A 60,337-nucleotide genomic window follows, 5' to 3' on the forward strand; every position below is an offset into this window, starting at 1 on the left:
GCGACTGTTGCTGCTAGTTCTACCTCGGCTGCTACCGCTACCTTGAGCCGTGAAATTTCTTATTTGCAGTTGCGTGTGGCGGCATTGCATTTCCTTCCGTTTCCGTCTCCATTGAAGCTGTCGATGCTGTTTGCCGCAGCGGTTTGTGGTGGCATTTCAATTTCAATTTGCTGACGGAAACGTGAAACGTTGCCCGGGACAACGCACAGAAGTTTGACGCAAGCTAACCCGATGCGTATTCCCTTTGGCCGCGTTGCCACCAATTAGTGTTGTTTGGAATGCCACAGCGAGCGGCAAGGAGCAAGCAGCAAGTCGAGACCTTCGGCAAGAGTGAAACAAAATCGTATGAAATGACAAATAAAACGAAAATGAAACAAAAGGCGAACGGATTTAATTAAAATGTTTTACACGTGCGTAAATCCGCACTAATTGTTTTCACTTGACTGTTGCTGATGACTCCGATTTTATTGTTGCTGCTGCCTCCTACTGCTTCTGCTGATGTTTCTGCTGTTGCTGCTGTTGATGCTTTTGTCAGTTCGACAACAATAAACTTTAATTATGTCGCAGCGTCATAAATGACAGCCATGCGAATGCTCTGGTCAAATTCCGGAAACTTAACAAATTAAATTTACAGACGTTTGTTTAATGCATTCGCACCTAAAAGTAGGCAACAGAAAAGAACTTGCACACTGGCAGCATCATAAACATTTTTGGACTCAAGCTCTTGCCTTGGCCTACTCACAAACTCTGGGGAAAAAACCCGGAAAAAAGAGAAACATGAAATGGCCAAAGGGAAGACAGAAGAGGAGCTTAGAGGAGGCTAAGGATGATTGCAGCAAATTGCCGACGCAGTTGTTGATTTTTGTCCATGACTATGTGCGTGTATGTGTGCATGTGTGTGTCTATGTCTATGCCGTATGCCACTTATCGCTGGCATTCAAATTTTGCTAGTGCATCTGGTAGTTATTTTGTTGTTCCTTTGTCGTGGATTGATAGCCACAGTAACTTTGATTTATTGCCAACCGGTTGCCTGGACACGTGAGTGTAGACTCAAAGTCCGAGTACGAGTCCGAGTTTGAGTGGTTGCAGTCCCCGTGGTGCTGACGATATGGCATCGGCATTGCCAAACTATCGCTTCTTCCACTGGACATTGGCAAATGATGGCAACAACGTTAGTTGTCTCTGGGCCAACAAAACAGGTTGGCATTGGCCAGCTAAAACTCATCGAGTTGTTGCCATTGCCATTGCTCCTGCCTCATGTCTTGGGTTGCAATTTACGAGCTGCACTTGACACTGAATGCTTTACAGCATGAAACCGAGCTGTGGCATTTATATGCTTCCACTTGGTTTGACCAAAACCCATAACACAACCCAAAAAAGCCCACACACAAAAGCCCTAAGCCAACAGACGTTTATTAGCTTTGTGTCTGTTTAGCCAAACTGAAGCACTTGAGCTCTTGTACTTTTTTTGGGCTTTGTTTGTGCCACAATGCACTTAAGTAACTGCAAATTAAATTGCCAAACAACTTTGTGCGTTGAGTTTTATGCAAACTGCAAGAATCAATTAAATCATATTCAACGTTCCGCTTAGTCAAGTCGAACTGTAGAGCACATCAACACTTTTCGAGCATAGCACTCAGAAGTTGCTTGTTGCAGTTCGAGCTCACGGCTATTTCTGGCTTTTATGGTATCCTTTCTCGGTGGTCAGAAGCAAGGGCTAATAAAGCGGGGCCAAGTCGTATTAGCCAGCGTCCATAAATGCGCTTGGCGTTTTTCAATTTCGACTACGACCCAAATCCAATCGGCTTTTGACAGCAGCTGTGCGAACTGTGTCAAACTCTCTCTCTCTCTCTCTCTCTCTCTCTCTCACACTCTCACTCTGGCCAACCATTGCTGTTGTCGTTGTCGTTGCCCGCGGCCAGGCTCACAGTTTTGCATTGGAGCTTGAGGCATACGTAAGCCGTTGAAGGCCTTAATGGAAGCCTGCCAAAATGATGATGGGATTGTCACCCTCCAAGTCCGCTTGACCCCACGCCAAAGCTTTGACGCCAACTTTGTATTGCCAGCGGTGGCATATAGAGTTGTATAGTAGTAGCATACATCAGAAGGTCAGCTTTAATTTATTTCTTAGTTTGTGTAATAAAACACTCTGAGCTGACGTCAACATTTGTTACAGAAACCAAAACAAAAGAGTATTCAATCAGCCACCTCTTTTACTCGCGCTCCAACGCACTCTTTATAATTTATTCTCTTCTCGTTGTCAGTTTATTTTTCTCTCTCCCTTGGCTTTCTCTCAGCACTGTAAACTATATAGACGATTTTGATGATGTCATTTCTCGAGACATATTTACAAATATTTAAAAACCAAAAAGCCATCGTGAACGTATTTTGGATGCATAAAAAAACTCATTTACAAAATGAATATGAATGCATTTAAAATCAGACTTATAAATAGATAAGGGCCGGCATTGCGTATACTCAACGTAGCGCCAGCTGCTTTCACATTTTTGAATGACTTGGGAATAGACTTCATCCCATCGAAATGGAAAATTTCAAAACAGCATAGAGTCAGTTCAATAATGGAACACATAATTCAAGTTGTTTCTTTGATATGCATATTGCCAAATTCTTATTTTTAAAACCTCAAAAAGAACAGAAAGAACATTCTTAAGTTTCCGGTACAACCCACGTTGGTCAAATGCTTATGGAAAATTATATGAATAGGAGTGCCGATTAGATTAAATAATGCTTTATCGAAAAACCATTAAATGAATATTATCTTTACAACGAAAAAAAAACCCTTCCAAAATGACCAAAAGTAGTAAACTGTATATAATCATAATTACAAACCAAAAGCTACAATCAGATTAGAATTGAATTCAGCAGCTAAAGATTTATTCAGTCAAAATTTCTTTACAAAAGATTATAGTGGAATATATAAGAAGTGATTCGAGTTACACTTGACTCTAATCATAAAAAAAAAAAACAAAGAAATTGATATTGAAATCATAAAGATTTGTAATCTTTGATGTAGATATCAGGGCAACGCCCCCAAGATATGTTATTTAATGATCCAACATTAATGACAAATGTTATAATTATTATTATATTATTATAATATAATATATGAATATTAATCTAGTTTATGATGAGTTTCGAGGAGAATTAAGACTTGTTTCTGGTATCATAGAATCAGTAAGAGATCGCTTTTGTGCGTATTCAATTGGATTCGTTTTTCTTCGAGGCTCCATAAAGCGACCGGCAAAAAAAGACGACATTGGAGTTGCGAATAAAGAAAAGGAAGGGATGATCGACCTTGAAGGTTTTCTTCTGCATATTCAACATCATGGGTACAATTTTCATATCTGATAAAATAGTAAGTTACTGTTGGAAATGGTCTGTCTTCATTTAGGATTATATATATTTACATGTTGCTGCGGCAGCCTCAGAACCCGCCTCGTTGACAGAAATGTAGCCACGATGCTTGGCAGCTGAAATCTTCTGTCCGCTTGACGTTGTGAAAAGGCGGCTCAGATCAGCTGAATCTTCAAAGAGACTCGAGATGCCAAGCTGAGTAATAAATTAGAATATTATAAATGTGTCGACTTCCAAAATGCAGGTGATTCAAATAACGTTTACCTCATTTAGAGTTTCCTTGAGTTCCAAGTCAAACTCTAGACTAAACTTGGGCATGGCAATCTCCACATCTTCTATCACCATTCGACGTTCAATATCAGACAAATTGATGCTCTTCAATTTATGTTGCAAATCGAGTAGACCAGTTGTGCGTTTGGGCAATAGGATCAGCAAAGATATGTTAGAGCCCTCGTAGGGCAGTTGACAAGCTCTGGCATCCAGATCAGGCAAATCCGCATATTTGAATTTATCCTCTTGATACATCATGTCCACCTCAATTCGATTGTCCTTGTCCACATAGAAGTCATCGCTCATTGTTGATTCCGGAGTAAATGGCTTCTCGAATTTACCCTTAAAGTATAGAGCATTCACTAACACAGCACTTGTGTCGCCATTCACACATTCTGGAGACAGAAGATGGTTAATCTTGTTCTCAGTGTCGGTCATGACCAAGTCGTTAATTCTCTTCGTGGCTTGCACTGCATCGGCAAACTTCAGTGTTTCAGGCTCTGATAAAAAATAATCCTCAGCGAGTTTTTTGAAGTCAGTCTTCAATGTTTGCGTTTGATTTACAAAAAGACGATTCACAGATCGCAACGTCAATTTGTCACCATAGATACAATTCTTCTTCCAAAACTCTTGAAATTCCTTGGCGATTTGCTGTCGATCGTCAGATTCTAGCTTTAGTCCATTACGCAATTCAGCGGCTGTCTCTCCATCAGCGCCCATTAACGCATAAAGCAGGGATGATTGTATCGAAAGGGGTGAGATTATAACATTCGAGGAAGAGTCTAGATTCCCGCTAGCATTTTTGCCAGCTACCAATGCGTCGAACACATCATTTGCAAATTCATTAAAGCTTTCCTTCATCTCGATTATGTTTCAGCACAGCACTAGAACTGTCGAAAATGAAGTATTTATTTCATATCCGTAACCGAACTGCTTTGTTTATATTTAATTTAAGTTCCCTTCATAGAATTTTTCACTTTGTTGATTACCTTAAGTTATCATACGTTCGACCCACTTACGATAAGAAACATATCTATACCAAAGGTGTATCATATCTATTATTATTATTATTTTTTTTGAAAATAAAATGTTGTCTTAATTAGTCTATATTTGGAACATGTTTGGAACAGATTTAACATCTCTGCACTATTTTTGTTACGAATTCCAAATAAAATACTTATTTGAAATTCATTATATATATTATTTATATTTAATCAATTTGGGTATTCACAACACTTGAAATTCCAACTGATAAGATACTCAATTCATATTGCTAGCTCTGTCAATATTCAATTAAAACTGAAATATATATTTACACAGCACATATCTGAGCAGGAAGTAATGGGGAAGTACATTTCAAAAATTTGTTTTGAATAACACAAGAGAATTAAGCAACTTAATTGGCAGCAGTGGACAAAAGCTATAACAGAACTAACCGTTTAAAGTGAATATATAGAACTGACTAAGTACGCGGTGAATCAGCCTAGAAGCATTGTCAGAAATATTTCGCAAGATAAGATAATAAACAAAAAGATTGTAAAGAGCAGACCGCCTGGCTGAAATTTTATGTTGTACTGTATACTCTATGCTCATTGAATAATGTCAAAAAAAAAAGAGTAATATCAATTTTTTTGCAAATGCATCATTGCTATTGAAACTCTAATCTAAGTTCGATTAAGTGCAAATCGAATGTAGGCCATCAATATTATATATTAGTTAGTTTAACTCAACAATTAATTGATTCAGTTCTTTTCGATACTCAACATAAAATAAGATGTGTTACAATATTAATACATTATCAAAAATTTGGGAACTACACCAAAATGAAATCGAGTTTGTTTTCGAATGTCTATAAAAATTATCAGCTCAGTTTGTCTTATATATTTACTTATTTACGTATATACAATTCACAAAACAACAATATTCATTGAAATTCATAGATAAGACCAACGACATCGACATATGAGGATTATTCATTTGTTTTCAGACAGTCTGATTCGTGCTGCTGTTTAAACCACTCGTATATTTGTCTAAGCGGAGGATTGAGTTAAATAAGTTATTGCTTCTTTCTGATAAAAAAAGGCAAATTGTTTCGTAAAATGCAGCGACTTTTGCAAATTGGTGGTAAGCAATTTAACAACAACTGATAAGAACTCAGCAAGTGAGAGTGCAAACGAATTCAACCAAAAGAGCGAACGAAACAAAAGAGAATTTGTGCTTTTAAGAGAAGTGAAATTAATTAAGAGATCAAAGTTATTGTTATGTGGATGTACACAAATATATTCGCTCTTCTATTGAAGTATGTGGGTTTGCGTGTGAGTGAGCAAGTAAAAAGCGACTGTGAAAAGACCGCAAGCATTCAGTCATCAACTCGACGCCAAGACAAACAGATATCAGAAACCAAATATAAATAAAAATAAAAATAAAAACATAAAAAGCAATAGAGCGACCAAAGCACCGATTGTAAATCTACTTCAAACGAAATCAGTATTAATTCGTGAGTAAAAAAAAACAGAAACTATATAGATGATGACTCAGCCTATGGGAATTACAATAATTAATTAAATCGTACACTCATTCATTACGCCCCGCATAGTTTACTCAAAGGTTTATTTTTCTTCTTCACAGTTTGTGTGACACACTCGCTACTGCTGTTGCTGATTTTACAGCCACCTCTGAACTACGCCCAAATCCACGTCCATCACCAATCCAGAAACAGTATGGCTAGCCCCGATAGCAACAATGTGGCCGAATTCTCGCGCCGCTTGGCCACATTCTCGATCAATGTGTACAACAAACTGATCACGCAGAAACCCAATCAGAACATCATCTTCTCACCCTTCTCAATTCAAACCTGTGCAGCCATGGCCCGCCTAGGAGCCGTAGGCGAAACAGCTGCCCAATTGGATCGCGGCCTTGGACTGATTTCGAATAATGAAGCACAGATTGCAGAGAGTTTCCACCGTGTGCTCACAGCTTACGAGAACAGTAGCATTCTGCATATTGCCAACAAGATATATATCATGACTGGTTTCCAACTCAAAGATGACTTCAGTTCACTGATCTCCAAACAGTTTCTATCTGCTGTCGAAACCGTAGATTTCTCCAAAAATGTTGAGGCTGCAGGTAAAATTAACACCTGGGTGGAGCAGCGCACCAATAATCTCATAAAAAATCTGGTATCACCAAGTGCATTGGGTCAAGACTCGCGCTTGGTGCTGATCAATGCGATACACTTCAAGGGAAATTGGGTACATCAATTCCCAGAACATATGACCCACAATGAACCTTTCCATTTGAACGACGCTGATAGCATTGAAGTTCCCATGATGAACTTGAAGAAACGTTTCCGGTATGCGAACCTAGGTGATCTGGATGCCACAGCACTGGAATTGCCCTACAAAGACTCGGACTTGTCCATGCTGATCGTGTTGCCGAATAGCAAAACTGGTCTATCACAACTGGAGGAGAAACTTCGCAGCACTCCGCTCTCCCAGATTACTGGAGCACTCTACTCGACCGATGTGATTGTCAAACTGCCGAAGTTCAAGTCTGAGTTCGAGGTAGAGTTGACAGAGACCTTCAAGCAGGTAAGCTGACTATTAACTCAAATAATGAACTCAACTAATCAATCCTTGGAATTATCAATAGTTGGGCATGACGCATTTGTTCTCGAATGATGCGGACTTCAGCAAAATGCTCCAGAGTCCTGAGGCGTTGAAGGTATCGAAAATCATTCACAAGGCCTTTATCGATGTGAATGAGAAGGGCACTGAGGCAGCTGCAGCCACCGGTAAGTTTAAAGATTTTGTTTCTATATTGGATTCCATATCTGTGATGTATGTTGAGGTGTTGAGCATGTCTTTTTTTCTGTGTTCACTATGTTCTTCATATCTGTTCTCATTTGGTAGACATAGAAGTATGCGTCAAATCGTGCATCATCTCTCTCGTGGAACCCATCGAATTTAATGTAGATCATCCATTCATCTATATGTTGGTGCATCAGCAAAGTCTGCCCTTGTTCTTGGGCACAGTTGTGGCAACTTGAGTCATCGCCTAGAAAATAAAAATTATTATTTATTACACCCACTTTAATTTGCGAGTTCTTATGTAGATCAATAAATTGAACTTACAAATTGCATTAAATATCTGAGAACTTATTTCATCGTGGTAGTTTTGATTGTTATTTCATATTGTTCAATAAATCATTTCCTGTTTAACTTCCACCTAGATTCAGGTATTTATTAATTAAGAATTTCCATTTGTACAGCCATGATCATGAATCGTGCAAGATCTCTTCAACACGAGGCAAAGCCCAAGTTGTTCTATGCAAACCAACCATTTATTTATTATATTGTCAATAAGCAGGCACTAAATGTTTTTGCTGGCAAAATAGAACAATTCTAAAATGCTTATTATTTACCATTTATCCTATTAACGAGGCTGTAATTAGTTTGTTCAACATATCATCATTCCACTAAATAAAAAAAGCCTTCAATTATAAAGCTATCGTTTTATTCCAAATTTACCACAAAATGTAGACTTACCTCGTAAACTTAAATATATTAAGTGCCCTTTCTGATCTATTAATTCTACTGGGTCAAACACTTAATTTCGAGTTCTTGCTTACTAACTATTGACCATCATATTTTTAATTGAATTTAATTGTAAATATTTTATTTTATTATCTTACATTTTCGTCAACCCAATTGGCCACATTTTCTAATCATATGTGCATGTCTTGTGTCTATTTTTGTCTCTCATTTTCACAGCAATGGTTGTATCTTGTGAAATGATGATCATCTCATTTGAACCGGAGCCCATCGAGTTTTTCGTTGAACATCCATTCTCTTATTACATTATCAATGAGAATAATGCGGTGCTGTTTGCTGGCAAGCAATGTGGAAAATTTTAAATTTAAAGAAAACAAAATTTTGTCTACAATTAAAGTCAACGCTTTAAGTTTTATTAAAGAAAAGTTATTTATTGGCAGCTTCTAAATTAAAATAAAATTTTTAATTAATTGAATTTACATTAAGACGAATAAGTTATATATCAAAGAATCCACAACATATTTCGGTACAAAACATATTTATCTGCTTTCCTTGATGGGGTAATCATAAAAAATATATACAACATATATCATTTGATATGCTTTAGTATTTTAGTATCTCTCATTCTCAGTTGCTGTTCGTCCAGTTCGTCACACATTATTTTCATTATTTGTAAATAATTGTCCTTGCTCGATTAGGAGTCCAATCATTACCAGCAGAGCAAATATTTAAATATTTTGTCATTAATAAAAATCTACTAAAAACCATATTTTAAGTATGTGGAAGATTATAATATTAAATAAACATTTTCCAAGATTCTGATTGTTTTTTATATCTTTGTCTGTCGTTCCTTTGACATTTTATACACTTGCAATCACAGATTACCTCACTCATATTCAAAGGGTATAATCTAACAATGTTTGTTTCGTTTCTGTCTCTCATTTTAACAGCAATGGTCATGGTAATGTGCAGCATGCCCATGTTCCCACAGGAGCCCAATCGATTCTACGCAGACCATCCATTTAACTACTACATCATCAATAAGCAGAGCTCTGTACTCTTTGCTGGGAAGTTAAATAAACCTTAAATTTAAAGGGAATCTTTTTCATAAATTTAAACAAGCATGTATTAATCTTTTAATAAAAGCAATCTTAGAACCATAAATTCGTAATATTTGACTCATTATATTGACTTATTCACAGTTTTTCGCATAATGCCAGTAATGGGACTCCGTCGCAAACATTTTTATGCTAGGCATCCGTTTGCCTTTTTTTATAAAGTCCCACAATAATGTCCTGCTTTTTCAAGGCAAACATGTGGGTTAATTTGAAAAGAAAATAAATATCTTAAGTGAAATATAATAATGTAATAAAAGAAATACATTTCTTGTTAAATGAGTTTTTCATTTATGCTATATATTATATAATTGGAAGAGAGCTCGAAATAATTTGTTGGCAACATCCTTTCAAAAATAGTGCCAGAAGAAAATAGTTATCGCAAATAACAACGGCCTGACTTAAGAACATATTCGGATACAAATATGAATTGAGATTGGTAACAAAGCTATTTAAAAACAATAGCTCTTAAAACTTTAAATCAAGGTAACTTACTTAATCTACATACTGTATTATTCATGTAAGAAAGCTACAGTCATGGGTAATAAGTAATAAGAGCAAAACAGTGCGACAACATTCTTAAAATATATAAAAAAATACTAAAGCTTTCCGATGGGTACTACATACATTCAAAATTTACCATACAATTCAAAATATAGCAGATTGTCAGCCAAACGAACGAAGCCCCATTATTGACATATAATATTATTTTTTTGGACAACTTATTCTTTTATCTGACAACTAAGTCATAAATACTTGCAGTATTTACTATATGTTCCAAAAGTCACAATTATAGCCTCTGGAGCGGAAAGGGGCGTGGCAAAAATCGAAAGACTTTACGTGCCAAAATAACAATTGCTGACGAAATACAAATTTAAGTTCAATCTCTTATATACTCTGAAAACTAGAATTCCAAACTGAAAGTCAGACGAACAGACAGACAGACGGATATATACTTTATGGGGTTGAAGATGCCCCCTTCTGCCTGTCACATACAATTCCTGTAGGCACAAAGTTATAATACACTAGTACGCTATGGATAGCAGGTATAATAATATTAAGTATGCTTGATTACAATGAAAAGTGAAATCACAACTGGTCTTAAATCCAAGTAGTAACGGCACTTTGAATTTACAATACCTTCTTATGAAAATTTTTCCGTAAATTCGAAATGAACGTGTCCAATTCCCATTAAATTTCAGTCGTAAGCAGAAAATCATAAACTAGTATGGAATTTTCAGTTTTCATAGTCTGACTAGTGACAACTTGTGTATTTAACTGAACGGTTCATTCCGTTTGATATAAACGAAATTTATTTAGTGAAATGAATCGACTATCGCACAACGGTGGTAAGCATACGATATGCAAATAAAAAGAGAGTATTAATTTGTGAAATTTAAAGTATCTCCGATAAATTACCTAAATGATACACATATTTACCTTGTGGTCCAAAGTTGAACATAGCCTTAATCTCTATTAAGACTATCAAGAACTAGATCAGTAGATCACAGCAGACTGACGGATATAGTGTCAACTATATATTAACTATCATTATAAAGTCGTACATTTTTGGTAATGGCGATTTTTTGAATTTTGGCCCATGGGCGCAACCACTGTGCATTGTCAAGTCGAATATTTCTTTTCCCCCTTCACAGTGAGTGTGACATACTCGATCCTGCTGCTGCTGCTGCTGCTTACAGACATTCCTCTCCATACTGCCCAGGTCCAAGATAACTCCTCTAGATTCTCGCACCGATTGGCAATATTCTCCACCAATGTGTACACCAAACTAGTAACGCAGAACCCCAATCAGAACATCATCTTCTCTCCCCTCTCTATCCAAAGCTGTGCAGCTATGACCAGGATGGGGGCCAGAGGCGAAACAGCTGCCCAATTGGATCGCGGTCTTGCACTGATTTCTAACAATGAAGCACAAATTGCCGACAGTTTCCACAAAGTACTTGCTGCATACGACAAAAGTAGTTATATTCATATTGCCAGCAAGATCTACATTAAAGATGGCTATCATCTGAGGGATGAGTTCACTTCAATAATCTCCAAACAGTTTCTATCCGCTACCGAGCCCATAGACTTTACCAAAAATATAAGGGCTGCTGGCAAAATTAATTCCTGGGTGGAACAACGAACCAACAACCTCATAAGAGATCTAGTTCCACCGAGTGAATTAGATAATAATACGCATATGGTGTTAATCAATGCGGTACACTTTAAGGGAATCTGGGTGCATCAATTCACAAAGAAGACCAAAAAAGAACCTTTCTATTTGAATAATGCCAAAAGCATTAAAGTACCCATGATGAATTTGAGGGAGCGTTTGAGATATGCAGAACTACGTGATCTTGATGCCACTGCATTGGAATTGCCCTACAACAACTCGGACTTGTCCATGCTGATCGTGTTGCCTAATAGCAATAATGGCTTGCCACAACTGGAGAGGAAGCTTCGCAGCACTCCGCTTTCCCAGATCACGAGAGCACTCAACTCTGAAGAAGTGATTGTCAAACTGCCGAAGTTCAAGTCCGAATTCAAGGTGGAGTTGACAGAATCATTCAAGCAGGTATATTAATTATTAGCAGTTCTACTAACAATGAGATTAACTGATCCGTATGTGAAATAGCTGGGAATGACAAACATGTTTTCGAATAATGCTGACTTTAGCAGAATGATCAAAAGTCAATATGGCTTAAAAGTCTCGAAATTCATTCACAGGGCTTTTATAGACGTGAATGAGAGGGGTGCCCAAGCCACTGGATCCAACGGTAAGTCCAAAGGTTTTGCTTCCTTATTTTTAATTGCACTCTTTTCCCAGCACTCTTTAAATATACATTGTATACTTATATAACCATTTGTTTTTTGTTTCTGTCTTTTATTTTAACAGCAATTAAAATCGATTTCAGAGCTTTCATACCGATGATCTTACGTGCCGCTCAGCAGATACAATTCTATGCAAACCACCCATTTAACTACTATATCATCAATAATCAGGGTATTGTGCTCTTTGCTGGGAAGCTACTTAAACCTTAAATTGAAATGGAATTTATTATTCTTAGCCCAAGTAATCTCAACAAACAAATCTCAAAGCCTTCAATTCAATTTCAGGCATTTAAACATTAACAATAAATTAAAAAGTACAAAATAAAAGAACCACAAATAAATATAAAAATAAAAAAAAAAATATTTCGATTTACACCATTTTTCTTACACAATCCAGTACCAAATAAATTTAATTTTACTCGCTCTAAATGTATTGTGAAATTAAAATTATATATGTGTGATAAAAATGAAAATGAAATCACAACAGTTTTTTTTTTATCAAATTTGTTCCCGTCCTTTAAATGTACTAACTTATACAAAAAACATGTGTAAGTACAAATGTTTCTAATTCCTATTCAAATTTAATGGTGACTAGAACAGCATTGACTAATAAAAAAATTCTCACATTTATATAATAATATATATGAATTTACGCTACCCATAAGGTATAATTATATAACTTTGTGGCTGTTACATACAATCAGAAATCAGTTTCGACACCATTCTTGAACAGCATCAACAGCCGAGTCGATATAGCCATGTCCGTCAGACAGTTTGTCCGCCCGTTCAAATGAAACACTGAATCTCAAAAACTATAAAAGATCAGAAAAGAATTTTCTAAAGTAATAATAACTACAGTTGCGAACAGATACAAATTTTTAAAGTTATTTAAGAACTACTTTTGTATGCCAAAACGTTCCTAGTAGCTTTGGCTAACCATCTGGAATATTTTGCGTATCTGCGTCTCTTCATCTGATCGAACACCTAGAGCTCAGAGACTATAAGAGAAAGAGACTGCGCTCTAAAATATTTTACACACACTTGTGAAGTTCATAACTTAATATTTTATAATGCTACAAAATTTACAATTATCACATTTTATTTAATTGTCCACACTTCAATTATATAACATATCAGCTTATAAAGCTGATCAAGAAAATTTATATGTATACCTATTTCCTTTATAAATGTACTTTCACACAAATGTATTAGTAATATAGCGAGAATAATCCTTCGATCGAAAATAGCGAGTCTAATTCCGTTAAAAAATCACTAATTGCTAAAACAACATTGACAATTACTATAAATACTCGTATTATTCACTTTCTACGCAAAGTTAATTTTGCACTTGCAACTTGATTGTTTGAAGTTAGGCGTGATGGCGTTGGTAAAAAAGAAACTTCAGTTTTCTCCACAAACTTCCGCAAATCGGTGGTAAGTACTATAAATCAGAAAAAGCGAATTACAAAATTGCAAATTACTATAATAAAAGTGAGAATCGAACAGAATAACGCATATCATTATATATTAGGAGCCAAAATGTTTAATAAGTTGAAGCTTGTGGAAAGTTTATATAAATAATCGGTCTTTATTTCCTCTAAACTTAACACCAAAAATAATTTGAAAAAAGAAAATGTAGCTTTAAGTCGCCATTGAGATTTAGGTAAATTCACACACTCATTTGTACATATGATTCTCTCTTGCACAGCCCGTATGACAAGCATGCTGCTCCTGATGCTGGTCCTATTTCAGGCGCCTCTGTATTTCGCCATAACAAGCCCAGATTGGAGTGGTATACCCGAATTCTCGCGTCGTTTGGCCATATTCTCTACCAACGTGTACACCACGCTGGTCGCGAATAATGCCAATCAGAATATCATCTTCTCACCTTTCTCAATCCAAACCTGTGCAGCCATGGCCAGGATGGGGGCTAAAGGTAACACAGCTGCTCAATTGGATCGCGGTCTGAAACTAATTTCCAATAATAACGCGATGATTGCCGATAGTTTCCACAAAGTGCTTGCTACATACGAAAAAAGTAGCATTCTTCACATTGCCAACAAGATCTACATCAAGACTGGGTATCAGCTGAGGGATGAGTTCAGTTCACTAGTCTCCAAAAAGTTTCTATCTGCTGTCGAGCCTATAAACTTTGAAAACCAAAAATTGGCTGCAGACCAAATCAATTCCTGGGTCGCATTGCGAACTAACAACCTCATAAAAGATATAGTTTCACCCAGTATATTAAGTTCGGATACGCGATTGTTGTTGATCAATGCAATACACTTCAAAGGAAACTGGGTGCATCAATTTCCAGAGATTAACACCAGGAATCAACCTTTCTATTTGAACGATGCAAAAAGCATCAGGGTACCAATTATGACGATGACAAACCGTTTGAAATATGCAAACCTCCGTGCTCTTGATGCCGCTGCATTGGAATTGCCCTATAAAGACTCTGATTTGTCTCTTCTGATCGTGTTGCCTAATAGCAATACTGGTTTGCCACAGCTGGAGAGGAAACTTCTCCGCTTTCCGATTTCGCGAATCACGAAGGCTCTCCACTTTGGAGAATTGACTGTCCATCTGCCCAAGTTCAAAACCGAGTTCGATTTGGAGTTGACAGATACCTTCAAGAAGGTATCTATAGTTTTAACACTACTATTGACACTGACTTTAACTAATCTTTATGTGAAATAGTTGGGAATGGAAGATATATTTTCGAATAGGGCTGACTTTAGTAGAATGCTCAAAAGCCCAGAGCGACTGCATGTGTCGAATATCATTCACAAGGCTTTTATCGAAGTGAATGAGATAGGCACTGAGGCAGCTGCAGTCACTGGTAAGTGTATCTTTGTTTCCCATTCAAGATCTAAGGAACGATTTTAAATTTATATATTTTTTCTCTCTCTCTCACTCTCTCTCTCTCTCTCTCTCTCTTTAATAGCTTTAGGCCTAGAGGACAGAATGATGAAGCCTACATTTAATGCCAACCATCCATTTAATTATTACATTGTCAAGGATCACAATATGGTGATATTTGCTGGAAGGCTAGTAAACCCAACAAAATAAAATGGTATATATGTACTTCAGAACTTTACTGTTGCGACTGTTAACAAGATCATCTAATATAACATTTAAACGAATTTGAAATTTAAATATATTGAACATATTTTAGTAAAATGAATTTAATCAAAATTATAATTGAAAACAAAAACAATCTGCGAAAAACCGCGGCTTTAAAGACAGCCGAAGAGAGAAGACTAGAAGTAGCACAAAATTTGGTGATATTGAGTGGCCATTGATAAATAGATAAATTCATGCATTCACACATTCATTTATTTGATTCTCACTTGCACAGCCCGTATGGCAAACATGCTGCTCCTGATGCTGCTCCTATTACAGGCACCTCTACCCTTCGCCCAAGACCAGTCCAGTATATTCTCACACCGCTGGGCCAAATTCTCCATCAATGTGTACACCAAACTAGTCGCGCAAAACTCCAATCAAAACATCATCTTCTCACCCTTCTCAATCCAAACCTGTGCGCTATGGCGCGCATGGGTGCCAAAGGTAAAACAGCTGCTCAATTGGATCGCGATCTTAAGCTGATTTCCAATAATGAAGCACAGATTGCCAAGAGTTTCCACAAAGTGCTCGCTGCATACGAAACAAGTAAGAAAGCTACAGTCGAGTGTGCCCTGACTGTGAGATACCCGCTACCCATTTTGAATAAAAGCAAAATATTGCGGTAATAACCTCAAAATATTAAAAAGAAATATGCATGTATGTTATTCTCGATCTTGATTTGAACTCGAGTTAAAAAAAAAAATGTACTACAGTGCCTCTATACATACAGATACAAATATAGAGGCGAGCATGTATATACGTATACGCATACATACAATACATACATAGAAGGCGTTTTCGCCCATACAAAACTATTTCCTTAATAAATTAAATAATTTTTATCTCATCGCAACCAAATTTTCAGGAATCACAAATAGCATTGTTATTATTGTATATACCAAAATTTGCAACTCTAGCTTTAATATTACTCTTGTTATTATTGATTTACGGGAGCGGAAGTGGGCGTGGCAAAATTTTGAAACAAAATTGATCTGCGTGCGTCTCTGAGATCTAGGTATTCATACGGACTGACGTACATGGCTATATAGTCTCGGTTGTTGACGCTAATCAAGAATATATAATATAATATATACTTTATAGGGTCGGAGATGCCTCCTTCTACCTGTTACATACATTTCCTGCCGGCACAAAGTTATAATACCCTTCTAAAAGTAGCATTCTTCACATTGCCAACAAAATTTACATAAAAGCTGGCTATCAGCTGAGGGATAAGTTCAGTTCAATAATTTTCAAAAAGTTTATATCTGCTGTCGAGCCCATAGACTTTAATATCGACCAACAACCTCATAAAAGATATAGTTCCATCAAATACATTGAATGGAGATACGAAATTGGTTTTGATCAATGCAATACACTTCAAAGGAAACTGGGTGCATCAATTCTCAGAAAAAGACACCAGAAATGAACCTTTCTATTTGAACACTGTCAAAAGCATCGATGTACCCATGATGAACTTGGTAAAGCGTTTGAGATATGCAACACTCTATAATCTTGATGCCACTGCACTGGAATTGCCCTACAAAGACTCGGACTGGTTCCTGCTGATCGTGTTGCCTAGGCAGACAGGTTTGCCATATCTTGAGAGGAAGCTTCGCATTACTCCGCTTAACCAGAATACGGAAAACTTTACTCGACTGACGTAATTATCAAACTTTTAAAGTTCAAGTCCGAATATGAGGTGGAGTTAAAAAATACTTTTGAGCAGGTATATTTAATTAAAAGACTTCTACTAACAATGAATATAACTAATCTTTATGTGAAACTATCAATAGCTGGGAATGTCCGAAATGTTCTCGGATAAGGCTGATTTTAGTAGAATGATCACAAGTCCGGAGCAGTTAAAAGTGTCGAAAATCATTCACAAGGCTGTTATCGACGTGAATGAAAGGGGCACTGAGGCAGCTGCAGCCACATGTAAGTTTAAATATTTTCCCAGTTCCCCAGCAAATTAAATATATTTTCCAAAGTACATTAAAATTACTATATAAAATAAATGGTGAATAGAACAAAATTGACTAATAAAAAATTCTCACATTTATATATATATGAATATACGCTACCCATAGGGTGGAATTATATAACTGTGTGCCGACAGAAAATGTATGTAACAGCCAGAAGAAAACAGCTCTCACACCATAAAGTTTATACATTCTTGATCAGCCTCAACAGCCGAGTCGATATAGCCGTGTGCGACAGACAGTGTGTCCGCCCGTTGATATGAAACACTGAATCTCAGAAACTATAAAGGTAAGAAATGAATTTTCTAAAGTATAATAACTACAGTTACGATCAGATATAAATTTTTTAAATTATATAAGAACTAAGTTTGTATGCCAAAAAGGTCTTTTGCAAAACGTTCCTAGTTGCTTTGGCTGACCATCTGGAATATTTTGTACTCTATGGTACATTTTAAATGTGGTATTATCTCTATATACGCAAATCGCAATTTATATATACTTTAGTACTTTTTTCTGTATATTAATAGTTAGCGGGAATACTTAATTGTAGCTTTCTTACTTGTTTTGATCTGAGTCTATTCATCTGACTGAACACCTAGAGCTCAGAGACTATATGAGAAAGAGACTGCGCTCTAAAATATTTACTTTTTAAACACACTTGTGAAGTTCAAAAATAAATATTTTATAATGCTACAAAATTTACAATTATCACATTTTATTTAAAGCTTATAAAACTGATCAAGAAAATTTATATGTATACCTATTTCCTTTATAAATGTACTTTCACACAAATGTATTAGTAATATAGCGAGAATAATCCTAAGATCGAAAATAGCGAGTCTAATTCCGTTAAAAATCATTAATTACCAAAACAACATTCACAATTACTATAAATACTCGTATTTATACTTTGAACAGAGAGTTAATTTTGCACTTGCAACTTGATTGTTTGAAGTTAGGCGTGATGGCGTTGTTAAAAAGAAAGTTCAGTTTTCTCCACAAACTTCCGCAAATCGGTGGTAAGCGAGATTCGAACACAGTAACGCATAAAATGATATATTAGGAGCCAAAATGTTGAATAAGTTGAAACTTATGGAAAGTTTTTATAAATAATCGGTCTTTATTACCTTTAAACATTAACACCAAAAATAATTTGAAAATTGAATCATTTATGTGAATCATTTATGAGATTCTCTCTTACACAGCCCGTATGACAAGCATGCTGCTCCTGATGCTGGTCCTATTTCAGGCGCCTCTGTACTTCGCCCAAACAAGCTCAGATAGGAGTAGTATGACCGAATTCTCGCGTCGTTTGGCCATATTCTCTACCAACGTGTACACCACGCTGGTCGCGAAGAATGCCAATCAGAATATCATCTTCTCACCCTTCTCAATCCAAACCTGTGCAGCCATGGCCAGGATGGGGGCTAAAGGTAACACAGCTGCGCAATTGGATCGCGGTCTGAAACTGATTTCCAATAATAACGCGAAGATTGCCGATAGTTTTCACAAAGTGCTTGCTACATACGAAAAAAGTAGCATTCTTCACATTGCCAACAAGATCTACATCAAGACTGGGTATCAGCTGAGGGATGAGTTCAGTTCACTAGTCTCCAAAAAGTTTCTATCTGCTGTCGAGCCTATAAACTTTGAAAACCAAAAATTGGCTGCAGACCAAATCAATTCCTGGGTCGCATTGCGAACTAACAACCTCATAAAAGATATAGTTTCACCCAGTATATTAAGTTCGGATACGCGATTGTTGTTGATCAATGCAATACACTTCAAAGGAAACTGGGTGCATCAATTCTCAGAAAAATCCACCAGGAGTCTACCTTTCTATTTGAACGATGCAAAAAGCATCAGGGTACCAATTATGACGATGACAAACCGTTTGAAATATGCAAAACTACCTGCTCTTGATGCTGCTGCATTGGAATTGCCCTATAAAGACTCTGATTTGTCTCTTCTGATCGTGTTGCCTAATAACCATACTGGTTTGCCACAGCTGGAGAGGAAACTTCTCCGCTTTCCGATTTCGCGAATCACGAAGGCCCTCCACTATAAAGAAGTGATTATCCGTCTGCCCAAGTTCAAAACCGAGTTCGATTTGGAGTTGACAGATACCTTCAAGAAGGTATCTATAGTTTTAACACTTCTATGGACACTGACTTTAACTAATCTTTATGTGAAATAGTTGGGAATGGAAGATATATTTTCGAATAGGGCTGACTTTAGTAGAATGCTCAAAAGCCCAGAGCGACTGCATGTGTCGAATATCATTCACAAGGCTTTTATCGAAGTGAATGAGATAGGCACTGAGGCAGCTGCAGTCACTGGTAAGTGTATCTTTGTTTCCCATTTAGGTTTTAAGGAACGATTTTAAATTTATATATTTTTTCTCTCTCTCTCTCTCTCTCTCTCTCATTTTAATAGCTATGCGCGTGGGCACCAAAAGTGTAAAGCCTGGATTTATTGCCAACCATCCATTTACTTATTACATTGTCAAGGATCACAATATGGTGATATTTGCTGGAAGGCTAATAAACCCAACAAAATAAAATGTAAAATATATATGAGAACTTTACTGTTGCGACTGTTAACAAGCTCATCTAATATAACATTTAAAAGAATTTGAAAATTAAACGTATTGAACATATTTTGGTAAAATTTATTTAATTTTGTACCTAAGCCATGATCTTAGGTTCACAGCTTAAAGGAACGAATATTACTGCTAGATAACATCAAGAACGCTTTAGTCGAAAATGTTTTTCAACAATGTGTCGTTGTCAATAGGCATTTTCAGAGAAAGGTTCAGCCAAAACATTTATTAAATTAAATTCAAATATGTTTGTATATATTTAGCGTAATGCTGATAATGTTATATTTTTTTTGTGGATATACATATATTCCAAATATAATCTTATGAAATAGACAAACGTATATATAATATATTATATATTTATATATTTATATATTTATATATATTATATTTCATTTAATGAAGCAGGTAGTTTTGATTTTAGTTTAATCACTACTTTTCACTCGGAACTTGTGTAAGGTACCGTCTCTAAATGTCGCTAACCATTTTCAATAAAAGTAAAGCATTGCGATATTATTTCTCAAATACAATACCCCCAAAAAAATTACTAAAAAATACTGATGACTTAATTTAAAATATACCATAAACTACAAAATATACCAGATTGTTAAACAAAACAATAAAGACCCGAGTGCAGCAGCGGATTTTTGCATTATACAATTATTATTTATTGTTATTATTAAATAGTTCACAAGTTTGTCGATATTATTGTATTCACCGTCTCTAGTTTTAAAACTGAGCTCGATCTTCAATATTTCTCGATTTGTGTGTTGAGAAGGGAACATAACAAAAATCAAGTGCTATCGAAGTGTTCATTCTATCTCTTTTAGTCTCTGAGATCCAGTGTTTCATACGGACAGACGCATAAACTAAGGTAACGAGTATAATCATAGAAGATGTTCACGACACAATTTTATATGGTATAAAACGATTGATGTATTCGGATTTTAATTGCATAGGTATATTTTGTTATATGATATTTTGAATCTAAACAGTAAATCGATCTACGAAATATGGATATACTCAGCTGTAGATTTGTTTCTTGTGGAAGGCAGAATAGATTAGTATTAACGTATTACAGAATGCGGAGAAATTACGGATGTCAAAAATTATTCACAATAGTGTTATTGATGTCAATTTTGATGGCGCAAAAGCATCTGCAGCCCACGATAATTTCGAAATGAATCCAAATAAAATAAAATGTTTTATATCTCAAGCCTACGCTATTCAATATTTATTTTGAAAAAATATATCTCGGGTCAGCTTATAAAGCTGACCAAGAATTTCTAAATGTTTGCCTGTTTATTTTATAAATTAATGTAACGTAGTGAGTATAATCCGGAATTCGGAATAATTCCGTGTATAATTCTGTTACATTTCGCTTGATTAGCAGAACAGCATTGACGATTAATATAAGTACTCAAATTATTCACATTTTCTCCAAAGTTATTCTTTCACTTGTTGAAGCAACTTGAGTATTTCAAGTACATAAGATTTGATAAAAACTAAATTATTTAGTTAGTAAATCACAAATATTCAAATAGAACACAATTACAATTATTAAGATTTAATGATAATATTAAATTACATAAATGAGAAATTAATATCTCTAGTAAACGGAGTATTGCATAAACCCTACTTATAATAATAGAAGTGTGTCGACAATTTATATAAATTTTTTGAATTTATTAAAAAGATATTAAAAACAAAAACATTTTACGAAAAACCACGGCTTTAAAGACAGCCAAAGAGAGAAGACTAGAAGTAGCACAAAATAGGGTCATATTGAGTGGCCATTGATAAATAGATAAAGTCATGCATTCACACATTCATTTATTTGATTCTCACTTGCACAGCCCTTATGGCAAACATGCTGCTCCTATTACAGGCACCTCTACCCTTCGCCCAAGACCAGTCCAGTATATTCTCGCGCCGCTTGGCCAAATTGTGTGTATACCAAACTAGTCGCGCAGAACTCCAATCAAAACATCATCTTCTCACCCTTCTTAATCCAAACCTGTGCAGCTATGGCGCGAATGGGTGTCAAAGGTAAAACAGCTGCTCAATTGGATCGCGGTCTTAAGCTGATTTCCAATAATGTAGCACAGATTGCCGAAAGTTTCCACAAAGTACTCGCTGCATACGAAAAAAGTAGCATTCTTCACATTGCCAACAAGATCTACATAAAAGCTGCCTATCAGCTGAGGAATAAGTTCAGTTCAATAATTTTCAAAAAGTTTTTATCTACTGTCGAGCCCATAGACTTTACTCAAAATGTAAGGGCTGCAAACCAAATTAATTCCTGGGTCGCACTGCGAACCAACAACCTCATAAAAGATATAGATCCACCCAGTATATTGGGTGCGGATACGTGACTGTTGTTGATCAATGCGATACACTTTAAAGGAAACTGGGTGCATCAATTCCCAGAGATTGACACAAGAAATGAACCTTTCTATTTAAACACTGTCAAAAGCATCGATGTAACCATGATGAACTTGGTAAAGCGTTTGAGATATGCAACACTCTATAATCTTGATGCCACTGCACTGGAATTGCCCTACAAAGACTCGGACTGGTTCCTGCTGATCGTGTTGCCTAGGCAGACAGGTTTGCCATATCTTCAGAGGAAGCTTCGCATTACTCCGCTTAACCAGATTACGGAAAACTTTACTCGACTGACGTAATTATCAAACTTCCAAAGTTCAAGTCCGAGTACGAGGTGGAGTTGAAAAACACTTTTGACACACTACTAACAATGAATACAACTAATCTTTATGTGAAACTACAATAGCTGGGAATGTGCGAAATGTTCTCAAATAATGCTGATTTTAGCAGAATGATCACAAGTCCGGAGCAATTAAAAGTGTCGAAAATCATTCACAAGGCTATTATCGACGCAGCTGCAGCCACAGGTAAGCTTAAAGGCTTTGTTTCTATATATGTAATTGCACCACATCCTCGTGTTACATGCAGAAGTTGCATATTGTTTTCTGTTTTTACTTTGTTCTCAATTCTCAGTCTGCTAAGCAATATTTAAGTTCCCCAGCATATTTAATATATTAACCAAAGTACATCAAAATTACTATATTAAATAAACATTTTTCATGTTTCAAACTCGTTTCAAAACACCTGATCAAAAGGTATAATCTAACCATTTTGTTTCGTTTCTATCTCTTATTATAACAGTAACAAACATTTATAGCAGAGCTGCCAAGCACCCACAGGAGCACAAGAGATTCTACGCAGATCATCCATTTAACTACTATATCATCAATAAGTAGACCATTGTGCTCTTTGCTGGGAAGTTAATAAATCCTTAAAATAAGAGAGAGTCTATTTCATAATGTATTTGTCTATTAGTTAAAACAATTTAGAAACCTTTAATTTATAATATTTTACTTATGACGTATATAAACATCTAATTTAGTGCCAAATCAATTTAATTTTACTCGCTCTAATTGTAGTGTGTAATTAAAATTATGTATGAAAATGAAATACAATGGTTTCTATTTCAGAGTTTCTATGAGCCTTTAAATGTATTATACATGCATGCTTAAAGCAAACCGTAAACTCTAAATAAACGTGTCTAATCGCTAAAGGTCAAAGGTGATCAGAACAACATAATACAAAATTTCCACTTTTTTATATACGCTACCCATAACATAGAATTGTATAATAACTTTGTGCCAACGGGAAATGTATGTAACAACCAGAAGGTGGCACCTTCGTCCACATAAAAATTATATATATTTTTGATCAGCGTCTGTCTGTCTGACACTAAATGGCTGTAATTTTTCGACATCATCGGTTGTTAATCGACAAAAAAAAATCGAATTTTTTTGAATCTACTTAAAACTACTAGCTTGATTTCTGAAAATTGCTTGCGATCAGATAAAAATTAATTTCTATTATATTTGCTTAGTATTTTTAATGTCTTAACATCAATAACACATTGTTTTGTTTGTTGTAATCGCAATAGTGCATTATTGCATGAAGAATAAACTTAACTTATGTCAATGAGAATGAAGCAGCTTCAGCTGCAGCCTCTCAAAAGGAATGAATGGAATGAATTCAATAAATTATATGATTTATATATCAAATATTTATTTTAAGAAACATGCTTGCGAATTTTTCAATGAAATATTTATTAAAATGCTGAAAATGTAACATTAGCACATAATATCTATGTATTTATCCTCACTTAAAATATATATAGTCTCAGCTGATGATGCTGAGCAAGAATTTAAATATGTATGCCGGTTTGTTTGTTTAAATGTACTCAAGCACAATTGTGTAGTGCATTAGTGTATCATGAATAATTCTCAGTTCGAAAATGGCGAGTCTAATTCCGTTGAAAATCACCAATTATGAGAACAACATTGACGAGCACTATAAATACTCGTAGTATTTACCTTCTACGGAAAGTTAATTTGGTACTTCTTGAATCAACTGAAGTATTTGGTGTTAGAGGTGATGGCGTTGATAAAAAAAGGGTTATTCAGTTATATTTGTAAATTTCCGCAAATCGGTGGTAAGTAACTCACAAATACATGAGACACAAAAAGCGAGAGAAATTAAAATTTATTCAATTAAAAGCGAGAATCGAACAGAATCACACATCATAATATCAAATGAAATTTTAACATTAAATTAAATAGGTGTTATCGTACTATTTTCTTCCTGCTGTACTGATTCGATACTTAATAAAGAAGCTAATTATTAAAAACAAAAATTAAATAGGCAAAGCAGATAGATTATTAAATACAATACGTAACTTAGAACCGTGTGTAAAATTTATATAATGAATAATAATTTCCCATACTTCAATTAATGCATCACACATTCATTTACTTGATTCTCCCTTGCACAGCCCGTGTGACAAACATGCTGCTCCTGATCCTGTTCCTATTACAGGCACCTCTGCACTTCGCCCAAGACACGTCTAGTCCAGACAGCACAAAAACCATAAATATGGTTGATTTCTCGCGCGGCTTGGCCAAATTCTCCTTCCGAGTGTACAACCAACTGATCAAGCAGAAACCCAATCAGAACATCATTTTCTCGCCCTTGTCAATTCGAACAGGCGGAGCCATGATCCGGATGGGAGCCAAAGGAATTACAAGAGGTAATTTAGATAACGGCCTTGTACTGGTTTACAAGAAAGAAGCAGAGATTCCCGAGAGTTTTCACAATGTGCTCGAAGCTTACAAGACCAGTAGCATTCTGCGTATTGCCAACAGGATCTATATCAAGGCTGGCTATGAGCTGAAGGATGAGTTCAGTTCAATAATGTCCAAACAGTTTCTATCCGATGTCAAGTCCATAGACTTTGACAAGAATGTCGAGGCTGCAAAACAAATTAATTACTGGGTCTCACTGCGAACCAACAACCAGATAAAAGATATAGTTCCACCAAGTACATTGAATGGGGATACGCAATTGGTGTTGATCAATGCGATGTCCTTCAAAGGAAACTGGGTGCATCAATTCTCAGAAAAACACACCAGAAATGAAGCTTTCTATTTGAGCGATTCCAGCGGCATCAGGGTACCTACGATGAACATGCTAAAGCGTTTGAAATATGCAGAACTATCTGCACTTGATGCCACTGCACTGGAATTGCCCTACAAAGACTCGGACTTGTCCCTGCTGATTTTGTTGCCTAATAGCAATACCGGTTTACCACAGCTGGAGAAGAAACTTTCCAATATACCGTTTTCTCAAATTACGGAAGCGCTCTACTCGACCGATGTAATTGTCAAACTGCCGAAGTTTAAGGCCGAATTCGATATAGAGTTGACAGAAACCTTCAAAAAGGTATGTATATTTTTTATTAACACTTCTACTAACAATGATCTTAACTAATCCTTATATAAAATAGCTATATATGAACGAAATATTTTCGGATAAGGCTGACTTAAGCAGAATAATCAAAGGCTCGGACAAACTAAAAGTGTCGAAAATCATTCACAAGGCTGTTATCGAAGTGAATGAGAGGGGCACTGAGGCAGCTGAAGCCTCCGGTAAGTGTGAAGAATTAACATTCACTTGGTTTCTCTCTTCTCACTTGGTTGTTTATCTCTATAATTTTAATAGGAATAGAAAAAGTGACCCATAAAACGACACGTATATTTAATGCCGACCATCCATTTAATTATTACATTGTCAAGGATCATAATTTGATAATATTTGCTGGAAAGCTTGTAAACCCTACAAAATAAAATGGTATACTTAAGAAGACTTCACTGTCAACAACAAGCTCTTGTAATATCTTTTAACATATAATTTTAAAGAATTTTAAAATTAAATATATTGAACACATTTTCAAATGGCACTGAATAAACAAAGGCAATGGGTTAGCTTATGATTATTAGTTGAGAGCAACTAATATGCGGTTCAAAAACAGAACGCTTTATTTGAGAATGCTTTGCAAAAGATGTCGTGGTCAATCTGCAATGGAAATTTCCAAGAAAATGTTCAGCGAATCGATATTATTTTTATTATATAATATTTTCTTACGATCGGAAAGAAAAGCCAGTTTGCTAATGCTTAAATACAATCTGAATATAACATATTTGATTATTTTAATTAAATTTAAATTGACTTTGTTACTGTAAATATTTCACAATCATATACAAACATATCTGTAAATGTTATTTATAAATTTAAAAAAAAACTTATGTTTTTAGACTGTTTCGTTTCGTTGCTAGGATAGCTCGTATTTTTTTAGACCCGTAAAATATTTATATTCTTATTAACGTCAACCCCCGAGACGATATAGCATGTCCATTTATCCATCCAGTCAAAAAAGGCTGCAAGATACCCGGTTTTAATAAATCTTAATGCTACAATAACTAGAGCTATCGAAGAGCTCTATCTCATATCTATCCCTGAGATCCAGTTTTTCATACTGACAGACGCACAGACAAAAAGACAGACTGACATACGGATATGCCTATAAGCCAGTAGAACAATAGAAGTAGTTCAAGAAATAATTGTAAATGGTAAAATACCGCTGCTGTAGTCTGGTCCTAATTGCTCAAGTATATTTATTACATCATGTTTCATGTGCGAAATAGAGCATTCGGTATACTTATGTAGTATTTCTTAGTATACTTAAACGATACACCACACTCTTTTGCTTTTATTGAAAATCAATAGGTTGTCGCATAGTCGAGCATATACAAAGAACATTATCTTTCATTAAACTATCCTAGCTAATGTGTTAAACAATGCGGAGGCTTTTTTTAAAAACACGCTTCTGATGTTTTTAAAAAAACATTTTTGAAAATACTAAAAGTTTATTATTTATCACAATTTACCTAATTGTCCACACTTCAATTAAGTATATAACGTATCAGCTGATAAAGCTGATTAGAAATTTATAAATGATTGCCCATTTGTTTTATTAATGGACCTAAACATAAATGTATTAGTATTGTAGCGAGAATAATCATTCGTTCGAAAATAGCGAGTCTAATTCCGTTAAAAATCACTAATTACCAGAACAACATTGATGAATACTATAAATACTCGTATTATTCACTTTCTAAGCAAAGTTAATTTTGTACTTGTGGAATCAACTTGAGTATTTGATGTTAGAGGTGATGGCGTTGATTTATAAACTTCCACAAATCAGTGGTAAGTAAAGAAATTTAAATTTATACAAATAAAAGCGAGATTCGGACAGAATCACAATCACAGTGATATGAAAGTATATTATCACAATTTAATGTGAAACAACAAACAACACACACAAGACACAAAATTCTTTAGATAAACGATAATTATATACTACAAGTAGAACTGAGTGGACAATTTACATAAAGAATAATTATTTCCAATAACGCACAGAATTTGGTCCTATTTATTTAAGACATAGATAAATTAATGCATTCTCAGACTCATTTATTTTATTATCCCTGGCACAGCCCTTATGGCAAAAATGCTGCTCCTCATCGTGGTCCTATTACAGGCTCCACTGCCTTTCGCCCAAGACCAGTCCAGTATATTCTCGCGTGGCTTGGCTAAATTCTCCATCAACGTGTACACCAAGCTTGTAGCAAACAACCCCAATGACAACATCATTTTCTCGCCCTTCTCAATCCAAACCTGTGCAGCCATGGCGCGCTTGGGAGCCAGCGGCAGAACAGCAGCCCAATTGGATCGCGGTCTAAATCTGATTTCCAATAATGCGATAGAGATTGCCGAGAGTTTCCACAATGTACTAGCAGCATTCGAAAAAAGTAGCGTTCTTCGCATTGCCAACAAAATCTACATCAAGAGTGGCTATCAGCTGAGGGATGAGTTTAGTTCACTAATCTTTAAAAAGTTTCTATCCGGTGTCGAGCCTATAGACTTTACCCAAAATGAAAAGGCTGCACGTGCCATTAATTCCTGGGTGGAACAACGAACCGAAAACCTTATAAAAGAACTGATTTCACCAAGTGCATTGCATCAAGATACGCAATTGGTGTTGATCAATGCAGTACACTTTAAGGGAACCTGGGCCCACCAATTCCCAAAGATTGACACCAGAAATGAAAAGTTTTATTTGAACAATGACAATAGCATCAAAGTACCCATGATGAAATTGACGAAGAGATTCAGATATGCGGAACTAGATTTTCTTGATGCCACTGCACTGGAATTACCCTACAAAGACTCAGACTGGTCCCTGCTAATTTTGTTGCCTAATAGGAAGAGTGGTTTGCCACATCTGGAGAGGAAACTTGGCGGAACTCAGCTTTCCCAAATTAGGAAAAAACTCTACTTGACCGACGTAATTGTGAAACTGCCAAAGTTCAAATCAGAATTCAAGGTGGAGTTGAAAAACACTTTTAAGCAGGTATATTTAATTTAAAGACTTCTACTAACAATGAATATAACTAATCTTTATGTGAAACTACAATAGTTGGGAATGTCCGAAATGTTCTCGGATAAGGCTGATTTTAGTAGAATGATCACAAGTCCGGAGCAGTTAAAAGTGTCGAAAATCTTTCACAAGGCTGTTATCGACGTCAACGAAAGGGGCACTGAGGCAGCTGCAGCCACAGGTAAGTTTAAAGGTTTTGTGTTTCAAGTGGCATGTTCTTTTGGATTTCACTTTTTTCCATTTCTATATGTTATTTAATCTTTTTAAGTTAATCCTTTCCCAGTACCTTTTACATATATACCCAGTCCTTTTTTTACGCGATCTTTTTTTACGCGATTTCACTTTAACGCGCTTATTTTTGCAGCGCAAATTTCTTTTTTTACGCGGATTTTTCACTTTAACGCGATTTAGAACGCACCGCGGGTGGAGAAATTCTTGCAGATATGAAGATTCTTCTAGACCGAGAGCTCGATGATGACGATTTGTTTGAAATAGCTAGTGGCAGAACCAACAATCGCGTAAAAAAAGGACTGGGTGTATATAACTTTGCAATTTGTCTAACCATTTTTGTTTTGTTTCTGTCTTTCATTTCAACAGCAATTGTATTTCTTCCTAAAATGGGTCACATAAAACCACTGAAGCCAAAAAAATTCAATGCAGATCATCCATTTAACTATTATATCATCAATAATCAAAGTACTGTGCTCTTTGCTGGAAAGCTACTTAATCCTTAAGGAAAAGGGAATTTATAATATTTAGTCTGATTAATAAAAATAAATGCAATCTAAAAGCCTTCAATTTCTAATATTTGATTTATTATGTTGACAGTATGTTGATAGTAATGGGACTTCGTCGCAAACATTTTAAAGAATTCAAAAACAACAATAACCGTAAACATCATTAAAAGCAAAGGCATTAGCTAAACGTTACATATGGAAAGAAATTGTGCCCTTTACATAATTCAGTACCAAATCAATTTAATTTTATACACCCTTAATGATTTTTATCAAAGTTGTTACATACCTTTACTTACACTTTTTCATATAGGTTCAAAATGAATCGTAAATTTGAGTTAATTGTTTCTAATTTCCATTCAGAAAAAAAATTAGCTCGGATGAAATGAATATGAAATTTTCCATTTTGTAAACGCTACCCATAGTGTAGAATTGTATTATCACTTTGGGCCAAGAGGAAATGTGACTAAAAGACAAACGGAGGCATCTCCGACTTCACAAAGTTAATTTTATTTTAGAACGGCAAGCGTAGTATTAAAAGTATTAAAGTATTAAGTAAGAAAGCTACAGTCGAGTATGCTCGAGCATAAAAGCATTATATTTTGTTGTATTATTCTCAAAATATACCAAAAATAAAAGAAATATGTCAAATGGTATATTTGGTATATCGATATATACGATAGACGGCACAATATACCAGATTGTCAGCCAAAGCAACTAAGACCCCAAGTAAGTAGGCGTTTTTGCCCATACAAAAGTATTTATTTAATACCTTCCACAATTTTTATCTGATCCCAATCGAACTTTCAGGACTCATAAATACTATAGTTATTATTGTATACGCCAAAACTCGCAGCTCTAGCTTTAAATTACGCTAGTTATTCGATTCTTTTGATTTGCGGGGGCGGACGGGGGCGTGGCAAAAATTTTAAACAAACTTGATCTGCGTGCAAACATAACAAATGCTGTCGAATTATAGCTCTATCTCGTATAGTCTCTGAAATCTAGGTGTTCATACGGACAGACGGATAGACAGACAGATAGAAAGGGTGAAGAAAGCCACCGGAGCCTTGTACATGGCGAAAAAGATGCTTAGTTGCACTTGGGGCCTATCTTCTAATCTAGTGCGGTGGATATACATCTCAGTTGTTCGCCCTATCCTCACCTATGGTGTTATAGTGTGGTGGCAGGCCACGGAAAAAAGGACGTTCCTATCCACCATGGAAAGGACACAGCGTCAAGCGCTACTGTGTATCACAGGCGCTATCAGGTCGACGCCAACTAAAGCCCTCGAGGTAATAGCTGGCGTCGAACCGTTGAACCTATACGCGCAATCCATAGCCGCAAAATCGTCCCTAAGGATTGCCGCAACAGGCAATCTGGGTCTGTTAGGCTATGGTCACAGCGCCATTGGTAGGGAGACTAGTAGAGACTTGGACTATACTATCCCCCTTACCAGTACCGACCATATTAAAACAATATTCTTGGAACCGGACTGCTGGCGGGAAGGGTTATGCATTCCCGAAGCCCTAAACCTCTTCACCGACGGGTCGAAGATGGATGATGGTGTCGGAGCGGCCGTATACTGTCCAGACCCGGTCTCCAAACATTCCTATAAACTCCCAGACCACTGCAGCATCTTCCAGGCGGAAGTTTTTGCCATTGGCAAGGCTGCCGAATTGGCTCGGGGTTTACAGCGTAATCATAACTCAATTAACATCTTTGTTGACAGCCAGGCTGCAATAAGATCAATATACTCTGATGTGGTCAAGTCCAGAGTTGTCCTGGACAGCAGAAGAGCAATAGAGTCGCTGAACGCATCTGCGGTCGTGCGTATCTATTGGATCCCAAGCCACCTCCTAGGATGCTGCTGGCTTTTGCCAAAATGCATCCATACTGCGCGATTTCTGAGACGTAGATAAGCTACCGGTACAGCTACGGATCTCCACTGGTCTATGCTTTGCCCCGTACAGGGGCAGCCGGTCCTACCTAAAACCTAAATACCATTCTACCGTATGGGTAGCGGGTACGAGTATAAAAACTATTATAACATCAGTCATTATGATAAGATGCTCAAGAAATAATTTGTATGTTCAAAAACGTCAATCTGGTTTATTTTGTTTAATGTAACTTTGTGACGAGCTTAACCAATGAATTAAATAGTGCGGAGCTGTTGCGGGTGTTAAAAATGATTCACAAAAGTGTTAGTCGTGTCACTGAAAACCAAACTTTCTTGCTTTTATTGAAAATCAGAATCGGTTTTATAGTTAGGAGAAGTTGAAGAATATTTTCTTGCGTTAAACTAACTTAAATGTGTTAAACAATGTGGAGTCGATACGGATAACAAAAATTATTCATCCTAGTCTTACTAATGTCAACAAGAAAGGCGGAGGCAGCTGCAGCAATCAAGGATGGGGTGTCAAATATTTATTTTTTTAAACACTATTCTGAAGATTTTAAATAAACATTTTTAAAAATGCGAAAAATTTAATCTTATCACATATTATCTAATTGGCCACACTTAAATTATATAACGTATCAGCTGATGAAACTGATTAGGAATTTATAAATGATTGCCTATTTGTTTCATAAATGAACTTAAATACAAATGTATTAATATTGTAGCGAGAATAATCGTCTAATTCCGTTAAAAATCACTAATTACCAGAACAACATTGATGAATACTATAAATACTCGTATTATTCACTTCCTACGCAAAGTTAATTTTGTACTTGTGGAATCAACTTGAGTATTTGGTGTTAGAGGTGATGGCGTTGATTTATAAACTTCCTCAAATCAGTGGTGTAACTTGCAAATACATTAGAAACAAAAATCTAGAGAAATTTAAATTAATACAAATAAAAGCGAGAATCGGACAGAATCACCATTAGTGACACACACATCACATTAATTAAAAAAGAAACTAAAATATCTAGGAAAAGGATAATTATATACTATAAGTAGAACCGTGTAGACAATTTACATAAAGAATTATTATTTCCAATTTGGTCCTATTTAGACATAGATAAATTAATGCATTCTCAGACTCATTTATTTGATTATCCCTGACACAGCCCGTATGGCAAACATGCTGCTCCTCATCGTGGTGCTATTACAGGCTGCTCTACTTTTCGCCCAAGACCAGTCCAGTATATTCTCGCGTGGCTTGGCTAAATTCTCCATCAACGTGTACACCAAGCTTGTAGCAGACAACCCCAATGACAACATCATTTTCTCGCCCTTCTCAATCCAAACCTGTGCAGCCATGGCGCGCTTGGGAGCCAGCGGCAGAACAGCAGCCCAATTGGATCGCGGTCTAAATCTGATTTCCAATAATGCGATAGAGATTGCCGAGAGTTTCCACAATGTACTAGCAGCATTCGAAAAAAGTAGCGTTCTTCGCATTGCCAACAAAATCTACATCAAGAGTGGCTATCAGCTGAGGGATGAGTTTAGTTCACTAATCTTCAAAAAGTTTCTATCCGGTGTCGAGCCTATAGACTTTACCCAAAATGAAAAGGCTGCACGTGCCATTAATTCCTGGGTGGAACAACGAACCGAAAACCTTATAAAAGATCTGATTTCACCAAGTGCATTGCCTCAGGATACGCAATTGGTGTTGATCAATGCGGTACACTTTAAGGGAACCTGGGCCCATCAATTCCCAAAGATTGACACCAGAAATGAAAAGTTTTATTTGAACAATGACAATAGCATAGAAGTACCCATGATGAAATTGACAAAGAGATTCAGATATGCGGAACTAGGTTTTCTTGAAGCCACTGCACTGGAATTACCCTACAAAGACTCGGACTGGTCCCTGCTGATTTTGTTGCCTAATAGGAAGACTGGTTTGCCACATCTGGAGAGGAAACTTCGCGGAACTCAACTTTCTCAAATTAGAGAAAAACTCTACTTGACCGAAGTAACTGTGAAACTGCCAAAGTTCAAATCTGAATTCAAGGTGGAGTTGAAAAACACTTTTGAGCAGGTATATTTAATTTAAAGACTTATAATAACAATGAATATAACTAATCTTTATGTGAAACTACAATAGCTGGGAATGTCCGAAATGTTCTCGGATAAGGCTGATTTTAGTAGAATGATCACAAGTCCGGAGCAGTTAAAAGTGTCGAAAATCTTTCACAAGGCTGTTATCGACGTCAATGAAAGGGGAACTGAGGCAGCTGCAGCCACATGTAAGTTTAAAGGTTGTGTGCTGCATGTAGAAGTGGCAAGATCTTTTTGGGTTTCTCCTTTTTTCATTTCTTTATGTTATTTAATCTTTTTTTTAAGGTAATCCTTTCCCAGTACCTTTTATATATAATTTTGAAATTTGACTAACCATTTTTGTTTTGTTTCTGTCTTTCATTTCAACAGCAATTGTATTTATTCCTATAATGGGTCACATAAAACCACTGAAGCCAAAAAAATTCAATGCAGATCATCCATTTAATTATTATATCATCAATAATCAAAGTACTGTGCTCTTTGCTGGAAAGCTACTTAATCCTTAAGAAAAAGGGAAATTATAATATTTAATCTGATTAATAAAAATAAATGCAATCTAAAAGCCTTCAATTTCTAATATTTGATCTATTATGTTGACATTATGTTGATAGTAATGGGACTTCGTCGCAAACATTTTAAAGAATTCAAAAACAACAATAACCGTAAACATCATTAGAAGCAAAGGCATTAGCTAAACGTTACATATGGAAAGAAATTGTGCCCTTTACATAATTCAGTACCAAATCAATTTTATACACCCTTAATGATTTTTATCAAAGTTGTTACATACCTTTACTTACACTTTTTCATATAGGTTCAAAATGAATCGTAAATTTGAGTTAATTGTTTCTAATTTCCATTCAGAAAAAAAATTAGCTCGGATGAAATGAATATGAAATTTTCCATTTTGTAAACGCTACCCATAGTGTAGAATTGTATTATCACTTTGGGCCAAGAGGAAATGTGACTAAAAGACAAACGGAGGCATCTCCGACTTCACAAAGTTAATTTTATTTTAGAACGGCAAGCGTAGTATTAAAAGTATTAAAGTATTAAGTATGAAAGCTACAGTCGAGTGTGCTCGAGCATAAAAGCATTAATTTTGTTGTATTATTCTCAAAATATACCAAAAATACTAAGAAATATATCAAATGGTATATTTGGTATATAGTACCGCATTCAAAATATACGATATACGGCACAATATACCAGATTGTCAGCCAAAGCAACTAAGACCCCAAGTAAGTAGGCGTTTTTGCCCATACAAAAGTATTTATTTAATACCTTCCACAATTTTTAGCTGATCTCAATCAAACTTTCGGGACTCATAAATACTCGCAGCTCTAGCTTTAAATAACGCTAGTTATTCGATTTTTTTGATTTGCGGGAGCGGACGGGGGCGTGGCAAAAATTTTAAACAAACTTGATCTGCGTGCAAACATAACAAATGCTGTCGAATTATAGCTCTATCTCGTATAGTCTCTGAAATCTAGGTGTTCATACGGACAGACGGATAGACAGACAGATAGAAAGGGTGAAGAAAGCCACCGGAGCCTTGTACATGGCGAAAAAGATGCTTAGTTGCACTTGGGGCCTATCTTCTAATCTAGTGCGGTGGATATACATCTCAGTTGTTCGCCCTATCCTCACCTATGGTGTTATAGTGTGGTGGCAGGCCACGGAAAAAAGGACGTTCCTATCCACCATGGAAAGGACACAGCGTCAAGCGCTACTGTGTATCACAGGCGCTATCAGGTCGACGCCAACTAAAGCCCTCGAGGTAATAGCTGGCGTCGAACCGTTGAACCTATACGCGCAATCCATAGCCGCAAAATCGTCCCTAAGGATTGCCGCAACAGGCAATCTGGGTCTGTTAGGCTATGGTCACAGCGCCATTGGTAGGGAGACTAGTAGAGACTTGGACTATACTATCCCCTTACCAGTACCGACCATATTAAAACAATATTCTTGGAACCGGACTGCTGGCGGGAAGGGTTATGCATTCCCGAAGCCCTAAACCTCTTCACCGACGGGTCGAAGATGGATGATGGTGTCGGAGCGGCCGTATACTGTCCAGACCCGGTCTCCAAACATTCCTATAAACTCCCAGACCACTGCAGCATCTTCCAGGCGGAAGTTTTTGCCATTGGCAAGGCTGCCGAATTGGCTCGGGGTTTACAGCGTAATCATAACTCAATTAACATCTTTGTTGACAGCCAGGCTGCAATAAGATCAATATACTCTGATGTGGTCAAGTCCAGAGTTGTCCTGGACAGCAGAAGAGCAATAGAGTCGCTGAACGCATCTGCGGTCGTGCGTATCTATTGGATCCCAAGCCACCTCCTAGGATGCTGCTGGCTTTTGCCAAAAATGCATCCATACTGCGCGATTTCTGAGACGTAGATAAGCTACCGGTACAGCTACTGATCTCCACTGGTCTATGCTTTGCCCCGTACAGGGGCAGCCGGTCCTACCTAAAACCTAAATACCATTCTACCGTATGGGTAGCGGGTACGAGTATAAAAAACTATTATAACATCAGTCATTATGATAAGATGCTCAAGAAATAATTTGTATGTTCAAAAACGTCAATCTGGTTTATTTTGTTTAATGTAACTTTGTGACGAGCTTAACCAATGAATTAAATAGTGCGGAGCTGTTGCGGGTGTTAAAAATGATTCACAAAAGTGTTAGTCGTGTCACTGAAAACCAAACTTTCTTGCTTTTATTGAAAATCAGAATCGGTTTTATAGTTAGGAGAAGTTGAAGAATATTTTCTTGCGTTAAACTAACTTAAATGTGTTAAACAATGTGGAGTCGATACGGATAACAAAAATTATTCATCCTAGTCTTACTAATGTCAACAAGAAAGGCGGAGGCAGCTGCAGCAATCAAGGATGGGGTGTCAAATATTTATTTTTTAAACACTATTCTGAAGATTTTAAATAAACATTTTTAAAAATGCGAAAAATTTAATCTTATCACATATTATCTAATTGGCCACACTTAAATTATATAACGTATCAGCTGATGAAACTGATTAGGAATTTATAAATGATTGCCTATTTGTTTCATAAATAAACTTAAATACAAATGTATTAATATTGTAGCGAGAATAATCGTCTAATTCCGTTAAAAATCACTAATTACCAGAACAACATTGATGAATACTATAAATACTCGTATTATTCACTTTCTACGCAAAGTTAATTTTGTACTTGTGGAATCAACTTGAGTATTTGGTGTTAGAGGTGATGGCGTTGATTTATAAACTTCCGCAAATCAGTGGTAAGTAAAGAAATTTAAATTTATACAAATAAAAGCGAGAATCGGACAGAATCACAATTAGTGATATGAAATTATATTATCACATTAAATTAAAAAGAAACAAAAATCTCTAGGAAAAGGATAATTATAACATATACTGTAAGTAGAACCAAGTGGACAATTTACATATAGAATAATTATTTCCAATGACGCACAGATTTTGGTTCAATTTAGTGGTCATTAAGACATAGATAAATAAATGCATTCTCAGACTCATTTATTTGATTTTCCCTGGCACAGGCCATATAGCAAAAATGCTGCTCCTGATCCAGGCCCTATTACAAGCCCAAGACCAGTCCAGTATATTCTCGCGTGGCTTGGCTAAATTCTCCATCAACGTGTACACCAAGCTTGTAGCAAACAACCCCAATGACAACATCATTTTCTCACCCTTCTCAATCCAAACCTGTGCAGCCATGGCGCGCTTGGGAGCCAGCGGCAGAACAGCAACCCAATTGGATCGCGGTCTGAATCTGATTTCCAATAATGAGATAGAGATTGCCGAGAGTTTCCACAATGTACTAGCAGCATTCGAAAAAAGTAGCGTTCTTCGCATTGCCAACAAAATCTACATCAAGAGTGGCTATCAGCTGAGGGATGAGTTTAGTTCACTAATCTTTAAAAAGTTTCTATCCGGTGTCGAGCCTATAGACTTTACCCAAAATGAAAAGGCTGCACGTGCCATTAATTCCTGGGTGGAACAACGAACCGAAAATCTTATAAAAGATCTGATTTCACCAAGTGCTTTGGATGAAAATACGCAATTGGTGTTGATCAATGCAGTACACTTTAAGGGAACCTGGGCTCGTCAATTCCTAGAGTTTGACACCAGAAATGAAAATTTCTATTTGAACAATGACAATAGCATCAAAGTACCCATAATGATAATGACGGAGAGATTCAGATATGCGAAACTAGATTTTCTTGATGCCACTGCACTGGAATTGCCCTACGAAGACTCAAACTGGTCCCTGCTAATTTTGTTGCCTAATAGGAAGACTGGTTTGCCACATCTGGAGAGGAAACTTCGCGGAACTCAGCTTTCTCAAATTAGAGAAAAACTCTACTTGACCGAAGTAACTGTGAAACTGCCAAAGTTCAAATCTGAATTCAAGGTGGAGTTGAAAAACACTTTTGAGCAGGTATATTTAATTTAAAGACTTATAATAACAATGAATATAACTAATCTTTATGTGAAACTACAATAGCTGGGAATGTCCGAAATGTTCTCGGATAAGGCTGATTTTAGTAGAATGATCACAAGTCCGGAGCAGTTAAAAGTGTCGAAAATCTTTCACAAGGCTGTTATCGACGTCAATGAAAGGGGCACTGAGGCAGCTGCAGCCACAGGTAAGTTAAAAGGTTTTCCAGGTGCCCATAGGGTATCATAACTTTGTGCCTGCAGAAAATGTATGTAGCAGGCAGAATGATACATCGTCGACCCTATTAAGTATATATATTCTTGATTACCATTTGTCCGTCCATCCATTTGTCCGTATAAGCACCTCGATATCCGAGACTATACGAGATGCAAATATATATTTTTTCGACTGCATGTTGTTTGCAAATCGACCACACAAATCGAAAAGTGTTATTCTGAAGCTAGGGCCACGATGGTATATCCCATAATAACTGCAGTACTTATAATTCTTGAAAATTAGGTAAAAATTTAAGTTATTGACGAAATTATTTTGTATGGGCCTTCGTAGCTTTGGCTGACAATCTCGTATAATCTATGGTTAATCTCGTTGTACTCTATGGTATATTTTGTATTGAGTACTATATCAATATACCAAATATAGCTTTTGGTAGACATTAGTATTTTTGTGTAATATTAATTTTGCAAACTTTAAAAATAATACCGCTCTGTTTTGATTTCATTAAAAATGGGCAGCGGGTATCTCACTGTCGATCACACTCGACTGTAGTTTTCTCACTTGTTAATCGTTTTTATGTTACTGCTAGTCCAACACTTTTATATGGGTTTAAACCTTATCTAACCATTTATTTCGTTTCTATTTATTATTTATTTGAAAGCAATGATCGCCGAACTTACGAGTCTTCGCATACCCCTACAGAAGCCGAAAAATTTCTATGCGGACCATCCATTTAACTACTATATCATCAATAATCAGAGTACTGTGCTTTTTGCTGGAAAGCTACTTAATCCTTAAATGCAAAGGAAATTTATAATGTTTAATCTGATTAATATCAATAAACGCAATCTTAAGTAAAGCCTTCAATTCATAATATCTGATTCATTATGTTAACATTATGTTGACAGTAATGGGACTTCGTCGCAAACATTTTAAAGAATTCAAAAACAACAATAACCACAAGCATCATTAGAAGCAAAGGCATTAGCTAAACGTTACATATGGAAAGAAATTGTGCCCTTTACGTAATTCTGTACCATATCAATTTAATTTTATTCACTCCTAATGAGTTTTATCAAAGATGTTACATATCTTTACTTGTAATTTTAGTAAAAGTCTTTTACCCATAGGGTAGAAGGGTACTATAACTTTGTGCCAGCAGGAAATATATTTAAAGTATAAAGTATATATTCTTTATCAGGGTCAACAGCCCAGACGATATAGCCATGTCCGTCTTTCACCTAGATCTCAGAGACTATAAGACATAGAGATATCATTTTTTTATTCGACAGCAATTGTTAAATCAAGTATATTTCAAATTTTTGTCACGCCCACTTCCGTCCCCGAAAATTGACAAAAGTCGAATAACAAGAGTTATTTTTGGTACATTCAATAATATCTACAGTCAATATGATTTCTGAAAGTTTGGTTGCTCATATAAACAATGTAGATGATATTTAAGATAAACTGTTGTATGGGGAAATCGCCTACTTACTAGGGGTCTGAGTTGCTTTGGCTGACAATCTGGTATATCTTGCACTCTAGGGTATATTTTAAATGTAGTACCTAGCATAGCCTTTAATATAATTTTAGTATTTTTTCGGTATATTAATTTGGTATATTTTAAAATTAATACCGCAAGTCGAGCAGATGCAGCTTCAGCCTCCGTTAAGTGTGTTCCAATATATCATATTTAAATAGATAACAATGTTATTGAATACTTCATAATAATGCTGTTGGATATGATCTGCATAATTTGATAAGTTCTACATTTGTATTTATTATATATTTAAATAGTTGTATAAATATAAACTTTTTTGCAAGTGTCACCTTCTTAAAAAAATTGAATTTTATTTATAATAAAAATAAATAATAATTGGAATTTTTCTGTCTCCCATTTTAATAGCTTATGATGTTCTTGGAGTTTTTAAGATCCTCAGACCACATTCGGTCATTGAACAACTTTATGCAGGCCATAAATTTTATTACTTTATTGTCCAGGATCAAAATAGTATATTATTGGCTGAAATCCTAATGAATCGAGAAGAATAAGTTGATTTATGTATCCAGACTGTGCAATGGGACAGTTTACAATTAAATATTTATTTTCTATAAATAAGTTTTTACGTTACGATTTGCGAAAATCTGAATATATATATAAATTCGGATGAAATGTATTGATGTCTGTCTCTTTATATTATAAATGTACTTAAGCACGAAGGTATTAGTATTGTAGCGAGAATAATTCTAAGCTCGAAAATACCGAGTCTAACTCCATTAAAAATCATTAATTAGCAGAACGACATTGACAATAAGTATTCGTATTATCCACTTTCTTTACACTGCTTGAATTGCAATTTATTTAAATAATACAATCAGTGAGACATAGATAGATTTAAACAATCATTTTTATGATTCTCTCTGGCACAGCCAGTATGACAAACATGCTGATCCTGATGCAAGTTCCATCACAGGCACTTCTGGGGTGCATCAATTCCCAGATACTGACTCCAGAAATGAAGCTTTCTATTTGAACAATGCCAGAATCATCAAAGTACCCTTGATGAACTTGGAAAAGCGTTTAAGGTATGCAACACTATTTGATCTTGATGCCACTGCACTGGAATTGTCCTACATAGACTCGGACTTGTCCCTGCTGATCGTGTTGCCTAATAGCAATAATGGTTTGCCACAGCTGGAGAAGAAGCTTTCCAAAATCCGTTTTCTCAAATTATGGAAGCACTCTTCTCGACCGACGTAATTGTTCAACTGCCGAAGTTCAAGTCCGAACTCGACATAAAGTTGACAGAAATATTCAAGAAGTTATATTAATTATTAACACTTAACAATTAGCTTAACTAATCCATTTGTTAAACTACCTCTAGGGAATGACTGAAAGCTTACTTTAGCAAATGATACAATCCTCGAAGAACCTGAAAGTGTCGAAATTCATTCACAAAGCATTTATCGACTTGAATGAAAAGGCGAATTGTCACTCACTTGGTTTCCCAATTTTATATTCACAACTTAATGAAAGATTTTAAACTTATATATTTTTGTTCCTTTCCATAATTTTAATAGTAATACGTGCACAATTATGAAACTTATATTTTACTCATCTAGATAAAACTCAAAAACACTCATTGCTGTTGCTATAGCGCCCTATACATTTGGCCTATGTCCGGTCCCTATGCCTATATATCGCCAAATCAAACTCATAATGATAACGAGTTCTCACCCCAATATACACTTCAAGCGCAATTGAAAGCATGAGTTGATTACGGGATAAGAGCAGAAATGAGCCTTTCTATTTGAATTACGTCAAAGCATCGAAGTACCTCTGAAAAAACATATCAGATATGCAAATCTAGGTGATTTTGATATCAGAACAATGCAATCACTCTACAAGAACTCGGTCTTGTTCATACTGATCATGCTGCCAAATAACAAAACTAGAGGAAAGATTTTGCTTTCTCAGATCGTGTCATGGGTCGGATGGTAAGAGATCCTTTTCTAAGTCGTGTTTAGATTTAAATTCTATATGATATGATAGCGCAACACAGTATATTTTGCGGAAACCTTCAAAGCAAATAATTTGATCATTGAAAAACTAATATCCATGCACAACAAATTCTTTTTTTACTTTCTTGTCGAATACATTATAGCTCTTGATAAATGGATATGGATCTACAATGCCAAAAATGAGTAGTTTTAAACCTAAATAAGTCGGAATACGTTGAAAACTAATTTCAAAATAAAGTTTTTATAATTTTTATATAGAATTTACTCTTATACATTGCTATTAATGTATAATATGTATACAACTACAATAATATCAAAAACAAATTTAATTTATTATCGCGGCGGATCTCCTCACGGAACTGTTCATATACATACATATGTATGTATGTACGTATTAAATGTTCTATATATATATGTACATATGTATGTATGTCTTCGACAATGAAGCGTAAGTTCAAAACAACCGTGTTCAATTCACTGATTGATAAGCAGTACAACGTCGACAATTGATTATTGTTCACTTGTTGCCGACAGTCTAAATCGAGCTTCTGTTTAAACAACACGTATATTTAACTAAACGGCAGTTTGTTTTATTTAAATTCTGCAAAACGGAAAACATTTATTTTAAAATGCGTCGAGTTTTGCAAACTAGTGGTAAGCAAAAAACAAACAGCTGATTACCATACATACATACGTATGATATTAGGGAGCGGAATATTTTTGAACAAAAGAGCGAACGGCACAAAAGAGAATCTGTTATTTTAAGAGAAATCAAATGAACTGAGTGTCCAAACCTGTTGTATACATATTCATATGTGTATGTGAGACTACGTGTTTGCTTGTGTTTATTGTGTGGAAAAACAAATGTGAACAGAGCGCATTTATTCAGTCAGCAATTTGACGCCAATGCAAACAGAACTGAGAGCGAAACGCTTAGAGTCGGAAAAAAACCAAGAAAAAAACAAAACATTGGAGAAAGCTACAAACAGAGACACGCACATACGGTGGCTCCACTTGAAACAAAATCCATATTTAATTCGTGAGTTAAACAAACAACGCAAAACGGCTAAACAACGCCAGATAACGAACAACATCTACCGAGGTGACTCAGCCAGTGGGAATTACATAAAATAATGATATCATTCGCATTCTATTATCCCACACATCGACATCTCAAATGCTCTTTTCTCCTCCACAGTCTGGGCGACACACTCTCTTCTGCTGCTTCTGCTTTTACAGCCACCTCTGCATTTCGCCCAAGTCCAGCATCAATCCAGATACAGTATGACCAGCCCCGATAGCAACAATGTAGCCGAGTTCTCGCGCCGCTTGGCCACATTCTCGCTCAATGTGTACAACAAACTGATCACGCAGAAACCCAATCAGAACATCATCTTCTCACCCTTCTCAATTCAAACCTGTGCAGCCATGGCCCGCCTAGGAGCCGTAGGCGAAACAGCTGCCCAATTGGATCGCGGCCTTGGACTGATTTCGAACAATGAAGCACAGATTGCAGAGAGTTTCCACCGTGTGCTCACAGCTTACGAGAACAGTAGCATTCTGCATATTGCCAACAAGATCTATATCATGACTGGTTTCGAACTCAAAGATGAGTTCAGTTCACTGATCTCCAAACAGTTTCTATCCGCTGTCGAACCTGTAGACTTTGCCAAGAATGTAGAGGCTGCAGGAAAAATTAATTCATGGGTTGAACAGCGTACCAACAACTTGATAAAAGATCTCGTTCCGTCCAATGCATTGGATAAGGATTCGAGATTGGTGTTGATAAATGCGATACACTTCAAGGGAAATTGGGTGCATCAATTCCCAGAACGTGATACCCGCAATGAACCTTTCCATTTGAACGACGCTGATAGCATTGAAGTACCCATGATGAACTTGAAGAAACGTTTCCGATATGCAAACCTAGGTGATCTGGATGCCACAGCACTGGAATTGCCCTACAAAGACTCGGACTTGTCCATGCTGATCGTGTTGCCGAATAGCAAAACTGGTCTATCACAACTGGAGGAGAAACTTCGCAGCACTCCCCTTTCCCAGATCACGGGAGCACTCTACTCGACCGATGTGATTGTTAAACTGCCGAAGTTTAAATCCGAGTTCGAGGTGGAATTATCAGAGACATTTAAGCAGGTGAGCTCAGGAAAAGCCCTAGTTAAATGATGAACTTTACTAATCCACTTGAAACTATCAATAGTTGGGTATGACTCAATTGTTCTCGAATGAGGCGGACTTTAGCAAAATGCTCCAGAGTCCAGAGGAATTGAAGGTGTCGAAAATTATTCACAAAGCCTTTATCGATGTGAATGAGAAGGGCACTGAGGCAGCTGCAGCCACCGGTAAGTTTTAAAAGTTTTGTTGCTATTTCTTCAATTGCATTCCATCATTGTGTTGCATGTGAGGTTGCATGCCTCTTTATTCACGTTTGTTCACGTTGTCTCTTCACTCTTGTCTGTTCTCATTTGGTAGGCGTGGTGGTGCGTACCAAACGCAGCATCATATCGCTCGAGGAACCCATCGAGTTCCATGCAGATCATCCATTCATCTATATGCTGGTCCATCAGCAGAGTCTTCCATTATTCTTGGGCACCGTTGTGCGGCTCGAAGCGGGAACTTCCGCCTCTTGTGCCCCAAAACTCAACGAACGCGACGAGCTTTGATGGCATCGCAAATAGATACAATATAATTGTTTATAAAAACAACTTTAAATTACGGGTATTTTTATAGAATAATAAATCTTGCTTGTTACAATCGTATAGCAATATTAACTGCAATAATCGTGGTAACTTTTAGTATTAAGTTCACCATCCATCAATCCACACTTTGCATTATATCGTATATGTTTAATAATGGACTTTTATTCAAATGTTTTATGTCTTCCAATTCTACAGCTGTAATCATGTGTCGCATTACATCCCTTAACTTTGAACCACAACCCATGTTCTTCTATGCAAACAAACCATTTTTCTACTATATTGCCAATAAGCAGGGACTCATCCTCTTTGCCGGCAAAAAGCAACAATTTCCAGATGTTATCTAAATATTTGATTTATGATTTCAAACTGCGAAATATATATTTTGACATGTATTACAACTATTTGTGATAATAATAAAAGTATTAAAACAGAGTCTTCAAATGCAATCTAGTTTGGTCGATTATCGGGCAGGTTCATTTAACATATGTTGTATTTTTAGCTTAATTAAATTATTTCAATTACATTATTAATGATTAATTGACCCCATTTGTTCAAAACTTAACATCGGTGCATGTCGTGCGTGTGTTTTTTTTTTCTTGGTTTGTCTATTTTTCACGGCAATGGTTGCTACTGGTAAATTCTCATTCGAACTGACGACGCCCATGGATTTCTTTGTTGATCATCCATTCTCTTATTACATTATTAATCTAATGAATACAGTTCTCTTTGCTGGCAAGCAATGTAACAATTTTGAGAAATATTTCCATACTTTATAGTTCTATCTATAGTCTATAGTCATTACAGTATAATGTACTTTAATTAGGTACCTTAATTGAATCGTTTAAACAGCATATGTAAAGTTTATTGTTACTCAATATTAAAAATCGTAATTAAATACAGTTCTTTTCATATTGTGTGCTTTATTACAACTCTCATATTAATGGTAAATTATATAGGTGCACTTATATATCATCAAAACGCTAGAAAACTAACACGCTAACCAATATCTTCGTATTGTATCTTGGACAATCATAATCAAAATTTATACTACAATCTTATTTGTTTTGTATATATGTATCTCTGTCATTTTAACAGCTATGATCATGGTTGGGTTCTCCATGCCCATGATGCCACAGGAGCCCAATCGATTCTATGCAGATCGGCCATTTAACTACTATATCACCGATAGGCAAAGAACTGTGCTGTTTGCTGGGAAGTTACTTAAACCTTAAATGTGATATGTATGATCTAATATCAATGCATTCCCATGATGACAACCAATATTATAATATCTCTATTGTTTTAATACTAATCATGAATTTATTTGTCTTGTAATAAACGCTCTCTGAATCCGCTAATAATTAATTTTCAATAACCTCAGGACTTCGTATAATGGCAGTATCGATGCTCGTTCGCAAACGCTTCTTCGCTAGACATCCGTTTGCATTCTTTATCATGTCCCAAAATAATATCTTGTTATTCCAAGGCAAACATGTGGGTTAACTAAAAAATCTATATATATTGATATTATATAAAAAATTAAGTTTAATTATATTTTTATGAATTAATAAATAAAAATAATCTACCCATGCGAAAAAAGAAAATCCTTGTGTACAAAATACTATTGACGTTTTTAAATTAAATGTACAATTTTTTTTTAATTTATATATTAATTAGGTATACCAGTTGGATTTAAAACGACGTCAACGTCGCGCACAAAAATTTATTTAAAAACAAGTACTCGCTTACATTGAAAAGTGTTGCCAGCCTGAAATTGTGTTGGAGTTTAGTATTTTTTGGTATATTTTTCTGGCTTTGAAATGTATTTGTTTGAATTGTTGCTTGCGGTCACACTCCACCACAGATGTTGATGAAAATAGCTTTCTTATAAAAGCTCAGTCCAATTAGTTTTTGAGTGAATGCAGACGTGTCGCGGACTTCATATTAAATAAAAATCGAAGCACTGCAAATGCATATAAAAAGTAAACGCCGCATTCGATTAGTCAACAGTGCATTCTAGAGTATATAAGCATTTTAAAAAGCTAATTGAAGAATAAATACGTGTGCAAGAACAAAAGTGATAAGCTATATATATTTATAAGGGATTTGAAACGTTGCCAAAGAGTAATTTTTGTATTGTACAGTGAGCGAGCGAATAGAAATCTGCCACCAACACATATTTTCACATTCTCGCTTCCTATACAGTTTCTTCGTGCTCGTGCATCGCGTGTGTTTGCGCGGCATATTAAGCGTGCGTGTGTGTGTGTGCGAGTGAGTGTTTTTTTTGTGTGTAAACGAGAGTCAAAAGAGACTGCAAAAATATACACACATACAAATACTTTGCGGCAACGTTTTGCTATCAAATTCGCTGAGTAAACTTTCGACTTCAGTGTTTTGCTGTTGTCCCGCTGCCAGTGAGAGTGTGTGTGTGTGAAAGAGAGAAGTGCAACAAGAGGCACGTGAATGTCGCAGAAACACCATCAGGCCTATCAACCGCTTGCAACTGCCGCGGCAGCCATGGATAATCCGGCGATGAGCAACAGCAGTAGCAGCAGTGGCAGCAACGATGACGTTGCCGGTTTGGAACCACACGGTTTGCCTGCGACATACTCGTCACAACAACTCGTAGCATCAGATTTCGATTCGATGGAGCGACTACGGGGCAACGAGAGCGTGCCAACACAGCCCCGCGCCATAACCGTTAGCCAATGGTTCACCGTTGGCGTCCTTTGTTTTGTCAATCTCATCAACTACATGGATCGCTTCACAATTGCGGGTAAGTTCAATTGGGTTCATTTAATTCGATTAGAGAGCAATTACATCAAATGCAAAGAGTGCGGGTCACGCATGCAACGCTTAAATTGCCCATCAGCAACATCACTTTATCTAATTGGAGTTAAAAAGAGCTATTGTTCTTATAAAGAAAGCGTCCCTACCAAAATAATGGAACGCTTGCATGTGCACCGTATTAGAATTATTCTCTTTCAATTCCTGCCGCACTCTTAAATTCTTCGCGCGGCTTGAAATTCGCGGAATTACAAGAGGGCGTTATTATGCGTATAAAAATACATGATATCCACTCTTACGAGAGGGTGATCCTACTCTTCTTTAAAAATAAACTAAGTCCTCTCACTTCTATCGGTGTCTTGAAGTCTTTATAATGTACATAAGCCCACATGACATCCACTGCTTCAAAAGAGAAGGATGCGCAGGCGCATTTAAGTTCTAGCTTGATTTTGTTGATGTTGTTATCATCGCGTGTTTCATTGCTCTCTCTCTTTCTCTCTCTCTAAATACTGTTTATAAAGATAACGCAAGGTAATACGTTGGATTAATTTTGTTACGTCACAGCTACTAAATTGAGCTATTTTTATGACTGCGTGTGTGAATTGCGCACAGCGGAATATCACGGCATAAACAAGCGTCCGATGAGTAATCACAGTTTACATTTGAATCATACGACCTGCGCTAATAGAACTCTCTTATCGTGTACCCACATTATTTTCTGAATATCACACAATGATACGACTTACTCCTCAACAATCAATCACTGGTCTAGTCAAATTTCGTGAAATCTTAACACTATTATGCGAAATAACCGCCTGACATGGTGCGATATCGCAAATCCGTCTCGACGGCTTAGCGGGTATTATTTCGACTCCAAATGTTCCTCGTGATCGGAAACTGTTTATTCTAGGTCTGCATCGCATCGAAAAGAAGTTTCATAAAGTACATATTTATAAAGAGTGTCGAATAATACTCGCCAGGAAACTCGCCACTCCACTGCTTATCAGTTACAATTGTGTGTGTTTACTTGTAACTATTTTAATCGTATGGCGTGATCATTGCGTGAATCACAGCTTTTTTACAATCTCGACTCTGTAAGGAAAAATAATTGGAAACTTGTTTATTGGGAAAGATTACGCTAGCTCATTTCATGGCAAATAATACTCAAACCAGTTGCACAAATGGCCTGATTAGGTACACTTATTATACATCTCCACGTTCCACTTAATCATCGTGAAATCTACTATATTTATGGGTGTTTATTTTTAATTAATGGCAACCTTTCTGCACTGTATTTTAGAATTTTGCATTCCGGTTTTGCATATTCAACCTTTTTGTGCTTTTTGTCTGTTGGGCATAATTTAAACTTGAACTTTTCAGCTTAATCATCACATTTGCAACATGACCAATGACACTTGTCATTGATGATAACAGTGCGAGGCAACACTGCAAGCAACCCAAGGGCAAACAACATTCGAGAAAGTCGTTAACCAATACTCTTGCATTTTGGCAATATAATTACCTTACTTTTTAAGCCCCTGAAAGCTTTCTTAATTGACTTGCACATTTACTAAGCCCTTAATTGCCAACCAAACCACAAACAATCGTATGATTCTTTTTTAATCGAAATTAAGTTGTCCGAGACTCATGACCGCGCATTAAGCAGGAAATTATATTATTCTACATACTATATAATAATAATAATAATAGTTTACACAAATTGAGCGATAAGTTTATCATACTTATATTATGCGAGCTCATACGCGATATGCAGATTGAGCGTCATGCGGGATATTTATATGCTTATTCATGATTCACATTCATATTCGTATTCATCGTATCACGCCACTTTGTTTGTCATTCGGGCGTGGGGGTAATTAGTTAACTCTTCTCTCCACTCTCGTTTACTTGCATTTGCTTATTGGGCATTGTTGCCAAAACAAACAAAAGATGATGTGATGCTCTCTTCTCAATCTCCTTGTATTTGTTTTTATGGTTATTAGGTATCAACAGGTTAAAGCAGTGTACAGAGCTTGTAACCTCTCGGGACCCCACTGAAATCTGTAGATTAACAGTGCTTTAACATGGCATTAACATGATAGTGAGTCGTTGCTGTTATGTGATATCTTGTAGCCGTTGGGTGTGGGGCTTTGTTTGTTCAAGTTATCGGCTCGTTAACAATTAGTTCGGATGCGGTTGCAGTTGATAACAGTTGATAAGAGCTATCGGTTATCGCACAATTTACGACTATTTGCTTCTTATCTGCAGTTGAACTTAGCAAACGTGGAATAAATTGCATTTAGGAATGCACATGTGTATGTACATAGATAGGGCACGTGGCCAGAACAAGCTCAAACTAAATTGTGTGAGTGGCATACGTTTTATAGTCAAATTTGGTTGGTTAACCTTCAATGTTGCAAATTTTCGATTGTGCTTGGATTTATTATGTTGCGACACACGGCCACGACATGCTCATTATCATAATCGTATCGTACTCGACAAAACTGCGTTGAATGTGGCGAAACTTTTTTTTGGTTTTTATGGCACATTCAGACAGACGAACGCTTTGCTCAAATAACATCGCCTGATGTCTGCTTCGTTTAATGATATACGTTTAATTATAACTTAAAGCGTGAGCCGTGGCCTCAAAGTCTCCCACTTTGACCCCACTGTAGTACAAATGATCTCAGATTTTATAAATAATCGCATGACACGAGCCACATTTTATCGCCTGATATTTCATTGCCTGGGTAATCCTCTCATTGCCGCCTCATTTGTAATTCACGTTCCCCAACAAAACAATTTTGGGTGTTTCATTCATTCAGCAAAATATCTGCTGATGCAAATTGTTGACAAACTACATTTATATATATGTTATATTATATATTTACAGTGAACTTTGTTCGCTGTTTTCCCAAAACAGCTAAGAGTTAAATGATATAGATTTAAATATAAGTGTGTGAATATGCTTGCTTAGCTATATAATTGTGTGAATATATATAGACAGACATCTGTATACAATTGTGTATATTTTGAAAACAGGCCATGCATTGCCTGATGCTTCTTCTCTACGTAATCTTTTGGCAACATTCCAAAACACCCCTTAACGCCTCCCCCCAAACAATACGCGTGCAATAATTGTCAACAATTTGTGGTCGATTGCAGTTGGAATTTGAAATTCAAAAAAATAAATGAGAAAACTAAAAGCCGTGGTACTGACCATTCTGACCATATGCTAAATTAACACTTGCTAAAAAGTATTACGTGATGTTTTACTATTCAATATTTGGAACGCTGCCTCATTGTATCATTCAATAGATAATAATATTTCAAATTTTATTCCCTCAGTCGCTTTATTTCAATTTGCATAACACAAAATTGAAACTGTTGTCAAACTTTTGGTTAAATTATTGCAAAATGTAACCGAAATTGAAATTCCCATTCAAAACTTTCGTTTTGACAGCAACCTCAATCAAAATTTCACTGAAATGGGGCGTCTTTTAGCTAATTTTTAAATAAGTGTTCATATATGTATATATATTTATATTTAAATATAAGCAGAGTATGTCTCCTGTATAATTTAATTGTGATCTCTTCGAACCTTATACATAAATATTCACAACTAAATAAACATTTGCAATTTTGTTTAACGTTTCGTAATTTTCGTACAATGCTTGTTCCGATTTTGTGATTTGCATTGCCGTCAAAAACTGTCAGATGTTGACATCGTGTTGTTTTTTAGCTGCATTTTACATTATTTCCCTTTTTTCTTTTCGCATTTCTCATTTTCGTTTTTGTTTTCTATGTCAATGACCGTCGCACGAAGACAAACGACAAGTGTCGACAGCAACAACCTGTAAAAAGCACAAATTGAATAACCAAAAAACAACAACTAAAACAACCGCAACAATAGAAAAGTTAACACTTTGAGAGTGACAGAGATGGAGTGAAAAGGAGAGAATGAGAGGCTGCGATTCGGTCGGTCAGTCGGTTTTGTCTATGATAATCGAAGCGCGCAGAGCTGCTTAAAGCGATTTCTACTTTTTCCAAATGAAAGTCTTTTAAGCTTTCCCGAAATAAAACGAAAGGGGAAATTTGTTTATTAATAACATCAGTTAACGCTCTGAAGAAGCCTTTTAACTGACGCTGCAGATCGCGCGACTTTTCAAGGCCAATCAGAATTGCCAGAAACATTTTCATTCATATTAATGAGCCAGAGAGCTGCTTGACTTGTTTTATGTCTCCACTCCATGTATAATATTGCAATATCTCCATTCTTAGTCTCCAAGTGCGGCTAGTCAAGTGTCTGCTACTAACTGGAAGCGCTTAAGTTCCGTCTGACAAAATGTAACCGACAGTCTGAGTGCGAGCGAACGCAAACAATGGGAACAGAGAGAAAGAGAGTGCGAGAGTGAGAACAACCAAAACTGGTTCTCGAATTACTCTCCAGTTTCTATAACCGGCAAAATATGTCGATTCTCTCTCGCAATATTGTATTTGGTATACACTTATAATAACAACAACAAGAACACAACGCACCAAGCCTTCGTCGCGACGTCTGGCCCCCTGCCAATCTTGGCTCTCATGCTCCTCCGTCCGTCCAACAACGAAGACAGCACAATGCTAAAAATGCCATAAACAAACGGGTGAACGGGCGAAACTTGCAAATTTTTGCCTGTACATGTTTGCTTGCTTACATGTACACACCCACACACTCGCGCCCGCACGCTTGTGGATCGAAGCTCATACTCACAAACACACGCACTCACCAATGCAGGCATTGAGAGAGACCAACACAACGTATGGATGCATACGTACATATGTATGTATGTATGTTACACACCCCACATTGCTTTTATCGCGTGGCGCTCGCTGCTCAGTTGGCGTCCTCGTATCGTTACGTCACTGGCCAAACAAACGCGCTGATTGGTTGAAAAAATCGTACGATAAATTTCTCAAAAGCGAAATGTGCAAAAGACCCAGAAAATGAAATAATTAAACATAAAACGTCAGCCGACCGTTTGCGGTGGCTGCTGATTCACTTCGTTTGACTTCGTGCCACGTCGAGCGCAGCGTTCGTTTCGTGCTCGCTCTGTCGCTCGCTCGACGAACGACGGTCACAACTTGTTGAGCTTTTCGGCCAAGCTGTATTATCGTTGCTGGTGTGTTAATGTTACTAATGGTATTGGTATTAATATTGGTATTGGTATTGGTATTGGTGTGTGCTGCTATTGATATTGCTAATGCCGGCTCTTGCGGCCGGCCTTCCCCTCGATATTTCTCACAATTCATTGACTAACGAATCTTTTTTTGGGTTTATATCTTCGCCATATTATTTGGTGAGTGCTTACGCACCTATAGAACCTTATGCCGTTAGCTGTGGGCAGTTATTAAAGGCCAATGCACGTATTTATAAAAATTCGTTTGGATTGTGCATCGTTAATTATAGGAAATTCAAGCATAATAAACGCAACGTTGATTTCAAATTTTAAGCGATGAACAGTTATTGTCTAGGTCGTGTTGACAATATAATTTATGGCCATTTAAGTGACTTGCATATCCGCCAGTTAATGAGAAATATATAAATACAGTCAAATATATATATAGATAGATGATCAGCCGGAAATACGAGCACGCGCATACGGAAAACCAGCTGGAAATGATAAATCATATGCATATTTTATAAAATGTTCTGGCTGAATTCGTGATTTCAGTTCTGTTTGTTCTTATCAATGCTGGCAGAAACAAAACAAACTGATATATTTATCAACAAATTGGCCCGACATTGGCCAAGCTGAAAGCTGATAATTGAAAATAATTGCGATATGAATAAGGTTACCAATTATTTGCTTACTTTTATTTGTTTACACTGCCATTCGATGGTATTTAGACAAGGCACAAATTAGCTTTCCTTTTGACATTGAAGTGCCGTTATGAAATGTTAAGTATGTTACAGTTAGTATTTCTTAACATGGCAACATCAATACTGCTGCTATGGGAATGTTAACAGTGCTGTTAAGGGCAGCAGGTTAACAGTAATTAGGCAACTACTAAAGTTTACCTTATTTCAATGGGCAGCCATTAAAGGTTAAGCACAAATAGTTTCTCTCGTCGATCGCTTACTTACATTATATAAAGCATTCGTTATATGGATACGACGTTTACCCAAGCAATTAGCAACACCAGACCCAGCAACTAGCTATATACTAGATTTAACAATCACGCGCTAATCTATAACTAACTAACAGCAGCACTTGAGTAAACTATATCTTTCTTATTTTTCTCTCTCTTTCTTGCAGGTGTGCTAACTGATGTAAAGACAGACTTCGGTATAGACAACGATAGAGCGGGATTATTGCAGACAGCCTTTGTCGTCTCGTATATGGTGTTTGCCCCCCTCTTTGGCTATCTGGGAGATCGCTATCCACGTCGCCTGCTTATGGCCGTGGGTGTCACATTATGGTCAACGACAACAATTTTGGGCTCGTTTATGCATCAGTTTGGATGGTTCCTCACCTTCCGTGCCATGGTCGGCATCGGCGAGGCCTCCTACAGCACAATAGCGCCAACGATCATCTCTGATCTGTTTGTGAACAGCGTGCGATCCCAAATGCTGGCGCTTTTCTACTTTGCCATACCCGTAGGTTCTGGACTCGGGTAAGTTATCAACAAATGGAAATATGATATAGTTAGATGGGGTATAGAGTATATAGTAAGTTTTAAAAAGAGAAGTTGAATCCTATAAATAAAGACAGTATGAAGTACAGAAATGCAGACAGTATATTTATGAAATATTAACGAAAATAAAAGGTATTTTAACAGACCTTATCTTTCAGAAAATATTCCATCTACAAGCTAAATTTAAAATTTCTGAATCCTTAACAACTCCCAACAAAATGCTAACGAAATCGGATTAAAAAGTATCAGAACCAACAGAATGCTAACAGACAGCTTTTTAACCTTATCATAGAAATACTTTCCTATTCAAATGATTATTTCATGTTGAATTTAAACACAGCGCAACTGTTAAGAAATACAGAATATAAACAGACCTTATCAGCATAGTTGATGCTTTCATATTTAAATGATTGTTCCTTGCACAATCAAAATACAGTATTGTTGTTAAATCAAAGTCTAGAAAGTTCAATAAAATATGAACATAAAAGTACTGTTAGAACCTTATCACAGTGTCATATTCGATTCGAAACAATTATTGCAGGCGACTTTCGAATACAGGTCATTGGTAGTCTAGTCATAACTCGGGGGGTAATCTATTTCAGCAAGTGTGCCACATAGATAGTTGAGCAGACGAGGCTACGATTATGATTACTCGCCTGATAAGACAAGTCGCTGCTCTGTTATCAGCTGTCTAGTTCCGCGTAGTCACGTGTTTGCCTGAAACAGACTTTTGGCTGTTCTCGCGTGAGAAGCTGTCGCTGTGCTCTGGTCGCTGTTGATGATTTGATCACTTACGGGGTTGAGTTGAAAGTTTAATTGCACATAAATTTAGTGCTTTAGTTATTTATAGCAAATCAAATGCGAAATTTAAACTCAATTAAGTGGAATTCACTTAAGTGGGGTCAATTGGGGCCGCAACAAAAAAACATTTATGCAATTGCCTGCCAATGCAATGACACTTCGTCAATTCTTCAACAACTAATTTATGCCCATTTCTATACACGCAGTTACATTGTTGGCTCAAAGACAGCGCATTTGGCCAACAACTGGCGCTGGGCACTGCGTGTGACTCCCATCTTGGGCTTGATTGCCGTCGTGCTGATCTTCCTCATCAAGGATCCCAAGCGTGGGGCCAGCGAGGCATCGCACAATCTGCAGCCCACATCCTTCCTGACCGACGTCAAGGAGCTGGTGAAGAATCGTTCGTTTATGCTCTCCACGGCCGGGTTCACGTGCGTGGCCTTTGTGGCCGGTGCACTCGCCTGGTGGGGACCAACGTACATCCACATGGGTCTCAGGATGCAGCCCGGCAACGAGGACCTGCAGCTGGATGAGTAAGTATAGTCCTTGCACAGTGCGACCCTTTCTGAGAATAGTCCTTTACATCACATCATCTGAATCTGTTGTTGTTGCGTTAAACGAATAGTGTTAGCTACAAATTCGGACTCGTCGCAATGGGCGCTGGCCTCATCGGGGTGCCATTGGGATCTGTGCTCGCCCAGCGTTTGCGCGGTCGCATCGAGAACTGTGATCCGTACATCTGTGCGGTTGGATTGTTTATATCGGCGCCCATGGTCTTTGCCGCGCTCATCTTGCCACAGACGAATGGCACGATGTGCTTCATCTTTGTGTTCATTGCACAGGTTACGCTCAATCTGAGCTGGTCCATTGTCGCCGACATGTTGCTGGTAAGCATCTCTCTTGACAACAGCGACAGCAAGTGCAACAACAACAACAGCAACTAACTATTTGTCTCAGTCTCAGTTTTAAAAGTTCCCTTTTTTGATTAACACACATTTTGTTAACCGTTTTTTTTTGCCTGCCTCTTTTGCCTCTTGTTAACCCGCCATCCTTTCAATAGAGTCTCATTCGTGTTTGGCCTTATTACAATGATCGCTGGGTTGCTGGGCGTGCCGCTGGGTTCAGTTCTATCGCAAAAGCTAAGGAAACGCTTCCCCACCGCCGATCCAGTCATCTGTGCCGTTGGCCTGCTGCTTAGCGCTCCGCTTTTGACCGGCGCCTGTTTGATTGTTTCCAGCCAAACGGCTGTCACATATGTATTAATCTTTTTCGGTCAATTAGCTTTAAACATGAACTGGGCAATTGTTGCGGACATTTTGCTGGTAAGAGAAACGCATACAACGAAAACCAAACCAATCGAAAGAATGTATGATAAAACACACATTGCTAACAAATTTAATTTTGTAACCACTATCACCAAATTGTTGTATAAAAATGTACACTTTTTTTGCTTTCGTAATTTTGCACTTTAGTTAATATTGAATTTGTGTGTAAACATTTATTAACTTTTTACTGTTATAATACCACAATATCCCACACATACACGCCACGCTTACTCCATACACACTCTCACACATAGACACACCCTCTAATACCCTTAGCCTCATTACTTGGTTGCGGTGCATTCATTTTGTTTATTGGTGAAAGTTCCCCATAAACTCATCCTCCTTGACTTCCTTAGCTTTGATACCCGCTATGAAAAAGGTAGAAGGGTCTTATGGTGCAATTGAAAATGCATGTAACAAGCAGCGGGATGAATTATATTACAATATCTGAAATGAGAAAACTGTTCAAGATCCAATAGATTGTAGTAAGTAGCTAATGGTGGAAACATTGCCTTATTTTTCGTAATAATACTAATCACTTTCTGAATCCCCAAAATTTCATTTCAATCGCTTAAAAAATTTGAAAGTTAAACAAAAATCAGGTCATAGAATGAAAATCACCTATTACGGGTATCTCAAAGTCGAGCAGACTCGCCTGCAGTTAACTCACATTCTTATGCACATGGAATTGGGGGAGATAACCACCCCCAAAACTGAAGTCAAACCCCCTGAGGGTGCTATACTGAAAAGAAATTCAGAAATTACATTACACATTCATTCTTGCATCCTCCCCCAAAAAACATTTTGCATCCTCCACCATTCCATTCCGAGCGATGAGTTTGAACTAGACATTCCTTTGGAATGGGAGAGATTATTTATGTGTCAGTCACGTTTCAACAAAAAGTTGCACAACCTCGTTTTTTGTTCAGCTGATCATCAGCTGAGGCACATTAGAATAGCTTTGACTATTTTGGGGCGCGCATCAGTTCCGCTTTGGCTACGCGGCGTATGAGCAATGTGCGTTCGCTTCCTCAGCTGTTTGCGTTTGCGTTTGCTCCGCAAATAGCCAAATTTTAATTGGCCTTTCGTTCTCAGCGCTGATTATCTAACCAGGTCCAAAAGAGCTGAGAAGTGGCGCCATCGCATTGCCGTATTTTGTAGATAATGTACAATAAATAGTATTTATTATTGTACATTTTAGGCTTGTAGTTTGCTTTTGTTATTGTTTACGTAGCGGTAACCAGTCTCGCCTATGATTTAGATGTATTTTATTGCAATGGATATCGAATATTTTAAATGCTTCTTTGCTTTTTATATTTATTTTATTTTTTTGCTTTTCTAAACACGCTCACACCTTGCATCACACATATCCCTTGTACACACACATTTATTTTTTGTTTATAACAGTAAACAGTTAATGTAGATATTTGATTTTTGTTGTAAAAAGAAAATCTTTTGCGAAAATGTAGACAACAAATTGCCACAGTCAAAGTCGAACATTTTGTTTCGGTCAGTCGCAGCAGACGGTCGGTCGGTTAGAACTGTTCCCATGCGCGCATAAGCCAGCAGCTGTTCCCACTTTCGATTAATGTAAGCGGCGACACAAACCCAATTGGCGTCCCCGCTGCGACCTTGTGCTGAAGTGGCGCCATCTCTTGAGAGCTTTAGAAGCTGTAGAACTTTTGACTGTGGCTTTTGCACATCTTTCACTTATTGGCACTGCTTGTAACTACTTGCTATTCTAATTAATGCTGTTGTTCTTGTTGTTGTTGTTGGTAACACTGCTTGTTTAGCTTTATCACTTAAAAGTACATCACTAATTGAACCTCTTGCTTTATACAGTATGTGGTTGTGCCCACACGCCGTTCAACTGCCGAAGCCTTCCAAATTTTAATCTCACATGCTCTGGGCGATGCCGGCAGTCCGTATTTGGTGGGCGCAGTAAGTAAAACTAATGAACGAGAAATGAACAATTTGATTAATTAACCTTTTCTAACTTTAGATATCCGTTGCAATTAAAAACCATCTGAGCTCGGAGCCAAAGATGATCAGCAATCAGAGCTTCCAGAGCATGTCGCAAGTGTTGGAAAACGCAACGGAAACCGTCACCAACACTCTCAAAGACATGTCATTCAGCCCAAGAGTAGGCGTAAGTAAATCTCACTTTTTTTGTAATTCGTATATTAAGTAAATTTCTACCTTCCACCCACAGAGTTCGGAGGATGTTATCAAATTCGAGGCGCTACAGTATTCACTTTTCTCCACGACCTTTGTGGAAGTGCTGGGCGGAATTTTCTTCCTGTTCACCGCATGCTATGTGATCAAGGACAGACGCAGAGCCGCTCAAGAGTCTATGGGTAAGCATTAAACTAAACTAGCAAATACCCCGGGGTATGCCAAGTCCAATCTATTCTAAATTCTTTACTTCGATTTCGGTACACTTTTGGCGCCGCTCTCAACATTAGCTAAAGAATTGAGACTGGCGCCAGGCGAGAACAAGAAAGATATCTTCGATTCGGAGTGTCTGGTCATGTGCACCGATATTGCATTGCGAGAGCGTGCGTGACAACATTAACCACGCCACTATGACTCCTAGTATTTGTAGCTACCTACTTATTTCGGCCAAATGTTCTCGGTAGGTGGCTTTTACCAAAATTGTCCAAATTCTGTTTCGTTTCGTTTCGTTTGTTTGTCGTTGGTTGAAACTAACCGAAAACCATGTTGAGAAGGTCAAACTTCCGTGATCCCATAGTCATAATACCTACACACACAAACACACACATACACATACACATTTACATATACACATACAAAAACGCAAAAAACGCTCTCGTAGAAATGTTAATGCTGCCCAATTCGTGATGCGATCGCTTTATCTGTCCCTAACATCTCGTTTAATGTTATCTTTTAAATATTCCGACTGATTCTTATTTAATACAATCCAATATCTATTCTTGCAGAATCCAACAATCCGCCACAGATCGCTAATAGGCCGGAGCTAATGGGCTAATATCGAGCGATCCATGAAGTCCTACAGCGCACTCAATGCGTAGGTCTTTTGGGTGAAATGTTACTGACTGAAAATCATCTATAAAATAATTTATGAATACACCTCATGCACATACATACATACATCTACGTACGTAAATCAATAATCACACTGCATACGTATATATATATATATATACATACATACATATAATTTAACACAAACACACACACATATTGTCGTATTATTTGTAAGACAAAAGCAATGTGTATTCATTAGGGCGCATGTTCCTATCAAATCAGTTGATAACGACAGACAGCTATACACTTATCAAAAGCGCGTGGATCACAAGTCATAATCATCATATTCTGTACTCCTCCTATTGCATAGACATGTAATTACTTTTAGGTCATATTTAATTTTACACCACAAAAACATTTGCTCCTTTGTCTTTAAGTTTTACCTGATTCAACAAATATATATGAACAAACCCCATTTATTGTAAATAGTTCGGCATAAATTGGAATTTCAGTTTGAATTAAATGAACTCTCTCGTTTATCTCAGGCATGAATGGGGTATTATATAAAAATTGTGTATATAAAATTAATATATTTAACGCCCGGCCATAAGTGTTAAGCGCGAAGTCTCTATATACATACGTAGATATATGCATATTATAAATATTTTAATTATATATTATTAAATTTATTTGTATCTGTAACCGTAGTTAGTGCGTTTAACAAATTGGTCTTTAAACCAAAAGCGAAAAGGAAATAAAAGCAATCTGAAATAATATAATCACTAATTCGAGATTAATTCGATTCATTCTATATGGTATGCGCTCTTTAATTCGTAAGTATTTTATATATAAGAGTATCGCAACATTTCCAAGCAAATAAATTCAAGAATATAATATACTTGTGTTCCATCGCTCCATAAAACTCAAACCCATTTGATTATTCCATAATAATATGGATTTTTCCAACTTAACAAGTAAAATGCGAAAAATAGCTATTACTTGTGAGGACTCCACAATGAACTGATAATGAATTTGCGACGGAGGTTAAGCGGTTTGACCTATATTATGTATTGATTACGTTCGTATTTTTTTTAATTAATCTCTCTGTGCATGCATGAAAGCTTAATCAAACTCAAATTCTATTCCGATGGAAAATAATATATTCTTGTATACCAATTTATAACAAGTAAGAAAGCTACAGTCGAGTGGGCTCGACTGTGAGATACTCGCTTCCCATTTTGAATAAAAGCAAAATATTGCTGTATTATTATCAAAATATACCAAAATAATACCACAAATTTACTTTAAAATTG

At 36.6% G+C, this 60,337-nt stretch overlaps 9 protein-coding genes and 2 pseudogenes across 27 annotated transcripts; 10 read left to right on the forward strand and 1 right to left on the reverse strand.

Moving 5' to 3' along the window:
• Positions 1–3,023: 3,023 nt before the first annotated feature.
• Positions 3,024–4,584, reverse strand: LOC132793287 (serine protease inhibitor 42Dd-like). Its single transcript, XM_060803081.1, has 3 exons — positions 3,640–4,584; positions 3,429–3,570; positions 3,024–3,365 (listed from the first exon to the last, which is right to left on the reverse strand). Exons 1-3 carry the CDS (start codon positions 4,504–4,506, stop codon positions 3,220–3,222), a joined length of 1,155 nt encoding a protein of 384 aa, XP_060659064.1. The 5' UTR covers positions 4,507–4,584; the 3' UTR covers positions 3,024–3,219.
• A 1,044-nt stretch (positions 4,585–5,628) lies between these two features.
• On the forward strand, positions 5,629–9,533 carry LOC132789151 (alaserpin-like). Of its 5 annotated transcripts, none has more exons than XR_009632679.1 (5): positions 5,629–5,769; positions 6,274–7,235; positions 7,297–7,438; positions 8,418–8,724; positions 8,830–9,012. XR_009632679.1 is itself a non-coding variant. In XM_060796942.1 (4 exons), the coding sequence occupies exons 1-4, from the start codon at positions 5,745–5,747 to the stop codon at positions 9,487–9,489; spliced, it is 1,218 nt and encodes a 405-aa protein (XP_060652925.1). In that variant the 5' UTR covers positions 5,629–5,744; the 3' UTR covers positions 9,490–9,533. The 5 variants fall into 5 exon arrangements, 3 of the variants coding, with proteins under 3 accessions (XP_060652925.1, XP_060652924.1, XP_060652923.1); XR_009632680.1 differs by lacking the exon at positions 5,629–5,769 and adding an exon at positions 5,997–6,142; XM_060796942.1 differs by lacking the exons at positions 8,418–8,724; positions 8,830–9,012 and adding an exon at positions 9,401–9,533.
• Positions 9,534–10,553: 1,020 nt separating this feature from the next.
• Positions 10,554–12,509, forward strand: LOC132789153 (alaserpin-like). 3 transcript variants are annotated; one of them, XM_060796945.1, is made up of 4 exons: positions 10,554–10,662; positions 10,969–11,891; positions 11,952–12,093; positions 12,213–12,508. In XM_060796945.1, exons 1-4 carry the CDS (start codon positions 10,638–10,640, stop codon positions 12,356–12,358), a joined length of 1,236 nt encoding a protein of 411 aa, XP_060652928.1. In that variant the 5' UTR covers positions 10,554–10,637; the 3' UTR covers positions 12,359–12,508. The 3 variants fall into 3 exon arrangements, with proteins under 3 accessions (XP_060652928.1, XP_060652930.1, XP_060652929.1); XM_060796947.1 differs by having other exon boundaries at positions 12,044–12,093; positions 12,213–12,346; XM_060796946.1 differs by having other exon boundaries at positions 10,558–10,662; positions 11,159–11,891; positions 12,213–12,509.
• Positions 12,510–13,463: 954 nt separating this feature from the next.
• LOC132789154 (serine protease inhibitor 42Dd-like) lies at positions 13,464–15,328 on the forward strand. The gene is made up of 4 exons (XM_060796948.1): positions 13,464–13,582; positions 13,857–14,788; positions 14,849–14,990; positions 15,096–15,328. The coding sequence occupies exons 2-4, from the start codon at positions 13,862–13,864 to the stop codon at positions 15,218–15,220; spliced, it is 1,194 nt and encodes a 397-aa protein (XP_060652931.1). The 5' UTR covers positions 13,464–13,582; positions 13,857–13,861; the 3' UTR covers positions 15,221–15,328.
• A 371-nt stretch (positions 15,329–15,699) lies between these two features.
• LOC132788148 (serine protease inhibitor 42Dd-like) lies at positions 15,700–17,884 on the forward strand (annotated as a pseudogene).
• A 274-nt stretch (positions 17,885–18,158) lies between these two features.
• Positions 18,159–19,915, forward strand: LOC132789152 (serine protease inhibitor 42Dd-like). Its single transcript, XM_060796943.1, has 4 exons — positions 18,159–18,275; positions 18,462–19,393; positions 19,454–19,595; positions 19,693–19,915. The coding sequence occupies exons 1-4, from the start codon at positions 18,221–18,223 to the stop codon at positions 19,815–19,817; spliced, it is 1,254 nt and encodes a 417-aa protein (XP_060652926.1). The 5' UTR covers positions 18,159–18,220; the 3' UTR covers positions 19,818–19,915.
• Positions 19,916–21,519: 1,604 nt separating this feature from the next.
• Positions 21,520–26,206, forward strand: LOC132792534 (serine protease inhibitor 42Dd-like; annotated as a pseudogene).
• A 1,193-nt stretch (positions 26,207–27,399) lies between these two features.
• LOC132792492 (serine protease inhibitor 42Dd-like) lies at positions 27,400–29,534 on the forward strand. The gene is made up of 4 exons (XM_060801897.1): positions 27,400–27,502; positions 27,793–28,709; positions 28,776–28,917; positions 29,334–29,534. Exons 1-4 carry the CDS (start codon positions 27,457–27,459, stop codon positions 29,468–29,470), a joined length of 1,242 nt encoding a protein of 413 aa, XP_060657880.1. The 5' UTR covers positions 27,400–27,456; the 3' UTR covers positions 29,471–29,534.
• Positions 29,535–32,184: 2,650 nt separating this feature from the next.
• On the forward strand, positions 32,185–34,044 carry LOC132792465 (serine protease inhibitor 42Dd-like). 2 transcript variants are annotated; one of them, XM_060801862.1, is made up of 4 exons: positions 32,185–32,236; positions 32,517–33,462; positions 33,529–33,670; positions 33,852–34,044. In XM_060801862.1, the coding sequence occupies exons 2-4, from the start codon at positions 32,551–32,553 to the stop codon at positions 33,986–33,988; spliced, it is 1,191 nt and encodes a 396-aa protein (XP_060657845.1). In that variant the 5' UTR covers positions 32,185–32,236; positions 32,517–32,550; the 3' UTR covers positions 33,989–34,044. The 2 variants fall into 2 exon arrangements, with proteins under 2 accessions (XP_060657845.1, XP_060657844.1); XM_060801861.1 differs by having other exon boundaries at positions 32,187–32,236; positions 32,546–33,462; positions 33,852–34,042.
• A 2,643-nt stretch (positions 34,045–36,687) lies between these two features.
• LOC132788092 (antichymotrypsin-2-like) lies at positions 36,688–39,044 on the forward strand. Of its 2 annotated transcripts, none has more exons than XM_060795409.1 (4): positions 36,688–36,770; positions 37,050–37,951; positions 38,018–38,159; positions 38,847–39,044. In XM_060795409.1, the coding sequence occupies exons 1-4, from the start codon at positions 36,737–36,739 to the stop codon at positions 38,981–38,983; spliced, it is 1,215 nt and encodes a 404-aa protein (XP_060651392.1). In that variant the 5' UTR covers positions 36,688–36,736; the 3' UTR covers positions 38,984–39,044. The 2 variants fall into 2 exon arrangements, with proteins under 2 accessions (XP_060651392.1, XP_060651393.1); XM_060795410.1 differs by having other exon boundaries at positions 36,699–36,770; positions 37,224–37,951.
• Positions 39,045–42,228: 3,184 nt separating this feature from the next.
• Positions 42,229–59,806, forward strand: LOC132788091 (protein spinster). Of its 11 annotated transcripts, none has more exons than XM_060795402.1 (11): positions 42,229–42,361; positions 42,906–43,861; positions 43,926–44,067; positions 53,511–53,868; positions 54,897–55,223; positions 55,316–55,577; positions 57,858–57,956; positions 58,018–58,164; positions 58,228–58,372; positions 58,481–58,650; positions 58,976–59,806. In XM_060795402.1, the coding sequence occupies exons 1-10, from the start codon at positions 42,337–42,339 to the stop codon at positions 58,579–58,581; spliced, it is 2,562 nt and encodes an 853-aa protein (XP_060651385.1). In that variant the 5' UTR covers positions 42,229–42,336; the 3' UTR covers positions 58,582–58,650; positions 58,976–59,806. The 11 variants fall into 11 exon arrangements, with proteins under 11 accessions (XP_060651385.1, XP_060651381.1, XP_060651384.1 ...); XM_060795398.1 differs by lacking the exons at positions 42,229–42,361; positions 55,316–55,577 and adding exons at positions 42,582–42,809; positions 55,751–56,012; XM_060795401.1 differs by lacking the exon at positions 42,229–42,361 and adding an exon at positions 42,582–42,746.
• The last annotated feature ends 531 nt before the right edge of the window (positions 59,807–60,337 follow it).

The sequence above is a fragment of the Drosophila nasuta genome, chromosome 3 (genome assembly GCF_023558535.2).
Source record: "Drosophila nasuta strain 15112-1781.00 chromosome 3, ASM2355853v1, whole genome shotgun sequence".
In the NCBI taxonomy this organism is placed as follows: domain Eukaryota; kingdom Metazoa; phylum Arthropoda; class Insecta; order Diptera; family Drosophilidae; genus Drosophila; species Drosophila nasuta.

Excerpts from the sequence above, each read along its gene's own strand:
- LOC132793287 (XM_060803081.1), bottom strand. The coding sequence starts at position 4,506 with ATGAAGGAAAGCTTTAATGAATTTGCAAATGATGTGTTCGACGCATTG. Across the intron at positions 3,571-3,639 it reads TCAAGGAAACTCTAAATGAG|CTTGGCATCTCGAGTCTCTT; the intron begins GTAAACGTTATT and ends TTTATTACTCAG. Across the intron at positions 3,366-3,428 it reads TGAGGCTGCCGCAGCAACAT|ATATGAAAATTGTACCCATG; the intron begins GTAAATATATAT and ends CTATTTTATCAG.
- LOC132789151 (XM_060796941.1), top strand. The coding sequence starts at position 5,745 with ATGCAGCGACTTTTGCAAATTGGTG. Across the intron at positions 7,236-7,296 it reads TGACAGAGACCTTCAAGCAG|TTGGGCATGACGCATTTGTT; the intron begins GTAAGCTGACTA and ends AATTATCAATAG. Across the intron at positions 7,439-7,556 it reads TGAGGCAGCTGCAGCCACCG|ACATAGAAGTATGCGTCAAA; the intron begins GTAAGTTTAAAG and ends CTCATTTGGTAG.
- LOC132792465 (XM_060801862.1), top strand. The coding sequence starts at position 32,551 with ATGGCAAACATGCTGCTCCTCATCGTGGTGCTATTACAGGCTGCTCTA. Across the intron at positions 33,463-33,528 it reads TGAAAAACACTTTTGAGCAG|CTGGGAATGTCCGAAATGTT; the intron begins GTATATTTAATT and ends AAACTACAATAG. Across the intron at positions 33,671-33,851 it reads TGAGGCAGCTGCAGCCACAT|CAATTGTATTTATTCCTATA; the intron begins GTAAGTTTAAAG and ends TCATTTCAACAG.
- LOC132789154 (XM_060796948.1), top strand. The coding sequence starts at position 13,862 with ATGACAAGCATGCTGCTCCTGATGCTGGTCCTATTTCAGGCGCCTCTG. Across the intron at positions 14,789-14,848 it reads TGACAGATACCTTCAAGAAG|TTGGGAATGGAAGATATATT; the intron begins GTATCTATAGTT and ends TATGTGAAATAG. Across the intron at positions 14,991-15,095 it reads TGAGGCAGCTGCAGTCACTG|CTTTAGGCCTAGAGGACAGA; the intron begins GTAAGTGTATCT and ends TCTCTTTAATAG.
- LOC132788092 (XM_060795409.1), top strand. The coding sequence starts at position 36,737 with ATGGCGTTGATTTATAAACTTCCGCAAATCAGTG. Across the intron at positions 36,771-37,049 it reads TAAACTTCCGCAAATCAGTG|GCCATATAGCAAAAATGCTG; the intron begins GTAAGTAAAGAA and ends TCCCTGGCACAG. Across the intron at positions 38,160-38,846 it reads TGAGGCAGCTGCAGCCACAG|CAATGATCGCCGAACTTACG; the intron begins GTAAGTTAAAAG and ends TTTATTTGAAAG.
- LOC132788091 (XM_060795398.1), top strand. The coding sequence starts at position 42,614 with ATGCAAACAGAACTGAGAGCGAAACGCTTAGAGTCGGAAAAAAACCAA. Across the intron at positions 42,810-42,905 it reads AACGAACAACATCTACCGAG|TCTGGGCGACACACTCTCTT; the intron begins GTGACTCAGCCA and ends TCTCCTCCACAG. Across the intron at positions 58,373-58,480 it reads AGCCGCTCAAGAGTCTATGG|CTAAAGAATTGAGACTGGCG; the intron begins GTAAGCATTAAA and ends TCTCAACATTAG.
- LOC132789152 (XM_060796943.1), top strand. The coding sequence starts at position 18,221 with ATGGCGTTGTTAAAAAGAAAGTTCAGTTTTCTCCACAAACTTCCGCAA. Across the intron at positions 18,276-18,461 it reads CAAACTTCCGCAAATCGGTG|CCCGTATGACAAGCATGCTG; the intron begins GTAAGCGAGATT and ends TCTCTTACACAG. Across the intron at positions 19,394-19,453 it reads TGACAGATACCTTCAAGAAG|TTGGGAATGGAAGATATATT; the intron begins GTATCTATAGTT and ends TATGTGAAATAG.
- LOC132789153 (XM_060796945.1), top strand. The coding sequence starts at position 10,638 with ATGAATCGACTATCGCACAACGGTG. Across the intron at positions 10,663-10,968 it reads TCGACTATCGCACAACGGTG|TGAGTGTGACATACTCGATC; the intron begins GTAAGCATACGA and ends CCCCCTTCACAG. Across the intron at positions 11,892-11,951 it reads TGACAGAATCATTCAAGCAG|CTGGGAATGACAAACATGTT; the intron begins GTATATTAATTA and ends TATGTGAAATAG.
- LOC132792492 (XM_060801897.1), top strand. The coding sequence starts at position 27,457 with ATGTTAGAGGTGATGGCGTTGATTTATAAACTTCCACAAATCAGTG. Across the intron at positions 28,710-28,775 it reads TGAAAAACACTTTTAAGCAG|TTGGGAATGTCCGAAATGTT; the intron begins GTATATTTAATT and ends AAACTACAATAG. Across the intron at positions 28,918-29,333 it reads TGAGGCAGCTGCAGCCACAG|CAATTGTATTTCTTCCTAAA; the intron begins GTAAGTTTAAAG and ends TCATTTCAACAG.